The sequence below is a fragment of the Lutra lutra genome, chromosome 9, assembly GCF_902655055.1.
Source record: "Lutra lutra chromosome 9, mLutLut1.2, whole genome shotgun sequence".
Classification (NCBI taxonomy): Eukaryota; Metazoa; Chordata; class Mammalia; order Carnivora; family Mustelidae; genus Lutra; species Lutra lutra.
In genome coordinates, this window is record NC_062286.1 from 76587601 (window position 1) to 76658970 (window position 71370).

General features: G+C 48.9%; 1 pseudogene; it reads left to right on the top strand.

The window, feature by feature from the left end:
• Positions 1-33299: 33299 nt before the first annotated feature.
• On the top strand, positions 33300-33428 carry LOC125110099 (uncharacterized; annotated as a pseudogene).
• The last annotated feature ends 37942 nt before the right edge of the window (positions 33429-71370 follow it).

Sequence of the window (71370 nt, forward strand, 5' to 3'; positions counted from 1 at the left end):
TGAGCAGAAAGCCGACGCGGGACTCGATCCCAGGACCCTGAGATCACGACCCGAGCTGAAGGCAGCAGCCCAACCCCCTGAGCCACCCAGGCGCTCTCCTTCCTTCCTCCCTCCCTCCCTCCCTCCCTCCCTTCCTTCCTCTTTCTTTCTTTCTTTTGCTCTCTCTCTCTCCTTCCTCCCCCCTTCCTTCCTTTCTTTCTTTCTTTCTTTCTTTCTTTCTTTCTTTCTTTCTTTCTTTCTTTCTTTCTATTTATTCGTTTATTTGAGGGGGGGAGGGGCAGAGGGAGAGAGAAACCCAAGCAGACTTGTGCTGTGTATGGAGCTCCACAAGGGGCTCAGTCCTGTGACCCAGAGATCATGATCTGACCTGAAACCAAGAATTGGATGCTTAATCAACTGCCACCCAGGTGCCTCTAGGCCTTTAATTTCTTTCAACAATGTTTTGTAGTTTTCAGAGTGTAAGTCCTGTATTATTTCTTTGTTAAATATTTGGCAAAAGTCACTAGTGAAGTATGGTGGGTCTGCAGTTTTCTTTGTGGGAAGTTTTTTTTTTAAACCTTATAAATTCAATTTATTTAGTAGATATGAGGTTATTCAAGTGAACTGTTCTTGAGTGACCTTTGCTATTTTGTGTTTTTCAAGAAATTTGTCTTTTTTGTTAAATTTGTTCAATTGATTGGCATAAAGTTATACATAATATTCTCTTCTTGTCTTTAGGATCTGTATTGATGTCCCTAAAATTCCTGATACTGCTAATTTCTGTCTTTTTTTTCTTTTTCTTTCTGATCAGTCTGATAAGAGGTTTTTCATTTTCATTTATCTTTTTCAAATATGCAGTTTTTAGTTTCATTTCACTTTCTCTGTTGTTTTCGTGCTTTTCAGTTGCTTTTTTACGGAGGTGAAGAGAGTGTGTATTGTGCTGTTGTCGGGCAGAGTGTTCTGTCAAGGTCAATGATATCAGGTTGGTTTCTAGTGTTGCTCAAAGCTTTGATAGCTTTGATTTTCTCTCTCCTTGTTCTGTTCTTGAGAGAAGGTTATGAAAATAACCAAATACAATCATAGATTTTTCTGTTTCTCCTTTTAGTTCTGCCTTTTCCTGCTTCGTGTAGTTTGTAGCTCTGTTTTTGGCTGCATCGGTGTTTAGGACTGTTACGTTCTAATGGTTCATTGGCCCTGCTGTCACTGTTGATGCTTGATCTGTCTCGTGTTTGGCCAGAGAAAGTGCCATCGAGTTGGCTCGTGGGTCTTTCTGACATAATCTTAGATCTATGACAATCTTCTTGTTCCTGCCATAACAAGATATTCCAGAACATTTTGTATTTTTCTCTCTTCAATCCTGGAATCTGCCATTTCTCCTACAGCCTGGTTCTAAAAGAACCAGGGAAATATTGTTATTTAGGAGATCACCTACTCTGTGTGCTAGAGCAGATGATGGCTCCTTTATGGTTATCTTATTTCAAGGTCTTTTCAGGGGACAGAACTAGGAAATGCATGCTTTTTAAAATGAAAAAAATAAAGTCTGAGTTTATAGTGATATTTCCATTTCAAATTTAAAATTATAAAATTTATGCCATTAAATTTTATATTTGGATGTCTTTCTTTTCTGAAAAGATTAGTTCTTTACAATTGTTACATAATTACTCAATTTACTTATTTGCTTTATCCTACTACATACACACACACACACACACACATTAGTTTCAAAATAATATTATCGGGGTTCCTGGGTGTCTCAGTCAGTTATATATACAACTCCTGATTTTGGCTCAGGTCACGATCTCAGGGTTATGAGATGGAGCCCCGAGTCATGCTCCACGCTGGGCATGAAGACTGCTTAAGATTTGCTCTCTCCCTCACCCTCTGCCCTTCTCATCCCCCCTCATTGCGTGCTCTCTCTCTCTCTCTCTAAAAAAAAAAAAAATTCTTTTTTTTTTTTTTAAAGATTTTATTTATTTATGACAGAGAGAGAGATCACAAGTAGGCAGAGAGGCAGGCAGAGAGAGAGGAGGAAGCAGACTCCCTGCTGAGCAGAGAGCCCGATGTGGGGCTCGATCCCAGGACCCTGAGATCATGACCCGAGCCGAAGGCAGCGGCTTAATCCACTGAGCCACCCAGGCGCCCCCCCCCCCAAAAAAATTTCTAACAATAAGATTATTAATTGCAGTTTAAGATTCCTTTGTGATTGATTCCTTTTGTCCTCAATTTATATTCCAAATGCAGTATTCAAAGTATTGAGGTTTTTTTTTTTTTTTAAAGATTTTATTTATTTGACACAGAAAGACACAGAGAGAGAGGGAACACAAGCAGGGGGAGTGGGAGAGGGAGAAACAGGCTTCCTGCTGAGCGGGGAGCCCAATGTGGGCCTCGATCCCAGGACCCTGGGATCATGACCTGAGCCGAAGGCAGACACTTAACGACTGAGCCACCTAGGTGCCCCAAAGTATTGAGTTTTAAAGTCAAAGTAATTTTTCCATTATGGCTGTGTTACCAACTTGATAAATGGTGAGGGCCCTTTGATTCAGTTTGTTTTACATTTTCAGGGATCCTTTTTTCTTTTTCATTTATTTATCTAAAAAAATTTACCTGCTTCCAAAGTCAAAACTACAAAACAAGGTTTATTCAAAGAAGTCCTGCTTATCCAGCTTGTCCCTTAATCCTGTTTCCTCCTTCTCTCTACAGGTAGTAATTTAAAAAATTAACTTTTTTGGTTATCCTTCTATTGTTTCTCTTAAAAAAATGTCGGCGAATACACACGTATGCTTGTGTTCCCCTTCCTTTCCTTCTTATTCAAAAGCTGTGCTATTCCTTACTGATCTACTAACAGTGTATTCTTTTGTTTTTCTTTCTTATTTTAAGTAGGCTCCACACCCAACGTGGGGCTTGAACTCCAGACCCTGCGCTTGGAGAGTCACGGGCTCCACTGACTGAGCCAGCCAGCGAACCCTTAGTAACAGCATATTCTGAAGATCATTTTGCTGTGGCAGAGAGCACTCCTCCTCCTTGCTTAGTACAGCACATCCTCTACTCGCGTGGGCGTACCACTCCTCTACTGATGAACACTTGGATGGTCTTTAGCCTTTCGGTTGCAGAGATAGTGCTGCAATGAAGAGATTTGTTCACCTTGCTCTGAATTTTTGGCCAGTGCACCTTTGAGATAGATTCTGGATGTGGGATTGCTGGTCCAAGGGGTAGATATCCATGTCTAAAGTATATACAATCATGTACATAATAATTTATATATGAGATAAGGTGATATATAATTTATGATGTTATATAGCATACTGTTATATATAACATATTAGATAGACATTCTGTATCTATTTTATATACATGAACATTTTGTAGCTGTATGGAATCGCCTGTGAAGAGGGTTTCTGAGGTGGCAGTCCATGGGCACAAGGCCTCTAGAATCCACCTCCCGCAGGCAGGCGCTGAGGGGCCTGGGTTGACTGAAGCTGATTGGGCATGTGTTTATTCTCCAGTTCCAGGGGAGGCCCCTGAGTGTCTTTCCCCAGTGGCGATTCGAGGAGGGAACATTTCCTGGGGGGGGCTGACATAAGGCATGGCTGGCACATCGGAGGCCTCCCAGCTTGTAGGGGTGACCTGAGGCAAGCCCAGACTCAGCAGAAGCCCAGGAGACTCCCCAGTCGGCCCTGCCTGGTGCTTCTGGTGCTTGACTCTGTCCTATTGCCTTCAGCTTCACCTTCTAACCTTATAATGTTTAAAGTCACTTAAAAATATTTTTATTTAACTAATCGTTATTTTATTACCTGAATATTCCCTAATTATTCTTAATGTTTTAAAATTTTGTTCTGTCATAACCATTTCATTCCTTTATGCACCCTTTTGTTGATGAGGATGTGCTTTCCCTTTAAAACTGTGATACCACCTTTCCCTCTGTGGTTCTTTTATTTTCCTCGGAGCCTTCTTTTAACGTTGTCTTCTGAATTTATTTTTATCTCATCTATTTTCTTCTCCTTCCTAACGTAAATGGTGAAACTGGATTCTCTTTAAGTGTTTTTATGCTCCTGCCTGACTAGGGGCCCCCTTTCCTCCCTGCGTTTGTCCCCTGCATTTCCCCATCTAGTCCTTGTTTCAACCAATCCTGGGCTCAGGGATCTGGGGGGATTAAATGACCCTCCTATTCCCGTCACAACGAGCCATCCGGGAAGACTACGTGGAAACCTCCAAGGAATCTGAATCCTGGACAAGAGCGGGCTGGAGAGGGATGTATGTGCTGCTTTCAAATTTCTGTGAAAGGAGTAGACGTACTCATTACTGACTTAGAGGAAAGAACAGGAAGTTCCACAGTTACAGCCCAAGGGTGATGACAAGGAAGAACTTTTATTTTTGAGAGGATCAGCGCCATTGAGAAATGGGGTGGGTTGGCTGGTGAAAGACTAAGGGTCCCGCAGCAGGAGCTTGAAAGTTGCGTTGGTCGGGACAGGGCTGAGGCTTCCATGATCTCTTTTGGCTAGAAGATTCTGTGGCTATAAGATTCTGAGTTCTGTTTTCAGAAAAGTGACATTGTCCAATAAATCCTGTTCTCCTTTCTTATTTGGTTTCAAAGATACTGCGGCTCCGGCACAGGCTGAGCACAAGCACAACCGCACGCTGGTTGGTTCAGAGATGGCACGTGACCCCAAATGACCCAATCAGAGTTTCTATCTCCAGAGGGTTTTTTTTTTTTTTTTTTTTTTTTTTTTTTTTTTTTTTTCTCTTTAGAGGGAACCAGCACCTGAGCGTACTCAAACAGTGAGGAGGGGCAGAGGGAGAAGCATGGTCCCTGCTGAGCAGGGAGCCCATGGGACTGGATCACAGGATCCTGACATCATGACCTGAGGTGAGGGCAGATACTTAACCGACTGAGACACCTGGCACCCTTCTATCTTGAGTATCTGGGAAGAGTCCTTTCCTCTTTTTGTTTAGAAACATACAAAAGTACACGTCTAGAGCTTCTTACTGTCCCCAGCAGGTCTCTTTTTAGTAGGCATCTTTCTAGCTGAGGATCTGGCCTGGGAGAATGAAGGCTACCTACCTCGAGAAGAGATAAAGAGGTCTGGAAGTGTTTGTGTCTCTGATTTTTTTTTTTTTTTTGCTTTAATTTTTTAATTTTTTTATAAACATATAATGTATTTTTATCCCCAGGGGTACAGGTCTGTGAATCATCAGGTTTACACACTGCACAGCACTCACCATAGCACATACCCTGTCCAATGTCCATAACCCCACCACCGTCTCCCAACCCTCCCCCCCCAGCAACCCTCAGTTTGTTTTGTGAGATTAAGAGTCTTTTTTTTTTTTTTTAAGATTTTATTTATTTATCTGACAGACAGAGATCACAAGTAGGCAGAGAGGCAGGCAGAGAGAGAGAGGAGGAAGCAGGCTCCCCGCTGAGCAGAGAGCCCGATGCGGGGCTCGATCCCAGGACCCTGTGATCATGACCTGAGCTGAAGGCAAAGGCTTTAACCCACTGAGCCACCCAGGCACCCCAGATTAAGAGTCTTTTATGGTTTGTCTGTGTCTCTGATTCTTAAGATTAGCTTCACAAGTTCTCCTTCTGTGGTTTGTGTGTGCCAGAAAAGTGCCTCCCCTTTCAAAGAGTATTCTTTTATTTATTTATTAATATCATTATTATTTTTAGTTTTATTTATTTATTTGAGAGGGAGAGCAGGAGTGAGTGAGGGAGGGGCAGAGGAAGAAGGAGAGAGAGAACCCAAGCAGACTTCACTGCGGAGGGGGGAGCCAGATGTGGGGTTCTGTTCCGTGACCCTGAGATCATAACCAGAGCTGAAACCAAGAGTCCCGTGCTTAACCAACTGAGCCACACTGGTGCCCCGAAAAGTGTCCTTTTGCATTAGCCTGTCAGACTTGGGTTTCTGTCACTTGTAACCAAAAGGGGTTTTGACTGATGCCGTTGTTATTGTACAAAACATCATTTTACGTTGATGGCCAAGTCTTCAAATTTCTTTTTTTTTTTTTAAAGATTTTATTTATTTATTTGACAGAGAGAAATCACAAGTAGGCAGAGAGGCAGGCAGAGAGAGAGAGAGGAGGAAGCAGGCTCCCTGCTGAGCAGAAAGCCCAATGTGGGGCTCGAACCCAGGACCTGGGATCATGACCTGAGCCGAAGGCAGCGGCTTAACCCACTGAGCCACCCAGGCGCCCCAATTCTTCAAATTTCTTAATGAGAATTCCTTTCAGAAAGGAAAGGCAGCATCTATTTCTAGCTGAATTAAAAATTACTGTAATCTTTCACAGTATAAAGCTGGCCTGGGGTAGAGTTAATAGATGTTTCCCTGTGCCTTTGTACAAAGCCCAGCCATCAGCACACCTGTTTCCTCTGCTAGGATGACTCATTCAAAGCACAGCACAGGAGTTTTCCCCTCCCAAACCTGCTCCTCCCCTAGTCTTTCTCATCCCACAAAATGCCTCTTTCATCCATTCACCTGGGTTCTAAGTGAAACACTTAGGAGGCAGCCTTCCTTCTTCCCCTTTACTCCCCTATATGTAATTCACCAGCGGGTCCAGTATCTCCCTCCAGCACTTCTGTCCATCTGTACTTCCTGCCATCTCCTGCTTGGACCATGCAGTAGTCTCTTAACTGACTCCCTACTCCACTTTTTTTTTTTTTTTTAGATTTTATTTATTTATTAGAGAGAGAGAGAGGTGAAGAAGACAGAGGGAGAAGCAAATTCCCCACTGAGCAGGGACTCTGGGATCATGACCTGAGCCAAAGGCCCTCCCTACTTCCACTTCTTGTCCCTTTCCAGTCCCTTTACACAGAAGCTCAAGTGAGCTTTTATTTTATTTTTAAAGGATTTTTATTTTTTGGGGCACCTGGGTGACTCAGATGGTTAAGCGTCTGCCTTCGGCTCAGGTCATGATCTCACGGTCCTGGGATTGAGTCCTGCATTGGGCACCCTGCTCAGCGGGAGTCTGCTTCTCACTCCCCCTCTGCTTCCTCTGCTTGTGCTCTCTCATTCTCTCTGTCAAATAAATAAATAAAAAAAAACTTAAAAAAAAGATTTTTATTTATTTATTTATTTTAAGATTTTTATTTTTTAAGTAATCTCTAGACCCAGCATGGGTCTTGAACTCACAACCCCGAGATCAAGAGTCGTACACTCCACTGACCATCGTTTTCTTGCTTAAAATCACCGACAGTTTTCCATTGCATGCAGAATAAAATGCAAAGGACTGCAGTGGTCCAGAAGGCCCCACATGCCTGAACTGGCCCCTGCACAACCCTTCCCCACCAGTGCTCAGCTCCTGTCTCTCTGTGCCTGCTTGCTACTCCCCAGTCACTGTAGTCTTTCTGTTCCTTGTTTCTGCTTCGGGGCTCTTCCTTCTCCTGGAACACCTTTGTCCAAATATCTAGGGGTGGCTAGCTCCTTAACCTTCAGGGCTCAGTCAAATATCACCTTCTCAGAGATGCCTTTGAACATTGTATAGTACTATTTACTATATATAGTATTTACTCCTGCTAATTACTATCTAAAATTATTGTGCTTTTGCAAGTGGCAGTTGCTGCTTTCCCACCATTAGGCAGGCCAACAGGTGCTCAACAAATCCTTAGTGAATGAATGGAAGGATCGCAGAGGAGCAGCACACAGGTGCAGCCTGTGAAGCTGAGTAGGAATGGGTCCTGCTCGTGTGATTTGCAGATCCAGGTCCAGAGCCTGGTTTCTAGGAAGTTCTTTGGAGTCTTTCCAAGGTCTTGTCACAGCGTGTCTGTCATGCTTCAGGTGGCTTCCTGTCTAGCTGGCGAGTAGTGTTCCCGCTAGAAGCCGATGCAAAAACAGAGAGTGCTGGGGTGGCCCCTGGTGTGGAGAAGCATCACCACGAGGAGCATTAAAATGCAGATCCCTGGGCCCAGCCAACTGGACTGTGAAGAAAGGTAAGGAGGCGGCGACTGACTCATCCAGGTTGAACCAGGACATCCCCACCTTTAACGCTGACTGTCCCTCACTCTGAAAACCCCTAGCCTCTGGCAATGACCAGCCGGCTTGGTCACCCGAAACAAGGTGCTCAGAGAGAGGCAAAGAGTGTCAGACGAAGTAGCTCGGAATGGTTTCTTGGAGTTGCTGAGGGGGAATCATTTCCTATCCTAGGCTTTGGATTTTGGCTGTCCCCTCAACCCTGCCTTTGAGTAAGTCTGTGTTCTCTAGGTGCCAAGCCCGGACAGAAGGGAAAGGATTCTTGAATACTTGCAGAGGGCCAGCTGCAGCTCTAGGGCCTTTATTAGCTAATACATTCCTTGGCAGTCTTTTTCCCCACTCCCATTTTAGAGGCTGGACACTGAGACTCGTGAGGGTATATAAGTGCCTGAGCTCAGACATCTGCCAAACAGGACACAGGAGCAGCTGGTCTTCCTGACACAGAAACCTAGGCCCTTTCTAGCTGTTTTGCTTTGTGTACAGGGGCGTGCATGTCAGAGGTGTGGCTGGGACCTCAGTTTGGCAGTTGTCCCTCAATTTTCAGGGATGGGGCTCTTCTGGGACCTAGGGAATACCGCAAGAACTGGAGTGAAATAGAAGAGACACCTATGGAGGAAGGTTCTTTGCGCTGGCTCTGGCCGGGCTGCATGTGTGGCTGTCTACCACGAGGTGGCACTGTGGCTTTGCCTTAGAAGGCTCCCTCCGGCATATGGCTGGTGTGGGGCCAGCCATGGGACCAGCCACTGAGCCTTATTTAATCTTGCAGCCTGCAGGAAACCTGGGGTCTGTCCGTAGCTTTCTGCCTTGTCCGGACTCCGGCAGGCCAAGAAGAGAGGGGAGAGAAGGTCAGGAGGTCGATCAGGAGAGGAGGAGGCTTGGGCCAATGGAGAGTCTTGGCAGTGAGGGTGACCGATGAGGACAGCTGTCAGGAGGAGGGGTAGAGACTGCTGTTACTGGAACTAATGGGTTTATAACACCAGCCTGAATCATCTCCCGGTGTGCACAAAACACATCAGGACAAGTGGACTCGCTCCCCCATGGTGGGAGTCGGAGGTGGGGCTTGGGCAGAGAAGAGGCAACTTTTCTGTCCTACAAACTGTTTTGACCAAGGGAAGGCCTCAGCTGGAAGGGCTGGGAGGCAGAGATGACCTGGGTGTCCCCAAGATGGGGGCCTTCTCGGCCAGTCATCTGCCTGTCTGCCCTTTGCTGACCACAGGACATCCTCAGTGGGGGCAGCCATAGCAACAGACCCCATCTGTCCTCCAGGAGCCCTTGCTATTGGGGAAAATGGCTTCGAGGATGCGGCCCTTCGAGGACGCTCATTACCTATTTTGTATATGAGGACTCAGGCTTTCTAGATTCTCATCAAAAAACGTTACCACAATAAACTTTTCACTTTCTTTCAAAGCCTGTGATCGCGCCAGGTGGTGGCTTGCTGTGTGTGGACTGCCTAACAGCGGGCTTGGCCTGAGTGCTGATGTCGGCATGTGACATGGGGTCTGCTCTGTGAGGCCACGGATGTGTCCTCAGTGCCTTGGCATGGGGGAGCTGGCAAAGCTCACCCAAGGGCATGAGCAGAGCACCACTGTGGTGAGTGGGAGAGTGTGCAGGATGGCTTCAGGAGCAAGGGGTGCTTGGCAGTGAGATGGAAGCAGAGAGTGGAGGCTGCTGGATACAAATGTAGTTAGTTTTACAATTTTGCCTTTCTCTGGTCTCTGTGCTGAGCACTGTGACAGAAATTCCCCTCAGGAATTTTTTTTTTATATTAAATTTTCATTCGTCAGCTCTTCACATGGAATCAATTAAAATATTTTGTTTCATTTATATTTATAGTGCACTCCCCCTTCCTTTTATTTTGGTAGGTAATATACTCATAGATTCAAAATTCAGAGGGTTCAAAAGAAGTAACCTTTTCCTTTTTAATATAGAAAGAAATAGCCTGATCTTCCCAACAGAAAAGCAGCAAGGACATGAAAAGCAAGGAGAAAAAATGTGGTTAGGTGTCAACCTTATTGTCGCAAAAACTCTTCCCCCAGCTCTGCTTGCCTTTGATTTCGAGATCTTTCTGACAGAAGTTTCAACTTTTTGTTAGGCCATGTCTTTCCCTGTCTAATTGATTCTGTGTGTGGAAAAGTCCATGCCCATCTTGAGAGGAGTTAGACAGTCTTTTTTTTTTTTTTTTTTTAACTGTTTTGGCTTCATGGTTTGCACTCCGACCCCCTCAGAGCTGCTTCTCTTAGTGATGCAATTATGAGGCAGAGAGGAGGGCTGGCGTGGCTGCCTGAGGGTGGGACCTTTGGAGGCCAGTTGGCCTCAGACTCCAGCCCTGGGTCTGAACCCACCGTCATCTCCCCATGTGGCAGTTTTCCATGGTGGGACAAGCAGGCTGCAACGGGGCAGCCTCTGAAAGTGGACCTTCCTCGTGAAGAAGAGGAGGAGCCTGGAGCTGACCTTCCATGGGGACTTGGGACGGGGCAGACTCTGGGCACTTTCTAAGTGCCCTTGTCAGCTGTCCCTGGGCAAAGGGGAGCTGAATGTGGGCAATTCCAGAGGACAGCTTGTGACTTGAGGAGTCTTGCCCACCAGGATGCAGGGCAGAGCTGGAATCCGGGCCCTGGAGAGTCAGGAACCAAGGAGGCCATAGCCTGAGAACCCTGAACAGGGACCAACGTAGGGCCCAGGCAGGGGAGTGGGTTGGGCAGTCTGGGGGATGGAGGAGCCCCGTGAATCAGGACAGGCATTGCTCAGGGTTGCCCTGGTAGCCTCCCTGCCCTTGTGGCATTTCAGAAAACGGAGCCAAAGCAGCCGAAATGATCTGTGCGGTAATGTGTGTGTGAATCCTTCGGAAGCAGAAGCACTGTGGGCATATGTCAGGCCCCAGGCCGACTGCAAGGCTGCCATTACTGCCTGGTACGTTGGTCCTAGCAGGAAGAGGTACATGCCCCCTCCCTCCCTCCTACCTTCTCCCTGGAGGTTGGAGATAGCCTCCTCAACCTTGTTCATACTGGGGCCCCTCTTGTTTCCTGGGGCACCCTAGTCTGAGCACTGAGGAGGGGATACAGCTCTTGGTTGGGAGGCCGGAGACCAAATGCCATCCTGGTCATGTGACTTCAGATGGCATTTGGCTCTCTCTTGGGCATCAGTTTCCTCATCTGTAAAATGGGATGGCGATCTTGTTCCAACCTGTAAACCAAATGGCTAAATGGAGGAATAGGTGGGACGCTGTTCTGGAAAAAGGAAGTAAATCATTTGAGCAAGATTCAAGAGCTGCTTCCACAAGGCCTAGGGAACCTGGCTGCACAGCTGGGCTGTCTCTCTCCTGGGCTCCAGCAGGTGGCAGCATTGCCCTCCCTATGTGTGGATCCCTTCTCCCCTCTCCGTCCCAACACCCGGCACCTTGGACCTCACTAAATTCACACCCCATAGTCCCACCTCCCCCCACCTCCCCGGGGGGAGGAGGGATCTGAGCAACCTCTGAGACTGTGGCCCTGGGGTGGAAGCCCAAATGCCGTGGACAGGAAGGACCTGGAAAGAGAATTAGAACCTTCTTTCCCTCAAAAAAAGCACAGATTAGCCAGGAGGAGGGGAGCTGGTGTGCATGAGCCCAGAAGGCTGATGTGTAAACTTGGGTGGAAGGGCGACCTTGTCCTGCTCTGCCATGACCCGTCCCACACGAGGCAACTTAGGATCCAGGTTCCAGGGCTTGTCCTCTGCCTGGGTCATTGTTTTCAGCTGGAAAGGCCAACGGCAGAGGTGGGCGGCTCCTCTATTTTTGTGTGTGTCACAGGGTTGAAAATTTAACTCACACTTCAGTTCATCTGGGCGGAAAAGAAGTAATTTATTTATTCATCTCTAATGAATCTGGCCTTTCTCCCCCCTAACTGATGATTAGTGAGAAAACCAATGAAATAGTCAACTTGATTTTAACCAGGACCCAATAGTTTAGCTTGTCCTATTCGTTGATGGTTTGTTTCTCTTGGAGAAAGTGCTCAATTCTCAGACCACCTTCCCTTGCTTCTCCCGCTAAGAGTGTCAGGGGCCGTCCTTTGTGTCAAGGCGTATGGGCACACAAGGGCAGTTTGTGTGAGCTGCACCCAGGCGCCAGACATGTGTGGTCTGGGGAGCAGATTGTTTCCAGCACAGGCCTGAAGAATTGAGACATAGGTGTGATCCTAGCCACACACCTCTGGCTCTCCTGGTCTTCAAGGAGACCCACAACTCCTGCCACATCCTCAACTCAACCTCTCTGTCCCCTAGTCTCTTCTTCCCACTTGACACTTTGAGTGAAAATGTGCATAGATCTTTCCCACCTTAGTTTTGCAAAGAAAAAATGAAGGTTTTTCAGATATAATTCTTGTAAGGAAACTATGGGGAAAAGGAAGCACAATTACCACTGTAAAAATGATTGGATGTAGAAAGCATGAATCTCAGATACTCGTTAGTAGAAAACTCTACTCATTTTGACTATAGATCTCTCCTGGCCTAGCACTAGGCCCTGGGCCTGGATCTGGGGGCCTCGGAAGGATGGGAGGAACTCCAGAACAAGTCAGGTTTCGGGACAACTCTGGGGATGGGTTTAGCTCTGTGGTGTTCCCACACCTGGTCCTAGGCCAGGCCAGGCCATTTAAGTTTGGCCAATGGAGCAGTGATTGGCTCTGCAGATGGGGCAGGTGGGCTTCCCGGCACCCCATTCCACCCCACCTTATGCCTGCACCATGCTCATTTCTGGTCTTTTCTGGGGTGGTTGCTCAGGTGTTCCTTCTGGCCGAGTTAAGTATCCAAGTTCCCTTCTGGCTATAGCAGTACCTCTGACCACTCCCTTTTGATCAGATACCTGTTATATTGGTTCTAGTGATATCCACTCCTAGGGGGAAGGGTGTAAGTATAGGCCCACAGACCATATGTCTAAATATTTAAAAGTTATAAGTCAAGCTAACAAACTATTTTCATTAGAGTATGTTCTATCCCTCAACCTTGATGAGTTTAAATTCAAAATGATAAAATTGAAACTACATATATAGTTATGATTTTTATATGACTGAAAGTTTGCAAAATATTGAAGACAACTAAATTGAATTATTATTGACTACATTAGGGGTTCTGTGGATGGGCCAGTGATGTTTGGGTGAATAATACAATAAAGACATTTATAATTCACAAATTAACATGTATTTATTCTGTGAAATTTATTTTCTTGTCTTAATTTCATCAGAATCAGTCATCATGCTTTTATTTATTTTTTTAGATTTTATTTATTTATTTGACAGACATAGAGCACAAGTAGGCAGAGAGGCAGGCAGAGAGAGGGGGGGGGAAGCAGGCTCCCTACCTGAGCAGAGAGCCTGATGCGGGACTCGATCCCAGGATCCTGGGATCATGACCTGAGCGGAAGGCAGAGGCTTAACCCACTGAGCCACCCAGGCGCCCAGTCATCATGCTCTTATAAGAAAGAACTCCTAGTCTGTGTTCTAGGGAACAGTAATGACCTAAAGGATTAAAAACAAAGTGTGATTGTATTCAAAGTTGTTTTAGCTAGCTATTGCCATGTAACAAAACACTCCAAAGCTTGGTGGTTTAAGCAATATTAAAGATGATTTTATTATCTCTTGTGGTCTGTGGGTTGACCAGGAAGAGCTTAGTATCTCCTCTGCTGCTTTGCTTGGAAATTCTCATGTGGTTGTGGCTGGCTGACAGATGGGACAGGAGTCCTTAAGGGCTCAATCTGAGTGCTGGGACAGCTTGTCCTTTCCTTCTTTTCATATAATCCTTGGGTCCTTCTCTGTCCACGTGATCCCTCTACTAGGGTAGCTAGATATCCCAGATGGTAGCAGGATTCCCAGAAGCAAGTATTCCAAAAAAGTGGAAGGGGAAGCTCAAGTCTATGTCTAAAACTTATGCAACATATATTTACTGTGTCCCATGTATTAGCATGAGTCACAGCCCGGCTTCAGTGTGGGGGGGACCACACAGGTTCCACAAACCACATAAATACCAGGAGGTTTGTTCACTGGGGCCTTCTTTGGAGACCAACTACCGCAGTGTGGGAAGGAAGTGTTGTAACAAAAACTTAAAACCTGTGGCATTTGCTTTGGGACAGAAAGCAAATGGGGAGCAGAAGCTGATGAACCTTGGGGAGAGAGTTATGGAAGTCTTGAAACATAGTAAGGAGCTTGTTATTGGAGGCTGGAAAAATAGATAAAATAGGAAAAGGTCAAAATGAACTAAAGAAGTTTTGGAGCAGAATTAGTAAATCTAAGGAGGCCAGGTCTATATTCCAACCAGCAAAAAAGCTAAAAAATCAATGACTGGCCTCAGGGCAAAGAAAATCCAGGTGCAGCCAGTACAGTGTGGTAGAGTCAAGGGTGTGGCTGTAAGACCCTTTGTGAAGACCTCAGAAATATTTAAGGGCCTGTCTTTAAGCCCCTTGCGTACACACCAGGACTTCTAAGAATGTAAGTGTGTACCTCTTAGGTCCTCTCTGGAGACTGAGAATCTCACCGCAACCTCACAGGCTTCAGGTAAGAGGGGCCTTTTCTCTCATGGAGTAGGCTTTAATTTGGCATATGAGACACCCACATATTAAAAAAATTTTTTTTCAGCTTAGATTGAAAGGGGCAGAGACTGTTCAAAATGAAGAGTCCTTTTTTTTTTTTTTTTAAGATTTTAATTATTTATTTGACACAGAAGTGGAGGGAGAGCACAAGCAGGGGGAGTGACAGGGAGAGGGAGAAGCAGGCTGCCCGCTGAGCAGGACCCTGGGATCATGACCTGAGCCAAAGGAAGATGCTTAATGGACTGAGCCACTCGGGCGCCCCTGAAGAATCCTTTATTATGGGCAAGAAAGAGGTTGAGAAGTCAATTTGGCCACAAACACTGACCATTTCTTCTAGAGAACGAAGGCTAACTCAGAGTAGGGCCAAGAGCCACAGAGACCAACTTTCAGAGAATAGGATTAGACGCTAATTAAGGAATTGGCTTGATACCAGAATTGCTTTCTGCACTGGTTCATCCCCTTTTTGAATGAGAGTATCTAAGGCAGTTATCCTGTGCCTACCTCCTTACTATCTGTGGGGTTTGGAGGGGGATGACAACTTGTCTCTTTTAGTCACAGACCTTTAATTAAGCCAAGAAGGGCCCTCTCAAAGCACCCACACCCGAGGGGCCTCTTCTGCTCAGGACCCGATGTAGATACTGAGGGCCTGGCCAAGACTTTGGGGGCCCCGGAGGGTGAGTATACGGTCATTCGGATGTGTGAGGGACGTGACTCATTGGGGGGCCAGAGGGCAGCCTGTGGGAGCCAGTCTTCAAAGCTAGCCCGCAGTAAACCACCTCTCCTGGTGTTTATGACCTTGTGCAGGCCTCTGTCTGGAATCTGAGCTGTCCCTGTGACCCACTTTGGCCAACAGAAAGCAGTGACAGTGATACTGTGTGATTCCTGAGGAGAGGGCCCAGGGAGCCTTTCAGTCTCCACCTGGGTCTGTTACAACACTTGCTCTGCAACAAGGCAACCATCATGTAAGAAAGTCGGATTCCTCTGAGACTGAGATGCTATGGAGAGGCCAAGCTAGCCATGGGGAAAAGTCACAGGAGAAAGCAAGACAGTCAGCCAGACTGTGATTGTTCTTGCCGTCCCAGCTGATACCAGCTGTGAGGGTCAAGATGCTGCCATCTTGTCTGTACAAATGAACCTGCATTTGACTCTCACCCTTTCCACCTTTTGACTGTAGCCACGTGAGACCCCTTCCACCGGCCACCAAGTGACCCCCGAGCTGGTCAATCCACAGAACTGTAATAGATAAAAAATAATTTCTTTTCGACAACTGAAATTTGGGCTTTGTTATACAGCAACAGATAACCGAAACGTAAAAAACATTATGTGTGTTTTAATTTAAAAAATGCAAATTAAATTGTAAAAGATCAAAACTCTCATATAAGTTTTTGACAAGTTACTTTTCTTTTTGTTTTTAACATTTTATTTATTAATTTGACAGAGAGAGAGAGAGAGAGAGAGAGATCACAAGTAGGTATAGAGGTAGGCAGAGAGAGAGGGGGAAGCAGGCTCCAGGCTGAACAGAGAGCCTGGCTCGGGGCTCGATCCCAGGACCCTGGGATCATGATCTGAGCCAAAGGCAGAGGCTTTAACCCACTGAGCTACCCAGGTGCCCGACAAGTTATTTTTCTTTAAAATATTCAAAATTATCTCTTAGAATTAAAAGGCACGTATTAACCAGTAATACAACCTATGTATTTTATCTAATACCAAAATCTCAATTAAATATTTAAACAAAGCTGAATTTTTAATTTAAGTCTTGCCAATTTATTAGATCTGATAAAAATTTTTATAAAAATAAAATCCTATAGTTGTTCCACATCTGTCTCGTTGCCAATGTAAAGAATCAGGCTCACCCTTTATGCATGTTGTGTCTTGACCTGCATAGGACCTGCAAATGTGGGAGAATTATGAGTGATTTACACTGGAAAGTGTTCTGTGGCTGCCGCACATACACCTGTAGCATTGCTAATTGGGGAGTACCTCTGGAACCACAAAGAGAAACAAGAAAACGCATGTTTGCTGCACTCCTTCTATTGTCTTCTTGCTCTGCGAGAGGAAGGACTTGGTGAATTCATCTGGCTTCCCCCGAGTGCTTCCACCACTGGGTCCTCCAGGGCGCAGGGCCCTGTCTGTGTCAGCAGCGGCACGACCCTCATGTGTTTATAGCATTTGAACACAGTCTCCTCTTGATGCAAGGATGCAACTCAAACGTCGTGGAGAAGCATTTTGCTGGGGCCTGGACGGTGTTACCCGTGAGCGTGGATGTTCAGGGTTAGAGATCATATTGTGCTCGCGCTGAGGGCCCTCTCCACAAGGACAGGGCCGTCATGTGTTTAACTGTGCATGTGCGTGCATGTGTGCATTCGTGAGTGTGTGTGTGCATTCGTGTGTGTGAGTGTGTGTATGTGTGTGGGAGAAATGTGGGTCTCCTGAAGAGTGGGGCTCAGAACAGAGGTGGGTCGTGTCCACCTTTAAGGGTGCTACTGCTTCTGGCCATCCTGTGTGGGTCTGGCAGCTGCCTCTATGTCTCTCTCCTGAAGTCCTATGGAACCCTGACCCTTGGGTGCCTCGTTCTTATTCTGATTTAGTTCTTTGGTTTGAAATGTTCCCTAGTCCATAATTAGCCTGGTGTATCAGATGAGACATTATCAGGAGCAAGCAACAGAAGACCAATCCAGGGGCGCCTGGGTGGCTCAGTGGGTTAAGCCTCTGCCTTTGGCTTGGGTCATGATCTCAGGGTCCTGGGATCGAGCCCCGTATCGGGCTCTGTGCTCAGCAGGGTGCCTGCTTCCCCCACTCTCTCTGCCTGCCTCTCTGCCTACTTGTGATCTCTCTCCATGTGTCAAATAAATAAATAAAATCTTTAGAAAAAAATAAGGCCAATCCAAACGGGCTTAAACAGAAAGGGAATATGGGGGCTCCCACAGTGAAGTCCGAGGGCACAGAGAGAGGGCTCAAACTCCGTTTTTAGGGGTGAGGCTTGGGGAAGAGCCCTGTGATGGATAAAAAGCCCACTGGGACATCTAGTGCTGGGAGGGTTGGGGAAGCATGCACTGTTCCCCCAAGGACGGGAAGTCACCAGAATGCACCATTCCCTCCACACCTGGTTATAACCTTTTGCGAAATTCAGTTTTCTGTCTGTTGTACTGGGCATCTGGGGCTGATTTCTCAAGCAGCCCAGGTGCTAGGCATGGTTTTCCTGACACCGGCCGCTGCCTGAAGCAGATTCTTCACCCGCTGCTGATGCAAAGCTTTCCATCCCTGGCCAGGCCCCCCTGAAGGTGTGACCGCCCCAGCAGAGCACAAGTGACTGGGCCCAGTGAGGGCAGAGGCTTTCGGGGTGCAGATCCCCTTTTTCTCGGGTCTGCTTGAACACTCAGGGATTCCCTCAAGGATGGCTCCCCCAGAATCATACCCTTGCAGTTGTGCGCAGTAGAAATGCCTGCACAATAAAACATCAAAGATACCATTGCTGCTAGGCAATTGGTGGGGGCGTTCCTCTCCCCCAGAGCCCTACTGACAGGCTCTCCATGGCTGGAGAGCCGGTGGACGGGCTCTCATAACATTTCACTTCACACCGCCATTCCTCCAGTGGAATCCCCCAGAATCCTGGTGAGTAGGACAGATCACCCTTCCCAAGGCCCCAGAGGGGCCCTTCCGCTTTGATTCGCTTTCCTCTCACCCTCCCCGCTGAATGTGGCTTCTGACCCCTCCTCCCTGCTCCCAGTGTTTTCTGACACCCACTCTCATTGCTTCTTGGGGGCGGCTTCCCCCTGACCCGGAGAGCAAAAAAAGGAAGGGCTGGGCGGCAGGGCTTCGAGGCCCCTCACTCAACTCCATACGGTGAGCTGTTAGCAGTGTGTCTGTGGCTATGTGGGGGTCACGCCTGGGGCCAAGACCTCCTGACCTCCTGCTCTGGTCTGGTCCTCTCCCATCTTCTCTATCTCCCTCTCCTTTTCTCCTTTCTCCTTCTTACATCTCCCCACAGCCTTCTGCCCTTCTCTCTCCCTGTGCACACTCTTCTCTCTTCAGACTAAATGAGGCTGATTGAACAAACCTTAGTACATCCAGACTATGAATATTGTAAACCAGATGATTTTATTATTTTTTTTTTATTTTTTAAAGATTTTATTTATTTATTTGACACAGAGAGAGAACACAAGCAGGCAGAGCTGCAGGCAGAGAGAAAGGGAGAAGCAGGCTCCCCAATGAGCCGGGAACCCGAAGTGGGGCTCGATCCCAGGACCCCAGGATCATGACCTGAGCCGAAGGCAGACGCTTAACCGACTGAGCCAACCAAGCGCCCCCAGATGATGTTTTTAAGAACGTTTGTTGGTGGTGACGGGTGGTGGGGTGTGCATCTGGGTGGCTGAGTCTGTTAAGCGTCCGACTCTTGGTTTCAGCTCAGGTCATGATCTCTGGGTCTTGAGATCAAGCCCTGCATTGGGCTGCATGCTGGGCATGGAGTCTGCTTCTCTCCCTCTGCCCTCCCCTGCTTCATGTAGGCACGCATACACACTTTCTCTCTCTCTCTCAAAAAAATGAATAAATCTTTTAAAAATATGTTCTTTGGATGAGACTACCTGCGATATACTATGCACAGAAAATCTCAAGGGTGTTTTACAGTCAGTATGAGCTCAATTTTCCGATCTCCACACCCGGTCCCCAAAGATGGTACAAATCACTCAACACAGAGTCATCCATATAATACCATAGTGTCCACTTCCTTTCACCTCTGTCCTTTGGGGTGTAGGCCCTGTCCCTGGGTCAAGGCCCTTTGAAGACCCACGGAATGGCAGGTCGGGCCAGAGCCAAGAATGCATTTCAAAGGCTGGCCCATCTCACCTCCCTCTTGCCCCACTATAGTGTTTGTTACTTCCTCCCCTTGGGAGTATCCGGAGGCCCTGGCCTAGGGGAGAGATGAAGGCAGAATTGTTGGATCAAAGTCCAAACACATAATAAAGGCATCTCCCTGCCCCACCTAAGGACATGATAATGTGGGTTTACTTACACACAAACCCAGAGCAGTGGGCTGGCCCGCCATAAACCTTCTCTTATTACAAAGCCAGAATCTTTTCCATCTGTGTTTGACTTGCAGCCTATGAAATAATGTCTATAAAAATAAGATTGGAAGCGAAAATATCGAATGCAATAAATTATGGCTACACTGTGTTCCCTCCCGAGGGATGTCCTGGCCAAGAAGCCTTCAATATTTCTATCTAGGGCTGTGCTTTGTATTTTCTCATAAAGCATTCCATTTGTTGATGGGAAGAAAGAGCCTGGACTGCTGAGCTCGATTCAATAGAGCGATGGTGTTTGGCTGTCTCTACCTGCCTGGCATCTTAATTTCTCTTCCAAAGCAACAACAGCTCTGTTCTTTGTGGAGCGGCAGAATGAAAGCCAAAAGGGAGGCTGCCCGGGGTGGATTTGTTGGCCAATTTCCATCACATACCCCCATCACCATCACGACCACGAATCCAGACGCCGTCCTCATCTTCCTTCATGGATTTAACACATCTACCATGTCCCAGGCGCTGGTGAGGGCCTGGGAGGGTGGGAAACCTGAAGTATTAATAGGACACAGATATGAAGGTTTAACATCTTGTGGCAGATGGGCCAGATAGACCAATAACTTAGAAGAAGAAGGAAACTCAGCAACAAGGAACAGAGAAAATTCTCTGAGAGGTCAAAGGAGGGAGACATAAAGAGGCGTTTCAGTTGAGTCTGGAAGGGTGGGTTGGAGCTGGACTTGCAGGACTGGAAAGAAAGGCTTTCTTGGAAGAGTGACTGAGGTACAATAAAGCACAAAATTCTAACACAGGGTTGAGGAGGGGAGGAATGAACTTGTCTGGCTGGACCACAAAGGGCATGAGGGGCAATGAGGGAAGTCAAGTTGAAGGCTGGATGGATCCAGGTCAAGAAATAGGAGGGCTATAGGAGAAAGTTACTCAGTCTACGGGTTTGGGCCTTTTATATGGTGGGATGTGAAGAATCAACAAGAAGTTACTGAGATGTGGTAGTGGAGCAGGTTTTGAAGCTAATCATTGTAGTGCCATCTTGGAGCCAGTGGACATTCTCTCCTTTCTCTCCACACTCACTTCCATGAAAAGATCACAATTCCTCCCCCTTCTTGGCTGATTCAAAAGTTCAGCAAAGATGATGAATGTTAGCTATTTGCTTTAAATCCAACCACTTCACACTCTGTCCCTCTGCCTTGAGCATCTGTGGCGGAGAAGAGAGGGAGAGGGATGAGAAGGGAGCACAGAGAGTGTTACTCATACCTCAGGATGAGTTAGTGCTTTGGATCCTTTCTAGAAAGTGGATTTGGCTTGGGAGAGGCATGAGGGATGAGGTGCTTGTTGGGTTGGCAGGTACCATAAGAGGAGTGGGGAGGACAGACGTGAGTCCACTCACATGGCCTGCTCTGCCCTAGATGTGGCTCTGAAGTGTTTGGCTCAGAGGAGAGAACCCCAGGGTGCGAGACAAGGGCCGAGAGACAGTGGGAGGAAGCCCAGACTCCGCTTGTGGATGGATGGACGAGGCAGGGGCCACTCTCTGTGGCCTATGTTCTTGGAGTGGGGGTGACGCTTCCCTCATCCCACTTTTCTGATGATTCTGATGGGCTCCTTGGGAGTCGTACTCATCGGGCATTTCGGTACTTTCTAAATTCCTCACTTGGCTTTAGTTAATTCCTCCCTCGGCCCCCAGGGCAATTATATCCCTTTATTCTCTCCTCTTGTTCTAGTCTGTGTAGAGGGAGGAAAGTGGACCAGTTGTCCCACTGGGGCTGGCCCTCTATTCTCATCCTCTGGCCGATGTTGACGATGGGGGCTTGGATCTCTCTTTCTACCCCACGGCACACGAGCATGAGTCTGAGGAGCTGGGACTGTGGGAGAAGAGGCGCTTGGGACTGGCCCCCGTCTCGCTGCCATGTTGTGCTCTGAGGAAGAGGGGAGAGGGCTCTTCCAGGCCGCACTGGCAGCCCGGCCAGCACTTGTGGTAGGCGGTGTTTATGAGAACGCACAAATGTTTATGCGAGATTGCCAACTGGTTATTTATGAGTCTCTCAGCCTTTCCCCAATAAAAGCTGTTCCCTCAATGTTCTGACAGGCCTTGCATCTGTAACTAATGTGTCACTTGCTCAGCTAATGCAGTTCACTTGTGTTTATTTTTGCAGAAAAGCAATTTATCCAGCCACTCTGGGAAAAAAAAAAAAACAACAAAAAAACAGCTTGTCAGGAGCCTTCTTTGGAGCAGAGTGTTTTTCCTCAAAAGAAACCCCAAATGTCTCTTAGCGCAGGGGAGACTTTTGGTGCGTCAGTGTGTCCGTGGGTCTGTCCTGTATGGGAGAGTGTGTGGCGTGGCTGGCATGGGCCCCAGCTCTGTCCCTAGGATCCAGAGGTGTGTCTTTGTGCCTCCATCTGTCCAGGTCTGGGTGGGCTTGAGATCATTTTTTAAAAAGGCGCTGGGAGTGGGGCTGGATCTCACTGTGCATTCCCTCTGGGGGAGATAAATCAAAGCTGGGAAAGTAGGTTATTGGCCGTTGAAGGGCCTGGAGGTGGCAGTTGGGGGAAGGCCAGGAGGAGGGAGAAGGTTAAAAGGGAGGCTGGCTGGCTTCATGGCAGACGGAGCGCTAGCGCTGGCAGGCCAGACCGGTGACTGTAAAGCCGCAGAGGAAGGCTGGCTTCCTGAGTCCGTTCATTTTCTCATTCCCACTCTGTTTTCCTTCAGGATTGGCAGTAAACCTTTAGAGCAGAAAGCCTGCTACCCGGGTTTGTGTGGGGATGTTGTGAGAAAGGGAGCCTGAGAGGTCATTTCCAGCTGCACAAGCGGATTTCTGGGGAAAAGGACCAGGAAGTGGAGTGTGTGTGTGGGTGGGTGGAGGGCACACAGACACCCAGGGGACAGGAGTCTGGCTGAGCTGGTGGGGTCTGCCAGGAGGAAACAGGGACACCCACTTGGGCCGGGGAAGGTCCTGGCTATCTCTGTGGTCCTCATTATCATCCCATAGATTGTTCTTCTGACTCTGGCCTGTCAATGACCCAGCCTGGGCTGGGCGGGAGAGTCCAGCAGGCTCCTGGCAGACCCTGCCGGAGGCTGGACGAGCTCCTGGCTGCCTGTGGCCCACCACGGCCGGTCGGCAGGAATGAGGGCATACTAGGACGGTGGGGCCTGTGCCCTACGCCAGAGGGGACTTGGCACTTGAGAGCCCAAATAAGATGTCTTCTCACAGCTTAGACAAAATCTTCGCTGCCTCATCCTGATTTGCAGGAAAATATGAAGTACACAGTTCAAAGTTTTCTCAACCTTGAGTTTTCTGCCAGTAAGTTTTCATTAAACCTTTGGCGCCCGCCGAGTGATAAATCAGTTGACGTTTGTATACCCACCGAGAGAAGGAGAGTTGTGCTCTGCCTGAAGCCTGTTTTTTACAGCCCTGGGTTTGTGGCAGTAGTAGTTCTGTCTGGTGTCCATAACCTGGCTGTGAGGTGGGACCCCACTCAAGGTTTCATTGGCTAGGTGACGTCCACGTCACCCCTTTGTGTCCCTGTGACCTGAGTGAATTTGACTAAGGAGTCTGCTTTTCATTTTGGCAGCGGCATGTGCTTGTAGGAGAAAGGTGAGGGGCAGAAAGATGTCAGGGCTGTACTCTAGTTTCCAGGGAGGGAATTCAAAGGGGACAGACAGAGTTGGGGGTCTGGGTGGTGGTGGAGGCAGTTGGACAGTCAGATTTGCTCTTTTGATCTTTCCATCTCCTTGTCCCTCGAGAAACCCCCTGCCCCTCCCTTCAGGGCCCCCAGAGGGCATGTGCCCTTGGCCCCCGTCCCCAGAGGGGCCCCCCCATCCCCGCCTTTCTTCTGCTTCAGCTTCCCCCTCCCTCTGGTCACCCTGGGGCTGAAAGCTCCTTGCCGCTGAAGTCCTTCCCACACTGGTGGCCTTTTCTCAGTGGTGAGTTGGAAATCTCCGGGGTGGGTGCAGGCATCAGTCCCACCCACACCTTCCCCGTCCGATGGACAGCAAATAGGTGGGGGGGAGCTTTGAGTCTGGGGGTGGGGACAGAAGGACCAAGGGGATGCTCTTGTACTAGGGAAAAGAGGCTTGCTTTAGAATCTGTCAAGGAAAACACAAGCCTCCAGCCCCCCTGGTTTGAGGGTCACCTCCTCTTCCAGCACAGTTGTCTGTTGGGCTCCCTGAGGCTCTCCCTCCTGCTCCACTGCAGGCTGTATGACAAAGCTGTCTTTTCTGCCATGGCCCTCTCTTCTATCCCAGGCAGGCTGGCACCTTCCACCTTGGCTGCTGCAAGCCAGGGACGGGCTGTCCTGTGAACATACACATCATGGAGCCATGTTAGTCCATGAGCAAGGTTATTCTCAGGTCCTAAAATGAGGATTTACAAACTCCAGCGTGCACAGGGACCCAGGAGGAAATGCAAGGGGAGGGGAGACAGGCCCCAGAACGAAGGTAAGGGCCCTGGGCCTGGCGGTTGGGAAGCAGGGGCAGTGGTAGGCACCGCAGCTACCATGCTCCATGCACAGTGGCGACCCCATTTGCAGCAGGGGGTGCTGCAGGAGGGCCATGCCCACCCAGGGAAGCCAGCGGTCCTATTTTCAAATCTGGACTTTAGTGTGAACTGTCCGAATGTTGTGTAGACAACAAACTTCAATCTACAATGTGGTGTCGGCCCAGTAGTACGGGCCTCATGCCTGCTGGCTGGCTGTGGCTAGTTCTCCTCTCTGCTGTTGTGAAGTGGGGCAGAGCTGTCATTCTGGGTGTTTCGAGATGTGTGCCCTGACTCCCCGGCCCTTGCCCCAAGCTAATTTCGGGATGCCTGCTTCAGGGAGCTACGACAGCTCGAGAGTTGAACACAGAGCTGGTTTGCTGAGAGCAGAGCTTTAACCGAAGCTGTCCTCTTTGGGGGACATAGGCTTACTTTTTCTCCAGGCGGGGACACAGACCCCTGTTCTTTCACTGAGTATGATCCTGTGGAAGGCCCTTTTGGACCTGGCCTCTGGGGAGCCGGGAGCAGGGAGGGAAGGCAATGGTCATCCTGGGTCAGGGCACCTTATCCGAGCAGGTGACAGATGGAGTGTCAAGGACGGTTTCTAGGTTTCTGGTTCGGGCGGTGGGGGATGTGTCACTTCCCCAGGGAGGGAACGCTAGAGAATCTCTGGTTTGGGGGGGAAGATCTGGACATCTCTGGATTCTGCCCTGTCTTCCTAGTTTGGAAGTGGGGGAAGGCAGCTTTTGGCCTCAGATGTGGCATTGGAAGTATGGCCATATGTAGCCCTGGGTGGGGACACGTTCTGGGCTCAGCTGGGCTCCCCATAGACACAGCCTGGCCATGACTCCCAAGCTCAGGAGCTCCACTCATATTGGCCCCAGGGTCACTGGGGCTTCTGGGATCCTCTAGTGGCATGGAAAGTGTTCAGGTCTCAGCTCTGCACTTTCAAATGTGACCTTGGGAAATGATGTCACTTCCTGGGTGTCCGTCCCTTGTCTGTAGAGGGTCTGGCTGGTTGATCTCCAGCATCCAAGCAGCCTGCAAGTTCTCTGACAATTACTCTGTTGCTGGCTGCTGCCATAGCTCAGTCTGACCCATCTTTCAGAGCGAGGATGGGACTTTACTGCTCTCACCGCAGTCAGTGCCCTGCAAGGCACAAGGTAATAGGGGCTTAATGTATGTGGAATGAATGAGCAAGTGAGCTCCTTGGCAGCAGGGAGCTAATCCCGCACACAGGAAATAAGCAAGCAGGTGACCCCTGGGGCAGACACATTCTTGCTGTGATTTCATCCTGGCTCCTGGTGGCCAGGGAGAGTGAGGGCACTATAGGCTGAGGGCCACTCAGGCCTTGAGGCTGGGGCCTGTCTCTCAGTCCAGCAACTTCTATAGACTGGCTGGTGGGTCCTGGGCCGCCCTACCCCAGAATTGCCTTTCCAAATCCTTCCATGTCTCTGGATGTTCAAAGCTTTTTTTTTTTAATTTTTTTTAATTTTTTTTTAAAGATTTTATTTATTTATTTGACAGACAGAAATCACAAGTAGGCCGAGAGGCAGGCAGAGAGAGAGAGGGAGAAGCAGGCTTCCCGCTGAGGAGAGAGCCCGATGCGGGGCTCGATCCCAGGACCCTGGGATCATGACCTGAGCCGAAGGCAGAGGCTTTAACCCACTGAGCCACCCAGGCGCCCCTTTTTTTTTTTTTTTTTAATGCTCATGTTTTGCAATGCACCAGGCTGGTGTATTTGAGAATGAGGCAGCCTCTGGGCCACACCTGTGGCCAGTTCTGCTGCCGGAGGGCAGGAAGGGAGCCGGAGCCAGGCCCAGACTCCTAGTTCTCAGAGGAGATGGAGCAGAAGCAGAAGCTGGGTCCATCTGTGTGGCTATGGGATTTGTGGCTGCAGCTGTGGCCCAGGCCTGACTAGGCCCCTGTTTGGAGGAAGGCGAGAGTCTAGAGTCTAGGGTGGGTGAGGGTTGGGCCATCTGGGAGAATCAGTCTACAGGGTGACAGCAGAGCTTTTGGGACTCAGGCAGGAATCTTGGGGTACATCCCTTCACCCTGGCCTCGAGCACAGTGGGGGCTTTGTGATTGCTTGCTATTACCCCTCTGAGTGCCCTAGCCAGAGGTCTCCCCCAAGTGCCTCATGAACCTCATCTCTGGGTGATGCAGGAGTGAAGTGAGGGATCCAGATTTGGCTGTGGATGGAGGGCCCTAAGTGTTTCCAGATCCCCTGGCGCCAGGATCACTGGAGGGTTGGGGACGCTTGTCTAGCCAGGTGGGGGCCAGGTCTGTTAGTTGCCATTTTCAGGGCCTCAATTGTCCCCCATCCTGATGGGTTTATTTGGAGAGAATCTTGGGGATTTGGGGGATGGGGCAATTAGTGTAACTGAGGAAGGGTCTCTGGGAGCTGGGGCTGCCACTGACCCGGTGACTGAAAAGACAGATGTATTTGCTCAGGGTTCCGGAGGCTGGAGGTCCAAAGTCCAACTGCAGAGTTGGTTTCCTCAGAGTCCTCTCTCCTTGGCCCGCAGGCGGCCACCCTCTTGCTTCTCTTGCTATCTTCTTCACGTGGCGGTCCCTCTATGCATGCACCCCTGGTGTCTCCCTGTGTGTCAGAGTCTCCTCTTCCTGTCAGGACACCTGTCCGATTGGATTAGGGCTCATCTAACAGCCTCATTTTATTTTAATCACCTCTTTAAGACCCCATCTCTGAATACAGCCATCTTCTGAGGTACCAGAAGTTGGGGCTTCAGTGTATGGATTTGAGGGGCACACAGTTCAGCCCATACTAGGGGGCATGGAGACCACAAGCAGGGCCAAGCACAAGATTGCATGAGGGCACTATACCTAAGGGAGTGCTCTTCATATCATAGATACTGTTATTATTTGGAAATCTTTTTCGTCTTTTTACAGTAATCATGTTAGCTCCGAAGGTGGTCAGTGTGTAATGCTTACTGCAGATTTCCTGCAGGTGGCAGTAGAGTCCTTGTTCTAACATGATCTGTATGTTACAATAATTTCCTGACTAATAGAAATATTGAAGAAGGAGCACAGTTTTCTACATAGACATGTATGTTTGGACAGGTAGTGGCCAGGTCACATGACTGTCCAGGGTTCCAGGGTGGCTTGGAGGAGCCATGTGACCTCGGTTAGCCATACCGATTGAGTCTGAGCAGGGTCCTAAGAGCATCATGGTTCCATGGATTAAGTTTAAGGAGGGAGGTCATGTGACTCCAACCGCCTTATAGACTGGGCTGGTCACGAGGCTATGGCTTCTCTTGATCTTGTAATGGCCCTGTTCCTTCAAATATAGATAGAATCTACTCTCAGAGCCTATGGAGGAGATATGGGTGGTCTTAAACTATCCCCATTCTCACCACCCAGGAGCAGTCTGGGACCCTTGTGGCCAAAGTTGGCATGACTACCAAGTCTTCCTCACTGAAGGCTTCTGGGAGCCCCCTCCTTCTTTCTGAGAGCTCTGTCTCATGGCTCTGTGCACAGGGGGTTCCTGAGATTTCCCAAATGCAGGTCTGACTCAATCACATTTAGGCTCAAACACATACTCAGGCCTGATGCGCTTCCCTGGACCACCATGCTCAATCCCCATAGCTTTCCTGTGAGCTGGATTCTAGCATCCTCTTTTCATGGACATGCAAACAAAGGCCTAGGACGTTAGGTGGCTTGCTCCAGGTCTCGTGGCCAAGTGGCAGAGCAAGATTGAGAGCCAGGTCCTTCTGATTCCAAAGCTGAGAGCAAGGCTGTTTGCTTGGTTCTGCACAGACAGAGCGTATGTGACAAGTGTGACCATAGTAAATGAGGGTGTCCCTGCTGCCCTGTGCCCTGGCCCCTCACTGGGACTGCTGGCCGCAGGGTGGTAGACAAAAGGGTCCTCCCACCTCTCTTCTGGTTCTCCCCCGTCCTGCTATCCTGGGAGACAGCACCCCAACATTTTTAGCTCCAAGACTGGCATCTTTGAATCTATCTAACCAGCAGACAAGGTCAAGCTGCTGTCTCCATGTTCCAGAAGCCTGGAGATGTGTGGCAGCTTGACCTCTCCATTCCTTCCCTTCCCCACTCCCGGGTCTGTTTCTCCCACTGCACTCAGCCATAGGTGGGACTGGTATGATGGGAACTCTTCTCTTTTGTCTTTGCTAACAGGCACTCTGACTCTGGGGTTGAGGCTGTTAGAGCATGAAAATGATCTCGCCATGCTTCATGGATCATGTTTTTGCCCTTTCTTGATGCTGTTTCGGGGAGAGGAGGGATGGGCTTTGGCCAGAGGTCCAGCCCTGTGAGGGTGGCCAGGCTGCCCAGCCCACCTGTGGGGCCATTGCAGGGGCAACACGTGTGTGTGTCTCTGTCTCTGTATTTGCATCTAGGTGCATGTGTGCACCCTAGGTGTCCCGCAGGCTGGACACTAGGCCTGATGCTGTTGAGAGTAGAGTCTCAGGCTTGGTGTCCATTTTTCTCAGTGATCCTGGATGTTACCTTTCATCCTCCCCTGTAGCTGTTGGGGTCTTTGCCTTGAGACCAGAGAATTTTCCTTTGGAACCAAGCGGGCCTCACTACCCTGGGGAGGGCAAAAAGCTACTTCCAAAAGCAAATGGGAACATGGTGTTGCTGGGGAGCCCGGAGCTGATGGAACCTTGTTTAATTCTGAAGGAATGTGCGCGGGTTCTGGCCCAGCAGAGCAGGCCCTGGCCTGACTGGGAGCCGCAAAGCCCCTGGCCAGTGGGGGCTGCCTCTGGAACAGGGAGTTGGGCTGGTCAGAGGCAAGCTGTTCCAGAGATGACAATCATACGATCAGGTATGGCTGGAATGGGCCAGGGCTGAGAGAAGCCCGTGGTGCCTTCCTCAGAGCCTCTGGGTAAGTGTACCTAGCTCCGTGCTGGGGAGAAAAAGCAGGGAAGTTTGTACCTTCCCCCCTCACAGCCCAGTTCTATACCCTTGAGGGAGTGTGGCATTTAGCAGAGAAGAGCAAAGCCCCCAACATGGTAAGAGGTGTATCAGGGATGGGGTGGGGCAGCATATGGTGTAGAGAGAAGGAGAGAGGAACCATCTCTGTGGACTCTGATCATCAGGGAAGACTTCTTGGAGGAAGTGAAGGTTTAGCTGGGCCCTGAAGGATGGTGAGGATTTGGGGGGGAAAAGGACATTCCAGGAAGAGGAGAGGACTTTGCAAAAGATGCAGAGCTGGAAAAGGGCAAGACCTTCTTGGAATGACAGTGCCCACACTGGCCCAGAGAGGGCCTGGGAAGAGAGGAGTGGCAAACGAACAGGAAGGTCAGCTCTGATATATCAAGGGAGCTCTGGGTGCAGGCCAGAGTTCATCCTTAGGTGATAGGGAGCTATTGAAGGTTCTTGAGAGGAGGAGCGACCTAATGAAAAGAGTGAGTTGTGTAGGAAGAGAGAGACGGGCCAGGTGATCAGGTCAGCTGCTGGGTGGGGATGGAAGCTGCCAAGAGCAGAAAAGGGGAAGGCAGGGGACTATTTGGGATGAGGAAATATAGGGCTATGAGGGGTCAATAGCTGAGACCTGGGGAGCAAAGGGGGCAGAACGGAATTCACTCCGCATTTTGTGACCCTTGGACATTCTTCAGGTCCTGTTTCTGCGTTGGGATCCCCCTGAGCAGAGAGCGCCAGGTCAGCCTGAGACGGCTACTTGCTCACAGGACTGCGGAACCAGATGGGCCTTAGAGACCGAGACAGAGGCCAGGCCCTAACCCAGCCCACGACCTGGCCCGTCCTTTGTCTTCTTGCCCAGAGTGGCCCTGGCCTCAGCAGTGGGCTTCTTGTACCTCATCCACGGACAACAAGCAGCATCTGTCACCGGAAGCCGGTGTTAATCCATGGGGCAGAGGAAGGGAGCCCTAGAGCGTGTGTGAATGCTGCAGGAGTGTGATCTCTGTTTAGGCCTCGGGGGAAGCTGGGGTGCAGGATACCGCCCAGCCTGGGTGTGTGCACACTGTGGTCTGTGTCCATCCAGCGCAGTGCGAGGGCACATGCAGTCTGGTTCTGCTGGCCCCAGGGCCTGGCCTATAGTGAGTGTCTGTTTGTTGAGGGAATAAGAATGAACGTAGGCCCAACTCAGGCCCCTGGTGCAGACGGCCTTCCAGAAACGGCAGCCATAGCCAGCTAAAGGTGTCGTCCCTAGAGGCCTGGGCCTCTTCAGTGTATAGACACCATCTTAGCTGTCACTCCCACCCTGCCCCATACACCCAGGGCAAGCCTGATGGTGTCTGGCTGTGCCTGTGACTCCACCCTGTCCCTCCCCCATGTCCCTGGTCTCTGCAGGCTGGAACCGCAGCCCTCTTTGCCCATTCTGAGCTCAGTGCTTCCTGCAGTTATGAAGTAAAGCCTTGAGAACATCCCCGGAAAATGGGCTTGGCCTGGAGGTCGGGGCAGCTCCTGGCCTTGGGAAGATCCTGGGTGATGGGGCAGGAGTCTGGCTAAGCAGACAGGCTTCCCTTCTGGAGGTGAAGGTGATTATAGTCTTGTGGAGTCAGCATTATCTGCTAGTTTGTGGAGTTTTCCAAGCTGGGGATGGTAAACCTCTCTGGCAGGCATGATGTCAGGATCCCCAGTGACTGGCTGTGCCTGCACGAGCCAGAGGCCTGATGAATCATGTGGGCCAGGATCTGGGCTCCTACACTCATGGGCCAGACTGTGGGGCTCCTTGGCCAGGGCCTGAGTGGGCTTGGGGGTGCTGCTTGCCCTATGCCCTCCCTCAGCCTCTATATCCACTCCCTCACCCCTCTGCCTCTCCCTCCCTAGGCACCCACACAGGCAGCTCTGCTTGTGCTTTCCCAGGTTCTGGAAGCTTTCTGGGCCCATCAGGGGACCTGAGCTCCTATCTCCGATGGGTTTGCTGCACCCAAATAACTCGAGCCCCAGCAAAACGTACCGTTTGGCTGGTGGCAGTCTTCCTCAGAATGCCCTGAGCCGTACACCCCTTCATCCTCCTGGCACATTTGAGGAGTACCTTCCTTCCCGTGATGGTTTCATCCTCACGCAGACCTAAAGCAATACTGGGCCCCTCCACACTGCAGCCTGAGGCAAAAGGGAACATCAGTAACACCGGTCCTCTCTCTATTTAAAAATCTGGTATTTCCTTCAGCCATTATCAATATTTTGCATGAGTTTTCATTTAAAAAAATATTGCATTCAAATCTGATTTTCTTGCCTGCTGAGGCCTCAGGTGAGCACTTGAAGACCGACTCTGCTGCCCGTGTGGAACACCCCCCACATTTGTGCTCCTGCCAGTTTGGGGCCCCCCTTTGCTGCTAATGGCAGTTTCCCGTCCCTTGTCACATTCCATCTTCTGGCACAGCCTTCTGGAGTACATTTGCCATCACTGGTTTCTCCTTCCCACAGCTGGGGAGCTGAAGCAGAAAGGTGAGACTTGTCCTGAGGTGTTCCCTGCATAGTCCCAGGAGGTGGCTGGACTGTCCCTAACCCGGGCCTCCTGAGGACCCCCCTCCCCCAGTGCTGGAGCCTGGGGCTGGGAGTCCCTTTGCTGGGAGCCCACCCCTCAATGGGCTGTTTGCCTGCACGGTGGGAACCCTCTCCAGGCCCCTGGCCGCACACAGTCTTCCTTGTGGGGGTGGTCTTGCCCACCTCCCCGGGGACTCTGCAGGGAGAGTGTAACATGTTCCCGCCGGGGGCCGAAGGAGGGAGCAGATTTCAACGGTGTGCCTCCTGGAAACCACATCAAATGGGGTAGCTAGGAATTAATAAATAAATTTGGGAGACAAGTCAATTACCCTCCCCTTGTGCCCCGTCCCTGGGGGCAAACAGCAGCCTGTGGTTCTCAGCCCGAACACGCCTTCCTGGGGGCAGGCCCAGCGAGCCAGGCAGCTGGCTTCTGTCAGATTAGCTGGGCGAGATGTGACAGGCCTCTGTCCTCTGGGGAAATGGCTCCCTTCCTGGGAGGCGGTGAGGACATTCCCAGGTTGTTGTGTTCCTGCCCTCTCCCTGCACCCCTCCCTCTCTCCCTCCCCTCGTGGGTGGGTGTCCATATCATAGCCCCTCCCACAGTCTCTTGTCCAGTTAGTCACAGGCCCCAAGTCCCACAGTGATAGCTGTCAGGTGCAGTTGCCATGGCTTCAGGAGATGTCTGCAAAATTCACGGACCAGTAGGAGCGCTGCCTTGTTAGTCTCTTCCAGACACATGGGCACTATTATTTCAAAGACTGGACTACTCGTTGCCTTGGAAAACATTTATTCAGTCCGCAAATATTTTTAAATGCCCTGCTTTGGGGTGGTTTTTGCTACGTTGTGGAGATAGAGAAAAGAGACACACTCTTGCCCTCTAGGAGCTTAGAGTTGTCCTAGGAGGTCAGACCCTGCACAGACAATCCACCATGCAGGGCACCAGGGGGGCATCTAGCCCAGCCTAGGGGGTGTCCCGGGGGGGTTCCTGAGTAGATGTCACCTGGGCTACCTCCTAGGGGATGAGTTGTCATCCAGGAAAGAGGATGTGGAGTGCTGTTCCAGAAGGAGGGAACAGCGTTTGCTAAGTCTCAGAGCCAGGGGAGGGCCGTGAGCTGCACGGTAGCATGTGGAGGGGGCAGGGAGAAGGGCCCAGCAGAGAGGCTGACTCAGGTGTGGCCTTGAGCTACACCTATTTGTGAACAAGGTTGCATGGGGCAGGGAGGGATGGCCTGTCAACTTTCTTCTTTTGGCCTTTTTTTTTTTTTTTTAAAGATTTTATTTATTTTTTTGACAGAGATCACAAGTAGGCGAGAGAGAGAGAGAGAGAGAGAGAGAGAGAGGAGGAAGCAGGCTCCCTGCTGAGCAGAAAGCCCGATGCGGGACTCGATCCCAGGACCCTGGAATCATGACCTGAGCTGAAGGCAGAGGCTTTAACCCACTGAGCCACCCAGGCGCCCCCTTCTTTCGGTCTTTTAAAAGTGATTGGATTATGGATTCTTTTCAGCTTTCTTTGTGCCTTGGGCAGGTGGGGTGCTGGGTATTTTTCCTATTTAGGAACAACATACGACTCCATAGAACCCAGCAGACTGCAAAGAGAAAGGAATGATCCTCAAAATACCAGAGCAGTATCTTGAAAAAATGTGTCCCCCTTCGGACATACACTGCCCCGGAATGTTCTATGGTTGCCTTATGGAGGCGTGCTCTATAGGTGAAGGATTCTCAAGTCAAGATTTAGTAGGCACGATGATCTCTCGAAAAATTTATTGAAAATGTGGGTGCTTGGGATCTGACTCAGTGGGGGCTCAGCGGTGTGAGTTTTTAGTAAACTTCGTGGTAAATCAGATGCAGTCAGAAGAACATGCTTTGAAAAACCCATTCCAGCTTTGCGCAGTGGCAGTATCGTAGCCAATGAGGTTTATCCGAGGCGCGATTATTGCTAATTGAAAAACCCATTCCTAGAATCTGGAAGATTTGGCCTGGGGAATTTGCTTGCAATTCAGGAGGCTGCCACCAGATGGCAGTGGTGCTTTGCAATGGCTCTATGCAAAGCCCTCTTCTCCCTTTTTTTTTTTTTTTTTTTTTCGTCGGGGCTATTGCTGGAGACACAGTTCTTTACCACAAGAATGTATCGACAACAGGTAATTATTTTAGATAATTTCTAGGACTATTGGTCATGAAATCTGAAATGTCACAGCTTAGTTTTAAATTTAAATGGACGCTCCAAACATTAGAGCTGAACTTTTCCAATTCAGGGGCCACTGGCCTTGTGTAGCTTTGAGCGCCGGAAATGTGCTTCGTCTGAACGAGGATGTGCTGAAAATGTAAGAAACACGCTGAATTCCAAAGACCAAAAAAAAAAAAAAGAAAAAAAGAAAAAAAGAATGTATACATATCTAGCTAATAATTTCTATCATGATTACATGTTGAAGGTACACTATTTTGAGTTAAATAAAATTTTATTACTAAAATTAATTTCATTGTTTCTCTTTACTTTTTCAAAGGGAATACTAGAAGATGTAAAATTATATAGGTGGCACACCTGTTCTATTTCTGTTGGGCAGCACTGCATTAGAAAAGGCCCAGACTTGAAGTCCAAAGACTTCCATTTAAGTTCCAGTGTAAATACTCATTGCGTGCCTTTGGGCAAGTCGCGTACCTTCACTTAGTCCCCATTTCATCATCTGTAAAAAAAAGGCGTAATTACAGCGGGCCTACTTACTTAAAAGAGTTATTTAAAAGACCGAGTGAGATAATGGGACCGAAGGAGCTTGTGTAAACTCTAGAGCATCACAAAGGGATCAAATTACTATTGTGTGGTTACTGATAAACAGGAGAACCCGGGTCAGACCCTTCACCAAGGTCACTGGATTGGGCACTTCCAGATTCTTGAGAGTTTACGACCCACCCACCAAGATAAGGAGTTACTGTATGCCCTTTTGAAATGCAAAATGACAATATAGGGTTAGAATATGATTCAAGTTAAGTAATGGGAAGCAACACAAGGCATATAAATCTTCCTGGACTTAGGTCCTGATAAACCCATCGTAAGCTGAAAATAGTAAATCAAAATGCATTGAATACGCTTCACCTCCTCAAGATGATAGCTTATGCCAGCCCACCTTACATGTGCTCAGAACACTTACATTGGCCTATGGTTGGGTAAAATCCTCTAACACAAAGCTTGTTTTACAGCAGCGTTGCCCATCTCATGTAACGGATTGGATACTGTACTGAAAGTGAGACTCAGGGTTATTGCTGGGGTGTGGAGTGGAAGTAAGGCAGTGGGCTGTTGACCCGGGTGATCGCAAGGCTGCCTGGGAGCTGGGGCTGCCACTGCCCAGCGCCTCGAGAGAGGGTTGGACTGCATATCGCTAGCCTGGGAAAAGGTCCAAATTCCAAATTCCAAGTTTGGTTTCTACTGAATGGGCATTGCTTTTGCACCATCATCAAGTCAAAACCAAAACCAAAACAAAACAAAAACATGAGCTGAACCACCATAAGTTAGGGGCCATCTGTATATAGTTAATAGTGAGTCATTTCTTTTTCTACTTGAAAATGCACATTTATTGAACTGGGACTGTAGGATTGGAAGGTTGGGTTGGGGGGGAGAGTAGCATTTTGTCTCTGTCTGCAAAGGGGTTTATCATCTGAGGGAACAGACACAGGTGATAAGAAAGAGAGTGGAGACAACCGTGGAAGCCACCAGCCTGGGGGCCAGTAAAGGGAACACTGGTGTTAGGAATAAGAGACAGGACACCCAACTAACTCTCCCTTTTCTCCTCTTCCTTACTAACTAGAATCTTGACTTTTGGGGGGTTGGCAATTGGCCTAGCTTAAATACTACATTTTTGGGCCTCTTTCGAAACTAGGCGTCGCCACACAGTTTAGTTCTGGACAATGACCTATAAGCAGAAGTTGGATTGGGCTTCCACAAAATCTCTATAAAAGGGAGAGACGTTCATCCAGGGTGCACACAAGAGCCTTCGGCCCTCCTTGCCCGGTCTGTGGGTGTGATGGTGGCGACTCCGGCAACCATTTTGTGATTGTGAATTTAAAAGTCTCACCCTCCAGTAGCAAGGAGAAAGCTAGAATCAGCCTGGGACCTGGCTGACATTGTGCGGATGCTAGACTGCTCTGAATTTTCAACCTTTGCTGTTCTTATTATGTGAGAGAGATGCTTCTCTCTCATTGTTTAGGCCACTGTTGTTGGGGTTTTCTGTTCTATGTGGCCAACCTGACTGCTGAATGACAGTGAGCATCTCAGTGTTTATGTCAATGCTCCCCGGCTCCATTCGCCTATGATTTTGTTGTGGTCTGGGGCCAGAAGGGCACATGGGACAGATAGGGCCACTTTTAAGCCCTATTGCAGCAATCTGGGTGGTAGTGAAGTGTCCTTCCCCTCTTCAGGAGGACTAAGAACCCCAGAGAAGGAGAAAAAAAGAAATGCCACAAAAAGCCACATTTAATGGGTGCTTGGGTGGTTCAGTGGGTTAAGCCTCTGCCTTCGGCTGGTGCCATGATCTCGGGGTCCTGGGATCGAGTCCTGCTTCTGGCTCTCTGATCTGCGGGGAGCCCGCTTCCCCCCACCTCTCTGCCTGCCTCTTTGCCAGCTTGTGATCTCTTTCTCTGCAAATAAATAAATGAAATATTTTTTTTTTAAAAGATCCACATTTAAGAGAAGTGGATATTCAGGTGCTGACTGGTGCCAGCCCATTCTATTTCATAATTGAAAAGTGTAAGGGGAAAATTAATCGGCAAAAGAGAGTTGAATCTGAACTTATATAAAAACAATTATGAAAACACATGGGGCGCCTGCGTGGCACAGTTGGTTGAACGTCTGACTCTTGGTTTCAGCTCAGGTCATGCTCTGGGGTTGTGGGATCGAGCCCTATGTCGGGGTCCATGCTTAGTGTGGAATCTGCTTAAGGTTCTCTCTCCCTCTCCCTCTGTCCCTCTGGCTCATGCTCTCTCTCTAATGAATGAATAAATCTTAAAAAAACAAAAAACACATAATAGAAAACTTACCATCCTAACCATTTGAACTGATTTCTTTTTAATCTTTGTTTCCTACAGGTTTTCTTGCAGCTCCCACCTCAGAAGACCAGCCACAGGGAAGGGGTGGGTGGGTGGTTATCTTTGGGGCTCAAGCTGACTGTCTTGACCTCTTTATTGAGATGATAATATGGACATTGAGGCTTTGCAGAAATGGAGGGTTTGTTAAAAGACCTTCCTTTAACATATGTGGGGTCGGGCTTGGTGGATTAGATAGCAGAGTTCAGCACTACCTGGATGGGAAGGGCTCAGGTAATCACAAAGAAGAGATCAAGAGCCACCCTTTCCAAGCCCAGGGCCATGGAGGAAGCATAGTAGGAATAGCAAGGAGGGGGAGGTGTGTGCTCTGATGCCCCCCAGCGCCCCCTTCACCCCGCCGTCAGCTCTTGCTAGGTAAGGCTGCAGTAACAAACAGTCCCACAGCTCTGTGTCTCCAAACGGCAGTGTCTCAGGGTGCCTGGGTGGCTCAGTCAGTTGAGCGTCTGCCTTCGGCTCAGGTCATGATCCCAGGGTCCTGGGATAGAGCCCTACATCGGGATCCCAGCTCAGCGGGGAACCTGCTTCTCCTTCTCCCTCTGCGATCTCTCTTGCTTTTGCTCTCTCTCAAATAGATAAATAAAATCTTAAAAACAGAACAGTGGCGTTTCTGTCATTCATGTCCCACGTTGATGGCTGTGGTCAGCTGGGCTCTCCCCTGTGTCTTCTCAGTCTGGGGCCCTGACTGAAAGGACAGCCCCAGTGTGGAGCACACAGTTCTCAGGGCTGGAGAAACAGCAAGGGAGCTGGCAGACTCTGACATGAGCTCTCAGCACATCTGCTTGAAGGGAGCCCGTGTCCTGCGTTCTCATGCCACTGGCCACGCCAGTCTCATGGTGGCCATGTCGGTGGGGTGGGGAAGGAGGGTCCTCCCACTGAAGTCCCTAAAAGCTGCTCAGCCACCAGCAGTGGGGTGACACCCTCTTTCAGGAAGGGGTCATTGCCTCTGCTGGCAGGATGGACCCATTGCAGGACGAAGGGCTAATGGAGACTAGGCCATGGCAGAGAAAAGCAGTCGTGTCTTCCGTTCACCTAGGTGCGATCACAGCAGGACAGGCGGCTGCCCTCACAGACCGGGGCCTCCCTGTCACCCCTGCCCCCTCCAGGAGAATGTAAACACAGGCGCCCACCGACCTTTCTTTGGGGCAGGAGTTGTTTTCCTGAATCGAATGGGATCAACCTGTTCTGCGCCTCAGACCTGTTTTTAAAAGGACTTTCCTGTTTGTTTGTTCCTTTTCTTTCTTGGATTGTCCAATATTTTTATAACATACCTTGCGCACAATCAACACAACCTAGGAAAACTGTTATTAAAGAGCCAGAAAACGCTTTCTTCACACTTGTCCTCTTTTATTTCTTCTTCCTTCGGATAGGTTGCTCCTGGTTGGGGCCGTGGCCGGTGGGTGAACCTGGGGGAATGAGCTGTGAATTCGGGACAGGACATCCAACAAGGGGCCTGGGGTCTACCCTACTTCTAAAGGAGCTTGGACACCCCTTCCCCGAGCCCTCCAAGCAAATTCTTGCTCAGCCCCATATTGTTAATTTATAGGCTGCAGAGCTCTCCCTTCTCAGCTCTTGGGGCGCTGGGCTGGGCTGGTTTGACAACAGGAGCAAGTGGTGACCACACTCAGGGGATGTGAGGGGAGAGGAAAAGCCTCTTTCCCGTTACTTCAGCCCCACTGTATCATCCTTGGCAACCCTTCCAAGGTGCCTAATACTCCACGTTGGAACTCCTGCCCTTGGGCCCAGTGCTGACATCAGGAAGGTCCCACGTTAAGCTGTGAAGGCCTCAGCACAATGAGTCCCTGGGGACCCCCAGAGCCAGGGCTGTAGGAAGGTGGTTAGGAACTCTGGGAAGCGAGTAGAAGTTCTTGGAGGGGGAATGGGAGCTCAGAAAGGGGTGGAAAGAGGGACCCAGGTGAGAGACCTACCTGCACAGCTAGAAGCCACTTCTGTGGCTGGCCTTGGCCGCCACGGCAGGAAATGGAGGAATCAGCCTGGCTTATGTCCATGGGTGGGTGGAGAACAGGCATGGGAGCACCTGGGGGACAAGCGGGGTCTCTGTCCTCCCATCCCTCTATGGATGGATAGGGTTTCTGCACTGCTCCTATAAGGTGTCCCTGGTGCGGGCTACTTGGTCAGCGGAAGGGCCCCAGGCAGCTTGGCATAGGTGAGTGAGTGGGGCTGGGGGTGTCTGGGGGACAGGAGAGCTCTTCCCTACTCTCTCTGTCAGCCCACTTTCCAGAACCCTCAGAGCGTGGAATCAAAAGGAAGGTGGCCAGAGGGGCCTGAAGACACCATTTTGACCATCTCTTGTGTGAAGTATCCTGTGGTGTTTGTGGAGGTGGGCCCTGGCCCCCTTCTGCTGTTAACTCTCCCCGCAGCCCTGGGTGTCTGATGGGCTCATTGGCTCGGAGGAACTCACGGCTGATACCGGTTAGAGGTGTGTCTCCTCCCAGGGGGATCTGACCTTTACTGAAGAGGAAAGACACACTAGAGGCTGGATCACCAAGGGAAGAAAGGACCGGGAGATAATTTGAAGCAGGGAGTGCTTCTGCTCTCTCCTGTCATGAAGGTAATACTAGACAGCACCCATATTGGTAGAATATACTAGAATTTGTGAAGCCCTTTCAGATATGGTGGCTTACTTGCCTCTCCATCAGCTGACAGAGGTAGACATTTGTAAACGAAGACACTGAGGCCCAGGGAGATCAGGGATGTGTCCAAGGCCACACAGCCGCATGCTGGCAGAGCTGGGACAGGGAGTGGATTCTTCCCCTCTGATCTAGGTCCTCTCTGGGGTGCCGGCCTGCAGGGGCTCCGCCTGGGAACAGGGGTGTGAAGACAGTAAAGCCCCAAGAGGCTCGTGGAGGTACTGATGAGTGAGAGATTTGGACTCACAGGACCCGTCTTAGGATCCAAATTCCATCTCTTTCTCAGAAGTTACCTAACGGCCCGGAGCCTCAATTTCCTTACTAGTAAAGCAGAGGGTACACCCCTCCTCCAGCTTCCCCTGCCAGGGTTACTGGGAGGACCAGCAGTGAGATCCCGTGATTGAAGAATGGTTGCAAACAGCAAAGGGCCACCCTCACGCTCGATTCCAGGAAGTGAGGGCTGGACTCTCTTTGCGCTGTTCACACATTTCCTTTTGGGGGAAGCAGAAGGCTCAGAAATAGCCTTTGCTTCTGTCCTCCCTGCATCCCCCCCGGGAATTGGGGCTGAGTGTTTTCTTCTTCAAATACAAAAAAAATCAAAGCAGATGCAGAAAAACCAAAAGCTCATTCCTGCTTCCCCTCAGTTGCCCTTCTGCTCTCTGGGGCCAAGAGGAGAGGATGCTGCGGGAGGCCTGGATAGAGCTTGAGGCTTCCAGAGTCCTCCCTGCCCCGCAAGGGCTCCCGGCAGAGACCTGGGCACTGTTTGTCATCTGTCCGGAGGCCAGTGCTGGTGGACCCTGGTTTCCTTGGGAGGTAGGGCACGGAGAGAGGAGCCTGGCTTTCTCAGACCAGGCTGGTCTTGCCTGAGAGTGCCAAGGAGCCACCTGGACACACCAGAGAAATGGGTCCTGTCCTCCTAACCCAAAATAGTGACTCACTGTAACGGACACCTTTCTGGCCATTTGCACACTGGTGTTCAGAATTCTGTGAGTCTCTTTTCCCCTCTGATAATCAGTGGATGAGTTTTCAGGGCATGTTTGTCTTTTTCTAGAAACAGGGAGAGACCAGTTGCAGCATACACATTGTGAGGGACAGCTAGACGACCAGTCCCAAATAGGAGAGGGTCACAGAGTGGGGGCTGCCGACACGCCCTCCCGCCCCAGACCCAGGGGCTTGCCCTGAGATGGTTAGGAGGGCTCACTGGTCTACCTGTGTCTCCTCAGCTGTGTCTGATGGGGATCATTACTCAGAACTTGGTAACGGCAGCAAAAGGGATTCGCTGAGAGGAAGCTAACCTCTATACAGATGAACCATAAGACAGACAAGCTGTTTTCTAGACAGGCAGTCCTATCTGTGGCAATCTCAGACAATATAAGGTTTGTGTCTGGTGTTAAGTGCCAATCCCTCTTTAACAGGAGACTGAGAAAGGAATGTTCCAGGCCACATTCTCAACCAGGTTTCCAGCAGGTCCAGGTTCTGAACTTTCTTCTGGCCCTCCTCTTGCTCCAAACCATTCTGAATCCCTCTTGGTTCCATGCCAGCGGCTCCCTTTCTTCTTAGGGCTTGCAGCCTAGGAAACTCTTAGTTTCCCTAACTTCTCAGCATTGGATTTACAATACAGAGTTCAGTGGGCCTATTTTCATAGGTCTGTTTTTTTGCTGTCTGCTCTCCCACAGGCTTAGCCAGAGACTGGGGATGGTGGGTGGGGCTCCGGGCCAGCACACAGTCTGCTAACGAAGGGGGCTGTGCCTTTGAAGATTTTATTTATTCATCTGACACACACATACAGAGAGATCACAAGTAGGCAGAGAGGCAGGCAGAGAGAGAGGGGGAAGCAGACTCCCCGCTGAGCAGAGAGCCCGATGTGGGCCTCGATCCCAAGACCCTGATATCATGACCCGAGCGAGCCAAAGGCAGAGGCTTAACCAACTGAGCCACCCAGGTGACCTAACACAGATAAAATCTTAAAAGCAGGCAGAGAGAAAAGACCCAACAGACTGGCTACAGACTTCTCAATGAAACAGTGGGAGCCAGAAGGCAATAGAAAGATGTCTTCAAAGCTCTGAAAGAAATTAACTACCAAGTAGAAGCCTACGGATCACAACTATCCTTCCAAAATAAAGGGGAAATCAGGACACCTTCGGAAAAGCAGTATCTGATCAATCTCATCACCAGCTGATTTGCCCCAAAGGAAATACTAAACAGTATTCCTTAGGCAGAAGGAATTTAAACTCCAGTGTAATCTGGGAGATGCAGGAAGGAATGAAGAATAGTAAAGGTAAATACGTATGTAAATATAAATGAATATTGGCTACCTTTACAACAATGATGATATCTTGTGGAGTTTTAAATAGGTAGCAAATTAAAATACCTGAAATAACATAAATAACATTTGTTAGGGGATGATGGGAGAGGTCCTTGCATTATCCAAGAAAAAAAAGGGGTAGAAGTACTAATTTGTGGGGCACCTGGGTGGCTCAGTGGGTTAAGCATCTATCTGCCTTGAGCTCAGGTCATGATCTTAGGGTCCTGGGATCGAGTCCCACATCCGGCTGTCTGCTCAGCAGGGAGCCTGCTTCCCCCTCTCTCTCTGCCTGCTGCTCTGCTTACTTGTGATCTCTCTGTGTGTCAAATAAATTTAAAAAGCTTTAAAAAAAGTACTAATTTGTTATCACTTTGATTAATCAAAGATAGATGTTGTAACCGTATGACACAAAATTTTAAAAACGCAAAAACACCCACTCGAAAGAGTGAGTCAGGTTGGCACTATAAAAATATCAAGTTGATATAAAAAGAGGCCAGAAAAGGATCATACAACATTCAGGGCAAGTAGAAGGCAAAGAAGATGGAAGACTAAAACCCAATATAATAGTAATAACAATCAATATGGGGCACCTGGGTGGCTCAGTCGTTAAGCATCTGCCTTCAACTCAGGTCATGATTCCAGGGTCCTGGGATCGAGCCCCACATCGGGCTCCTTGCTCAGCCAGAAGCCTGCTTCTCCCTCTCCCACTCCCCCTGCTGGTGTTCCCTCTCTTGCTGTGTCTCTCTTTGTCAAATAAATAAGTACCATCTTTAAAAAAAAAAAACAATATAAGGATTAAACACTCCACTTAAAATACATCATTGTCAGAGCAAATAACAAAACCAGACCTAACTATATCCTTTTTACAAGAGACATACTTTAAATATAAGTATACAGAAAGATAGGAAGGAAAAAAGTGATAAGCTGCACAAAGAAGTTAGGATAGCTACATTTATATCAGACGAAATCGATTTTAAGGCAAAAAGCTATTAGTAGAGTTAATGATACTCCATAATAATACAAGGTACAGTTAAGTAGGAAACTTAAGCAATTCTATAGTTGTATGAATCTAATATATTATCCCAAAGTAACCAAAGCAAAAATGAAAGAACTGAAGGAGAAATAGAAAAGCCACAGTTGGGGCGCCTGGGTGGCTCAGCGGGTTAAGCCTCTGCCTTCGGCTCAGGTCATGATCTCAGGGTCCTGGGATCGAGCCCCGCATCGGGCTCTCTGCTCGGAGGAGAGCCTGCTTCCTCCTCTCTCTCTGCCTGCCTCTCTGCCTGCTTGTGATCTCTCTCTGTCAAATAAATAAATAAAAAATCTTTAAAAAAAAAAAAAGAAAGAAAGAAAAGCCACAGTCATATACTGGGGAGATGTTTTTTGGCCATCTCTCTTGGTTATTGATAGATCAAACAGAAAAATATCCAGTAAGGACACAGAAAATTTGAACAAGATGATTAATAAATTTGAATTCACTGATATAAACAGAACACAGCTTCCAAAGAACTTCAAATATACATTATTTGCAAGTACAGATGGAATCTTTAAAAAAACTGGCCCAGTGTGACACCACAAAGCAAGTCTCAACAAGTTTCACAAGATGAAATGAATATGTTGACTGAGTACACTGGAATTACGTTTAAAATCAGCAACAACAACAAAAAATTTATTAAATTCTCAAATGTTTGGAAATTAAGCAATATTTTTCCTAAATAACTGATGGTCAAAGAAGAAATCACAATGGAAATTGGGAAATTTTTTAAACTAAATGATAGTAAAAAGAGTACATTGCAAAACATGTATGATGTAGTTAATTCCAGACTTAGAAAAAAATTATTTATTTTTTTATTTTTATTTTTATTTTTTTTCCAGACTTAGAAGAAAATTTATAGCCTTACATGCTTAAATTAGAAAAGAAGGGCTGAAAACCAATGATTCAAACATCCAGCTCAAGAGGTTAGAAAAAGAAATTCAACCCAAATAAACAAAACCCAAAGGAAATTAAACCCAAAGAAAGTAGAATGGTAAAAATAATGAAGATGTGAGCACAGATTAATAAAATAGAAAACAGACAAGCGATAGAAAGGAAACACAAATTTGGCCTTATGAAAATACCAGTAAAATTAACAAGCCCTTGGCAGATTCAATCATGGAGAGAGGAGCGGGGAGAGCAAGAGAGGGAGAGTAGGGAGGAGAGAGAGAGAGTGGCAGGGGTGGGGGTAGAGGGAGAGAGAGAGAGAGGAAGGTGGAGGGAGAGGAAGAAAGAATGAATAATTGATACCAAAAATGAGGCAGGAAATTTAGATTCTATAATAATAGAATAATGATTCTATTATTAGACAGGAAGAAGATATTATGGACAACTTATGCCGATGTGTTTGATAACTTAGATGAAATGGACCAGTTGCTTGAAACAACTACAACTGAAATTTCCCACAAGTAGAAATTCTGGAAACTCAAAACCCTTAGAGAAATTGAATCCTTAGGGGTACCTGGGTGGCTCAGTCGGTTAATTGTCTGCCTATAGCTCAGGTCATGATCTTGGGGGTCCTGGAATCTAGCCCATTGTCGGGCTCCCTGCTCAGTAGGGAGCCTGCTTCTGCCTCTCCCTCTGCCTGCCACTCCCCCTGATTGTGCTTTCTCTCTTTTTGTCAAGTAAATAAATAAATGAAATCTTAAAAAAAAAAGAGAGAGAGAAATTGAATCCTTACTCAATCCAATATGTGCTTTCTGCAAAGGGAACTCTAGGCCGAAACACCTTCAGTAGCAAATCTCACCGAACATTAAAGGAAGAAATAATGGCAGGATTACATGATCTTTTGCAGAGAATAGGAAAAGGGGAAACATTTCTTAATCTGTTTTCTGAGTCTCACAAACACTTGCCACCTGACAAGGACATTACAAGAAGGAAAATTTTCAGGCCTATTTGTCTCATGAATACAGATGCAGAGTCCCCTAAAGAAATATTAACAAACCAAATCCAGAAGTAGACAAAAGATATTAGATTGTGACTAAATTTGGCTTATTACGGAAATGCAAGTTCGGTTTAGCATTGGAAAAGCATTCAGTTTGGTTTATCGCATTCATGGGATCAAGGGAAAAAGCATAACATCATCCTAATTGGTGCAGGAACATTATTTAATAAAACTTGACATACATGAATTGAAGCACTCTTAGGCAAGAAGAAAGAGAACCGACAGGATGTGTGTGTGTGTGTGTGTGTGTGCGTGCGCGTGTGTGTGCATAAAGAGAGAGAGAGATTTAAGCAACTGGCGCATGGGTTCATGCAATTATGGAGGCTGATGCAACCCCAGTGTGTAGAGCAGACCAGCAGCTGGAGACCGAGGAGGAGCCGACGACATGTGGGGACTGGTAATGTGGCGTACAGGCGAGGACGTGATGCTCGAGAGCTCTTACACATTGCTGATGGCGGCATAAGTTGAAAACTGCACAAACAGGTGCATACCCTAGGCCCCAGCCAGCCCACACTTAGCTATACACCCCCCTAGAAATGCATTCATAGGACTTCCAAAGTCATGTATGACAATGGCCTTTGGGGCTTGATTTCGGATCCCAAAACCAAATGTCCATCATCAATAGAATGACTAAACAAATACTGATATATTCATACAGTGGATACTAGTCAACAATGAGAATGGTTATTTATCCCTGTCAAACAACACGGGTGAAACCCACAAACACAGTATTGAGCAAAGAAGCCAGACACATGAGTATAGGCAGCACGATTCGGATTATAGAATGCTGGACACTGGGCAAAACTCATGTACGGTGTCAGAGGTCAGGATGGTGACATTTGGGAAGGTGGGAAAGGGTAGTGTTTGCAAAGGGCGTGGAGAGGGCTTCAGGGGTATTGCTTATGTGTTTCTGCTTTGTGGGAGGGTTGGCTGCATGGCGCAGCGTCTTTGGGAAATCCATTGTGTTTACATTAATAAAAATTAAAAAGCCAGAAAGAACAGGGGGACGTGATCTGGAGATTGCACAGAGAGAAAGCTCTTTCCAGAAAGTTTGCTTTCAGGGCAAAAGGGGAGGCGAGTGGGCAAGAGGGATTTTTTTCGCTTCTGTCTGGCTTTGGAATTCCGACGTGTTTGTGCGGTGGTGGAAATAAAGCGATCAAGGCTGGAGCATGGATGAAGATGGAGGGGGTCCTTGAGCTGTGAGGGTGCAGGAAGAGAGCAGAGGCCTGAGGCACAGTCTGCCCAGGCCCTCTGATCACCCTGTGAGGTGTGCAGGGAGCTCACACAGGCCCCTACTTCCCAGGGCACCTCTTGTCCTCTTGCCCTGGCTTCCTGTCCCGCAGGGGGCCTGCTCCAAACTCACACCACCCAAGTAGAGTCTCTGCTTCCTGAAAGGGAGACAGGGACCGGAGGGTGCAAGCTAGTGGCCAGCAGCCTTTGGACAAGGTGAAGGAGAAGCTATGGCTGTGCAGGAGGTGAAGGTCCCAGTCCGAAATGGGCTTTGAGGGGTATTCTGCGGATTTCTGCCTCAGGAGCTCCTGTCCTGATTGGCTGGATCTGGGTACCCCAGGGGATGGCCACCAGGCCCTGGCCGCCTGCGTCTCTGCCCTCTGTCCCATTTCTGACCTGCTTGAGGCAGTGGCTGTCTGGCCACTCACCACTCTCAGAGGACCCCAGGGCTCTCCCAGCAAGCGGGGGGGTGGGGACCTTGGCTTCAGGAAGGGCAGGAAGTCAGCTTGAAAAAGCACATTCCTTGGCAGGTTAAAAAACTTTTTTTTTTTAAGTGTAAAGGCTTAACCTTTGCTAGGAAATGGTTGCGGTATTTTCTTTAAATGAAAAGAGACCATTGTAAGTGGAACTTTGGAAAATATACAACATCCTGGTGCCTTTCTTCAGGGCGGTCCTGGGCAATCCTTGTCAGGCCGACTCTGGCCTTTCCTCCAGATGGTCTCTCCTCGTACTGTGTGAAGAGCCTGGACCTGTGGACTGGTCCCTGGAAAGGCCACTGGAATGCCGAGCCGGCAGGGGACCCCACGCAGAAGGGGCTTCTTGCTTCCTGCAGTTGTCTCCACTCTGGGCCACGTGTTAACGTGTAGGCCAAGTGCAAAATAAAAATGCAGGGCCCCTGGTTCAAAAACGATTAAGACCTTTAGGATGGTGACAGCAGAGCATTACATGGAGTGCAGACCCTTCTAGTGAAGGACCACGTGTGACCCCCAGGTCCCAGGCCTAGCCTCAACTGGACTCTGATGGATCATATCACTCTCATTCTGGAGACCAACTTGAGTTTTTGAAACTTGTCTCTTAGGGGGGTACCCCCAGGGCCAGACAGGGATGCCAGAGAACACAGGGCAGGGCTCAGGGCTTTCTTCCAGGGTCCCACCCCCATCCCCTGCTCCCACATACCGCAACTGGCAACAATTTCCCAAGCTGGCATCCGGCTCAGATTTCTTTTGCATTTCATAAACTGCGTTCCTGGGTCATGAGAACATTCTGGATTGAATCTGCGCTTGCTGGTAACCTGGGAGTCTGGGGTAATGGGGGAATACAACTAGCTGCATCCCGTGAGTTCTGGGTTCCTTGATGCTCCTTGAACTGTTTGCAAGCCTTCCTATAGGGCCTATCGTAAATAGGAAAGGGCAAACACATGCCGACCTTGCCGCGAATGAAAACCATCCACTGCTTTCCCCGAATTTTAACACATACTGGTCTGTGTTGGCAGAGAAGGTATTACCTTACTTGCCACTTACAGACTTGTGTAGCTCTTGATGAGGTCAGGCCTAAGCATCTGGGTCTTCCTGGGTCTGGGAGACCTACCGTGCCCTAGAGCCTGGTTCCCAGGGGTTGGGCTGACCTCACAAGCCCGGACCCTCACCAGAGCTTCCCTGCCCTATGCAGTGGCCAGGAGCCACTCATGGCTCCAGACCACTTAAAACGTGGCTAGCTTGAATTGAGATGTATCATTCATGTACAATAGATACCCACTTTTGAAGGCTTAGTTCAAGAAAAAGGATATAAGATGACTTGTTACTAATTTTTTTACGTTAATTATATGTTGAACTTATATAAGATGACTTATTTTTTTAAAAAAGATTTAATTTATTTATTTGACAGAGATCACAAGTAGGCAGAGAGGCAGCCAGAGAGAGAGAAAGGAGGAAGCAGGCTCCCTGCTGAGCAGAAAGCCCGATGCGAGGCTCGATCCCAAGACCCTGAGATCATGACCTGAGCCAAAGGCAGAGGCTTTAACTCACTGAGCCACCCAGGCGCCCCTATACGATGACTTATATAATGGATAACGCAAAATATGTTATTAAAGTTAATTTTGCAGGTTTCCTTTTCCTTTTTTAATGTAACTACTAGAGAATTTTAAATGATATTTGTGGCTTGCATGGTATTTCTATAGGCCAGTGCTGTTCTGAAGCCTCTTGTGTATTTCTATATCCCAGTGTATGCGAATTTCATACACACACACCCCTGATCAATCGACAGAATCTTGGAAGGAGAACCAGGCCCAGTGAGAAGATGTGATTTGACCTGAGTGCTGCCTCCTCCCTGAAGACCTCTCAGAATGTCCTAGGGTCACATAACACTACGGAGCCAGGGGCCTTTATCTGGCCGTGGGTGATCTGTCTGTCTTGTTCCATCATCCAACACACATCTATTGAACACCTACAGTCGTGAGGCCCTATAGCACAATGACATCAATGTGTAGGCTCTGGAGTCTACATGACCTGGATTCAAGGCCTGGCCCTACCACCTTTGAGCTGTGTGCCCTTGAACGAGTTACTTACCACTTCATGCCTTGGTCTTCTCATCTGTAAAATGAAAATTAGAGCATTGATGCAGAATCAGGATGGTGATCCAGGTGTCTCCCTCACAGGCTCCCTGGGAGGATGAATTAGAACAAGGCACAGAGAGAGCCATGGACCCATCTGGCACCTGGACTTTCCCAGGGCTCAGCTAACTCTGAGGAAGGAAGGGACAGGAATGAGGGCTTCAGGTAAGAGTGGCACATGTGATCCTGTTGAGGCTCTGAGGCAGAGCAGAGAGACCCTGTACTGGCCAGGACATGGTGCAAAATGTGGGAATCCGGGAAGGCGTCTGCCCAGAATGCTCACCTAGAGGGCCCGGCATAGGCAGGCTTTAGGTGGAGGGCTGGAATGTGAGTGAGGAGTGGACAGTCCTGAATGCAGACCATTCCCCCAGCTGGAGTCAAGCTAATGGGCAGGGCTGAGGGAGTGGCCCCAGATCACACTCCAAATCCCACACTGGCAGATCTGTGGTGTTGAACCCCTCTTTTCCTTGCAGTCTTGTTCTTCTAAGGCAACTTAATTTGGGTAATGCTCATTGATGAAACTCATCTGAAAACATCAGTGGCTGAATGCAGTAAACTTTAACATCCCCCCACAAGGGGCTGAGGAGGTTGTTCGTGCTGGCCGGCAGGAGGCCTTCCATGCAGTGATTCGGGGATCTAGGCTCTGTGTGTCCGGTGGCTCTGCCCTTCATTACGTCCCCGAGTTCTCTGCAGCTGTCCAATGGGCAGACAGGGAGGGGCAGGTGCAGCGATTATGACCTCTTCTAATCAACCTGGCCTGATGGGACCACTCACGCTTCCACTCCAGCCCCGAGAACAAGTCACACGGCCCCTCCTGGATGCAAGAGGGGCTGGAAAATGAAGGCTCTACACGATGGAAGAGAGAGCCCTGGTTTCTGGTGGCCGTCTCTGCCAGCTCCCACTCTGGGGAGAGTCAAGCCACAGGCCTCCTTTCCCCCCACCAGGCCCCCACCCTTCTGCCACCTGTCAGTTGCTGTAGCTGAGTCCTGAGAGGGTTCCCAAAAAAGAGTAGAGGAAAATAACCTTGACCCTCCCTAGAGAGTGACCCAGGGAGACACACTCGAAGGGACAGTGTGCACCATGGGCTTACACTTAGCCCACTCCAACCAGCCAGGCTTGACCTGGAAGAATAGAGCTCAGTGTGTAAGCCAGGCCTGCAGTCTGGATCTGGAGAGAGTGTGGGGAGATGGACCAGCTAAGGCTTCCTGGAGCTGGGAGTGATCTCAGAGGGATGTCGCAGGGTCCTATGGACAGCTCTCCCCATGTGCTTCATCACTATGCTGGCGAAACCCAAAGTCCCCGATGGTTAGGACTGGACCGAGGGCAAGAGGCATGGGTGGGACTGGGGGCAGGACATGTCTTATTATCTGACCAGGCTTCTTACACACCTGCTGGCCACTGAGGAAGATATGAAGGAGAACAAGGCCAGCTGGGCCTCAAGATATTTGTGAGTTTATGGAGAAAATGATCAAACTTCTGTACTTCGGTCTGAAGCAGAATATGCATCAGGCCCTTCCAAGAGGAGAGGTAGATGGTGAAGGCCAGAGGGGAGGGGCTCACATGAGCAAGTCAGGCCTTCCCTTTGGGGCAATCATGGAAGGCTTCCTAGAGGCTGAGGCTTGTAGGATGCAGAGGGAAGAAATAGTGTTCCCACATGTGTGGTGCTTTATTATTTCCAAAGCCACAGAGGAAGGCAAGGTAGAGAGGGTGGCAGGGACAATGACTTCCATTTGACAGGGGAAGAAGCAGAAGACCAGAGAGGCTAAGCTCTTGGCCCAAAGTTGCACAGGAGTTTATGAATGAGAAGACAGATGTCGGCCTAGCGGCTCTGGGTTCTTTACATGAGTCTGATAAGCACGTTTCTCCCTCAAGGCTGGTCAGGCTAGGTCCTCAGGTGTGGCTGGGCAACTCCCATCCAGGGAGCCGATCCTCCCTGGGGGCTTCTCAGGGCTGGGTGCTCAGCCTCCTCTACAGAACATGTGTTTCCTGTTTTCCTTTTCCCCCTGGCTTAGGACAGAGAATAGGGTTTTCCTGAGCGGAAGACCCTCAAAGACCTGGCCTGCTACCAGCTAGCTCTGGCTGAACTGCTTGCTCATGGTTCTTGTTACTCAGAATGATGACCACCCCCCTCCCTCCCTCCCAACGGTCTTTATGGCCATTATGTATCCTCCCCTGCCCCACTCCCAAACTCCCAAGACCTGGAATTCAAATCCAGAGCTGGGACTCTCCCCTTTGTATTCTCAGAAGACCCTTCGCTGATCAGCCGAGTTTCCTGGGGAGACCTGGGGAATTGCACTGCTTTGGAACCTAGGAGCCGGAGCCCTGGGGCAGGTCTTGGCCCTGGGACTTGGGCACTGAGCCAGGACTCTGGCCAATCCTATAGTCATTAGAAGTTCAGAGCCCCTGAGAGCTCCCCCAACTCCTCACCCCCACACTGTTTCCCACTGTCCTGGGGCAGAGGCTAGGGCCAGTGGATGACATGACCCAGCTGTCCAGCCTGCGTCACTTGAGGTGAGGCGGGGGAGACCTAGGGCTCACTCTGCTGAATCAGACTCGGCATCTTGTCCCACAGTAGGGTTCAGGGCACCCCCCTGTTCCTCAGATGCAAGAGGGGTGCAGGATGAAAGCGGGAAGGGCAAGAGAACATTCCAGATCTGCAGAGCCTTGGCCCCTGGGCGTGGGCATGAGCTGTGAAGAAGAAAGGCAGGGTTTCATAGAAGCAGAATACAATGCTGGCTACCATTCTGTTGGGAGGAGAGGCAAATGGGGGGGTGCGGGATGTAGGTAAAAGGGAACACTATTTTCAGTGATAAGAAGAGTATGTTCTGAGGATCTAAGGTAGGGCAAGGTGATTAGTTCATAACATGGTTTTGCAGACTAGAAAGTTGCTGAGAGTAGATCCAAGTGTTCTTATCACACGAGCCGGAGTTCACTTACCTGTGCAAGACCACGGCTGTATTAACTCTCTTCATCTTAGTACTAGCCCTACAATGTACATGTGTAACAAATCATCACATTGTACACCTTAAATGGATACAATTATGGTTGTCAAGTATTTCTCAATAAAGTTTAAAAAAAAAATCGGTATTGGCTACACTCCCCAGCGTGGCTCCCACCCTGCCTCAGAAAAGAGGAGGAGAGGGCCTTCCCATTTCCTCACCTGCCCCACCCACCCCACCTCACCCCTGTGAAGAGGGACCTCCCCTGCTCAGCACCACCTCCCCCCACCCCCGCTCCTGCCCCTCAATCCCAGGAGACCCTGGTCCTGTGTTTGAGAATGGCTCTTGGGGAGGTGGTGTGTGTTTCTGTCAGATGAGGTGCTGGGTTTGAGAGGACTTTAGGGGGGCAAAGGTGGGTCTGGGTATGTGACTCAGTGTGGGTGCTGGTGGGGGCTGGTGAGATGTGACAGCCAGGCCCTGCCTTGGCCTATAGCTGGGAGTGGGGAAAACTGCCCCTGATGACCCGGCCTTGGGGCTTTGAAATCCCCCTTCCTCACCAGGGCTTTAGGCTCGTGGTGGACAGCCCAGTTTATTAACGACAGGTTTATCTGGGGCTAACTTAGCTTGTTAAGATAATTGTGGCAGAGGGAGGCCGCAGCCCTGGGGGCCCCGCCTTGGATAATTACTGTCCTTTCTCTTTCATCTCTGAGGGCTGTGCCCCTTCGCGCTTCCTGGGCCCTTTCGCTGGGGTCCTTCCAAGGCCTCGGGAGGGGCCCTGGAGATGCTTTCGTGTGGTCTCATGGTTTTGTTACACTTGCAAAAGCACGTTATTGCGACTATAGTCACCAGAGGCTGCTGTTCCTTTTCATCCCGACATCCTCTCTGTCCCGTGCTCCCTCCTGTCCCAGGGTGGCGGGGTAACTGGTGGCATCTTGGGGACCCTTAGGGAACCTGAAGTTGGGGACGCATTTGAAGCAGGCCCAGGGCCTGTAAGTGTGTGGATGCAGCTCACGTGTGTGATAGTTCACGAAGGAGGCTGTGGGTCCCTGCTGTGTAATGTGAAGGTTATTTGAGGAGGAATGGTTTCCAGGAACTCTCAGATGACCTCCGGTGCTAGCCCAGCTGCCGCGGTGGGGCCTGGGTGGGTCCTATGGGCTCTCAAGAGGGGAAGCATGTGGGAAGCGCTAGAGAAACAAGATCTGAAGTGTCCAGAGCCGGAAGCGAGTCCCTGGGGAAGTTCTTTTCATCTTACAACACATATGAAACCTGTTAAGGGTTTACCCCCAACTGACACCAATCTTAAGAATTCACACGACGTCAGTCTTGAGGCTTTTCTAAACTCTGCATGACAAAACACATATTTCCCTCAGCCATGGTAGAGAAAAGGCCGTTCTGTACTCTCCATGGAAAATGGCATGAAATCGCGGGCATGTGGTGAGCCCATCAGAGAACACACAGCCAAAAATATAAAAGAGCATTGTAAAAGTGTGTCAGGGAGTTAATTTATTAAAATATTATTTTTCTCAGGTGCCTGGGTTGCTCAGTCCGGTTAAGTGTCTGCCTTCAGCTCAGGTCATGATCCCAGAGTTCTAGGATCGAGCCCTGCTTGGGGCTCCCTGCTCAGTGGGGAGCCTGCTTCTCTCTCTCCCTCTGCTGCTCCCTCTGCTTGTGCTCTCTGTCTTTCAAATAACTAACTAACTAACTAAATAAATAAATAAATAAAATCTTTAAAAATAGATAGGGGCACTTGGGTGCCTCAGTCAGTAAGCAGCTGCCTTTGGGTCAGGTCGTGATCCCAGGGTCCTGGGATCAAGTCCTGAGTCAGGCTCCTTGATCAGTGGGCGGCCCTCTTCTCCCTCTCCTTTTGCCTGCCACTCTGCCTGCTTGTTCTCTCTCTCTGTGTGTCAAATATATTAAAATCTTTTTAAAAAATAAATAAAAATAAATAGATAAAATATTATTTTTCTGGTGTTTGCTTATTTGTCACCTTTTAAAAATGAAGGAGTTGATGTGACTTCTAGAAAAGAATGAGAAGCATTTTAAAGAAATAAATGTTCACTTTTTTAAAAAAAATTTTTTTTAGAGAGGGAGAGAGAAAGAGAGAGAGAGAGAAAGATGGGGCGGGGCAGAGGGAGAGGGAGAGAAAGAATCCCAAGCAGGCCCCATGCCCAGTGTGAAGCCCGGTGGTGGACTCGATCCCACAACTCTGAGATCATGATCTGAGCCAAAAATCAAGAGTTGGATGCTTAACCCACTGAGCCACCCTGGTAGGTGCTCCATAAATGTTCACTTTTTAACCTAGTTTTGTAATTTTGTGTTTGACTTCTTAAGGAGAGCCCCCTATACTGGGTAAGTTTCTGGCCCCACAAAACTTGGGTCCACCCTGGTGCTGCCACCATTTGTCTGTGGGATGAGGTGAGGGAAGGTGGGTTGCCTTGAGATTCCCCTGAGGGTGCCCTGAGTCAGAGAGGCAGGCATGAGGAAGGGCCTATTGAGCTTGGCCATTGCCTACATACTCTCCATGGCCCCAGAGGACATGCTCAGACAGCTGGGCTCCTTTGCAAGGCCCCTTGGGCTGTGAGAACTTCTAGAAGGGAAGATCTGGTATCCTAAAGGCTCTTAGATCTCACTTCTTGTGTATATGGAGGGCCGCACAGAAAGGAAGGGCGTTTTTACACCATTGTCAAGTTCAACAGAGTGATTATTTTATCATGTTCATCATCTCTCCTACTACACTGTAAGCTCCTTGAGGACAGGGCTCTTGTTTGTCTCGCTCACCACTGTATCCTCAGCACCTAGCACAATGGCATACAGTGGTGCTTAATAAACCTTTAGCAAAAGGATGCATTGAATAAATTAATAAATGCACCAGGGGAGAGGCACGCAGCCAGGCAGGACCCTCTCTCATCTCTAAGCCCTGAGCCACAGGAAGCCCTCTGCAGACTTGCAGATAGTGTCTATGTGTCCCTGAACGCATTCTTCTTGGGGATGTCTGTGCCACCGATGGGGACTGTGGGGGCTGCAGCAGGTAGGGTCCAGGGGTGAGGCTTGATCAGTGCTGATGAGGAAAGAAGAGGGGTGAGGTAGTGAGGATGGATGGGAGAGCTAGCCATTGTCATGAAATCAGAGCCTTCACCCTAGAAACCAGGAGGAACTGAGAGGTTTTGATGAGGTTGGCATGAGCCCTGTGGCCAGAGTGACTGAGCCAGGACTTGCCTGACCTTGTTGAAGTTCAGAGCTGGAAAGCGCCCGGAGTTCACCTGGAATGCTGAGTTCCTCTCCACCAGAGCCCTTCGGGTATCACCCCCTCCTGTGTTAATGTGCATGAGTGTGTCTGTGGGAGGGGGGTCGTCTAAGGGAGGAGGAGAGTAGGGCCCTTGGTTCAAAAGGCCTGCTTTTGCTGGTATTCTGTATTCTAGTCCCTCAGTAGAGTGTCCCAACAGCAGAAAAGACTTGGAAGCTACTTACCTAGAACAAGTCATCTTGTTCTAATAAAGCCAGTTTTTGTTAGTCTCTCCATGTTTTTAAAATATCACATATCCACAGTTTTTAGTGTCATACTATTAGTTCATATTTTTAAGAATCTAATATCAAAATAAGTTCTGTTTTGAAACCACCCAGATAAGTTATATGCCACATTGTAATTCCAACTAGAACAAAGGGACACTCATTTACAAAGCTTTGTGTGTGTTTCCATACTTCTCAAGAGGGGTAAGAAAATGCCAGTCAGCATAGCAAACCTTCTTCTGAAGCTCTAGTTCTAGTTCAAAGAACACAAGAGCATTGAGATGGACACAACCAATGGTGTGGCAGTCTCTGCCCATCCCTGGTGAGCGTAAAGAAGGCTTTTATTAAAACAAACAAAAAATAAATGCTTACTATCAGTTAAAAGGTCTCATTCTTTGTCCACTTCTGCCAGAAAAAAAATTTGAAAAGCTTTTCTCAAACTTATTAAACAAGAGATAGATTCCTCCCCACCACGGTCATGGTGTCAAAAGAACATATTTGCTGTTAGTTTATAACTGTCTCCGTGTGCTGTTGCCCCAAATGGTATAGAGTCAGAAAGAGTTTGCAGTGGGAAAACTTTGCATGCAAATTGTTAATGTTCAGTTGTTAATGACATAACAAGGACATCTTCAATTTTTTTTTTAGGGTAGTACTAAACAAGATCAAATAACGTTTAATTTTCACAGTTAATTACCTTTTCCTGTTATCTTTTGAATAAGTCCTGTGAATAATTATTTGGATAATTATTTAAAAATTTTTGTCTCTTAATCATTTGTTCTGATATATTAAGTTTAATGTTTATATTTCTTTGAATGTTTCACTTAATGTTTTATATGTTCATTAATTTTTGAAATGAAGATAAATGTAACGTTTGGCTTCACTGATTTAAAAATGTATTAGTAATCTGAGCACTTAAAATACACATGTTAACTCAGTGTTTTGGGGTTATGCGAAAGCTAAGAACCATTCATATTGTGATCACTATGTGAAAAATAACCCTGTTTCACGCAAAGGACAGCACCAGTATTCAGAGAAATTAAGGGGACTTACTTCAAGGTCACAGGGCTATTTAGTGAGTGGCGGAGGATGGCATACGAATCCAGCTCTTCCCATGCTAAGTCTCTAGTTTTTGTCTGCCTCACTCTGCCTCTGACCCAGGAGAAACGGTGCAGGTTCTCCTCATCTGTGTCCTTGGTCATGTCTCTGTTGAAACCCCAACCCTAAGGTAGGAACGTGAGGCTGGTCCCACGGCTGTTAGAGATGCCGAAACCACAGGACTCAGTACCCACTCTCTTTTGCTCCCAGGGACTCTAAAGGCCACATGGAGCGGGGGAATGGCAGGGCCCAAGAAGAAGGAGAAAAGGGGGCTAATAGCCAGTAAGTCAGAGAGGCAGCCTTTGGCCTTGAGGGAGGAGGCCATGCACAAGCAGGGGGTCTCTGGTCTCCCCGCACATTGGAGTGTGTTTGTGGTTGTGTCCCACATTCTGCTTGCTGTGGTCTTTGCTACGGGGTGAGGTGTTGCAGGGGGTAGTAGCCATCGCTCACTGCCCAGACCCTGGGCATCACTGTGTGTCACGTGTGTCACGTGAAGGCCCCACTTAGGATACTTTCCCAGAGAGACCTCACGGTCCGTTCTGGGGACCCTGATATAGCCCATAGCTTCACACTGGGTCTGACTTGCTCACAAACATCTCACCTTCCCCATCAGAGAGCGGAGGGCCCCCACTCCTGGGCAGGCCCAGCTGCTGACCGCTCTGCTAATTAATGACTGCTGATTGGCTTGAGAGGCGCACTCATTATGCCCAGCAGAGATCAAAGCCAGGCCCAATAATCTGCTAAACGAGATGTCAGATTAGGGCATTCTTCTGGGCTATTAGAAAGATTTTTCTCCCTGGGTAAAGGCCTGTCAGGATGTATGACCCCATCACCCACCAGGAGCCAAGCCTCAGGGAAGCTCTGCAGCCTCCCTGCTCCTCTTACTTTGAATGTGGCCATTTAATGGGACAGTCCCCCGCCACCCCCCCCCCCCAGGGTCCTAGGGATGATCCCAGGGGGAGGTCACAAAATGGGGAGCCATCCCCCTAGGAAAGTCATGTTTGGGCACAGTCACTTCTGCTTCTTTGTCCTTGGGGGTTTTGGGTGATTAGGAAGGTCTAGCCCTCCTTGGGTCCCTGTGCCTTCAGCTGTATTAAGACATGCTACCTCAGTTTGCCTCCCAGGACTAGGGGCTGGGGGTCGAGTTTTGTGTTGACGCCACCCCTTTTCCTCGGAAACCAGTCCCCAAGAACCCCAACCCAAATTTCTCACCCCAGGGGTGGGAATGGAGCCCTGCTTTTCAGGGTTAGTGCTAACAGCCATTCACAGCTCCCATTGATAAATGCAGGGTTGACCACAGAGCTAAGTGAGTAAATACTAATTTTATTGACCGCCTGAAAGTATTACAAGTTAAGTATATTAACATCCTCTACAATATATGCGCAGAGAAGGCAACTCTGTAATTGTCCAACTTAATTTAACAGCAGCTCCAGAGGTGAACCCTGATTGGCTGAAGTCAATCGGCATGTTGATTGGGCTAGAGACAAACACATGACCCATTTTCAGCCAATGAGAGAACACTAAACGCTAGACTTGTAAAGGAGGCCTGGAGGGAAGGAGCTCTTTTTCTCCCTGGGGGTGTGGGTGAGAATGGGACGTGTGGAACTGATAAAGCCATTTCTCTCACCAGAGAAGAATCTGGAGCTGTTGGAGAGATGGGTAGCATAAGACCACATGGGGCCAATATTGTGCATCTTTGGAGCCATAATTGAAGTTATGGGTTAGAATAAAGCTAAATGAGGGACTGTGTTTTCTTTATGGTTTAAACCAGTTTGAGGTGGCTTCCTGGAACTTGCAAACACAAGCCAGATTCCACATCACCTGTCCCAGAGGAACCAGACCTGCCCAGTGGGCCTGGCCTCCACAAGATGAGCCCATTTGGAAAGCCAAGAGACTATTGAAAGTAGTCATGGCACTGGCTGCAGTCACCACTTCTCCTCCTGGCCACTGTCCAAGCTGCCACCTTAGCCCAGCCTGGCTGTGACCTCACCTGTCATTTCTGCTTCTCAGAGACAGCTTCACCTGATCATCCATGAGACAGGCTCTCCTCCTTATCCCCCACCAACCTCATCCTGCCTGGCGTAGTTGAGATGACCGGACACGTCCATGCCCAGCCTAGTCCTCTGGGTTGGTTGGGAATAGTTTCCATTGTGAGAAACAGACACCCAGAGCAACAATGGCTTAAACAAGATAGAAGGCTATCTCTTTCCCACCTAACATTCTGGATACGGGGTCCACCATTGGTGTAGCAACTTCGTTCCACCAGTGTTCATTTGTAACTTCACTTTTTTTATGTTGATCAACTTTTCCAGAGATTTATCTATTTTGTCAGTCTTTTCAAGGAACCAGTTTTTGCTTTTATTGATGCTTGCTATGCCTGTTTTCTATTAGTCTCTGTCCTCATCTTTATTGCTTTCCTTCTACTTTTTTTGGGTTTACTTTGTTGTTTCTCTCCTCCCTAATCTCTTGAGCTGATCACTTAATTCTTTTTTTTTTTTTATCACTTAATTCTTTATAGGTTGTGACCTTTACATCTGTTCTTACAGGAGCCATAAATGAAAATGGATTTTTCTCTTTAACATTCTTGTACCTGCATCAAGAAACTTCGAGATGTCATTGTTTTTCATTGTTAGGTTCTAAATATTTTCTCATTTCTCATTTCCTTATAATTTTTTCTTTAACACATGAGTTATTAGGGGTGCATTTATAAATTTACAAAATTATAATTTGAAAGTTATTTTTGCTATCAATTTCTAATTTCTAATTTGTGCATAACACATGGTCAGTTTTTATATATGTTCCAAGGGAAAAATATGAATAATACAATGACTGAGTGAAGGGCCCTATATTTGCCCATTAGACTAAGACTGTCAATTTAAGTCATTTCTAATTACATCTCCTTGATATGTCAGTTACAGAGAAATCTGCAATGGTTGTGGAACTATCAGTTTCTCTTTTGTAATTCAAAAGAGAAACTTCTGAACTTTATATATTTCGAAGTCAAGTTATTAGGTATCTACATGTTACAGATTTTCATCTCTTTCTGGTGAGTTTCCTTTCATACTATGTATTGAACCTCTATCTCTAATGATGTCTTTGCCTTAGAGCCTATTTTCTCTGATACTGATATTATTCTACCACTTTTCTTTCAATTTTTATTTTTCTTGCTCTATCTAACTCCATCCTTTTACTTCACTTTTTTTTTGGGTCTGTGTATTTCAGTGTGTCTCTTATAAATAGCATATAGTTAGACTAAAAAATCTGATTTAACCATCTCTGGCTACATTGGCTCATACACATTTATTGTGACTTCTGTTGTATTTATTTATCTGGGAATATCTTAATTTCTCTTTCAATTTTGAAGGATAGTCCTAATGGATATGAAATTCTTGATTGACAGTTTCTTGTATATGATGAGTTATTTTTCTCTTGCTTCTTTCAATATTTTCTCCTTGCCTTTCGACAATTTGACTATAACGTAAATAATACAATGTGATAAGTCTGGAAATCAGATTCTCCTCTCCTTAAAGGGGTTATTGTTGTTATTGTTGTGACATTGCTGCTTTTTCTGTTTAGTGACTTTGCTGGACTAATTGTGTAAAGCCTGTATTCCCTGTATGCAACCACTGAAGTCTCTGCTTGGTCAGCCTAGTGCTCAAGTAATGATTGGTCAGAGATTTCCTTATATGCTTTGAACAGAGCTTTCTAGATTTTCCACATTGATACACAAAGCTCTAGTACATTCACCTCAACCTATGTGTAATATTCCATTGTATGGATATATATCTCAATTTACGCATCCTTTTATCTGTTAGTGGACATTTAGGTCATTTCTAATTTTTGACATTACATAGAAAGTGGCATTGGATGTCTAGTTCATGTGTAAGAGGTTTTTTGGTTTGTTTTTTACCATGTATACTTGGATGTATAATTGTGGGTGATGGAATGCATATCTTCAACCATAGGAGATCTTGCCATACTGTTTTCCAAATAATTGTTCTCATTTGTGTATCCATTATCATTGTAGCCTATTTGATGTTTTGTTTTCTTAAATTAGCTTTAAAGGTTACCTCAAGAATCTCCTTCATAAAGCCTCTTGGGGTTTCTGGCTACAAGTAATCTTTTTCTTTTGCACCAGTTCTGTTCCCTCTGTCCTTCACTTTACCTTGTGCCATTGTTAGAATGGGTGTTACCTCTCACCAACAAGATTCAATTTTCTGGGACTACATAGAGCCTGGCTGGATCCTCAGAGCATGTGCCCCAGGAATCCCTGAACTGAAATATTCACGATTTTAATACCTGATTTCTGGATCTGATACAGGACCCGTCCCACAGGGGAGCCTTCAGCCTTTCCCCTTTCTCCCCTGCGTAGTTCAGCTCAGCTAAGTTCATCCACTATCGTTGAGTGCCAAAGTCTGGGGATGCTCCCTCTGAGATGGGCTGGGGCTGGGATCAAGGTTGCCTCCACGTGGAAGTTTTGGCTAAACTCCTCCTCTAGGCTTCCTTGTGAGGAAGTCTTTGCTGCCTACCACTCAGGCAAACATATTTGATTGTGGGGAACTGTTCATCTGAGATTTGGAGTAATTTGGACAGGGCTGGGAGGAAGTTAGTCTTGGCTTAGGCAATCTCTTCTCATGGAAATACAGAAATAGTGAGAAAGTGATGTGGGGAGAGATACTCAAACAGGACATTTAAAATCACAGACACTCACCCATTCATGTATAAACAACTACTTTGCTGGTTACAACTTATTCTTAGCTAGTTTTTGAAGCTGCTCCCCCAAGGACCTCTCCTGGTCACATCTGGTTCCCATTACTGTATCTACTTGAAAGCAGTAAAGCTGCCTTTTCTTCGAAAGTACCGTGAAGCACGGTAATTCGCTCTGACCTGCCCCGGGGTTGTCCAGAGCAGCTCTTCTGACACTTTCATGGGATTGGTTATCCACAGCTCCTCATTGAGGCAACATCTGTCTATCCAGACAGAAACAAGGAATTGGCCCCCCAGTTGAAAATGCCATTGGGATTCAGCACATAGCGCCGTGAGCTTTCCACCTGCCCCGCACACTTGGTGGGCGGTCTTACCTCGTGCACCATGCTCTGTATGCAGCCACTTTCGCCTTGGGCACAAATGGAGCTGTCCGTCCTTGCCTGGGCCCCTGGATGGAAGTCCCACACCCTTGGTCAATAAAAAAGGACCGGGGAGAGCTGGGGGTGGGTATGCAGCTCTCATAAAGAAAGGGGCTGTTCTTTCCCTTCCAATGGAGAAGAGAAGGCAGCCCTTTCTTGTCCTGAAAGCCTAAGGAGGGGGACACCGAGTGGTCTGTTCTTAAAGGCCCTGTTTCATCCATGTTTCATTGTTCAAAGATCATTTGCCCACATTTGAGTCTCTTCCAAAAGTTTAAAAAAAAAAATCTTTTGAAGGTGCTTGCAAAATGCTTTTTAGATTTTGAAGGGGAAATGGGAGGACGGACTTGCTGGTGTGCCCTGTGTGAGCCAAGCAGGAGAGAGGAGATTGAGAGAATGCTGGCAGAATGGAGAGGAAGCAGCCCCTCTCCCCCAGTTTGGTAAGGCCAGGACTCCTGCGTTTTCTGTGGGTCGAGTGGATGCCAGATCAGGTAGCTGGAGTTGAGTCCCCTTGCTGTTAGCCCTCTTCCCGTCCCCTTCCTTCCTTCCTCCTATCCCTCCCCATACCAGTCTGCTGCCCACTGAGTGAGAGGCACCAGTGACAGGAGGCCCTAGAGTCAACAGACTTGGGTCCTTGCAGGGCCCTTCTGAGGCACCCAGACCTGCACCCATGGGGGCGCCAGCCCGTGGATGTCTGCCCCACCAGGGACACCAAAGGTCGTTGGGCTTAACCAAATAATGAGCTGTAGCAACCACCCCTGAAAGGATTTCATTCTAGGTTAGAAGATGTTTACCTTTCTCCCTGTCCATCTTCTTTGGGATGAGCTAGCCCTGGAGGGAGGGGTGGGAAGAAAGTATGTGAAGATTCGATCAGATTCCTTCTCCAGCTCGAGCCACCACAGCTCTGGCCTCTCCTGGGAAAGGAGGGAGAACAAACAAATAAACAAACAAGCAGAACTGAGTCCTAGATGGTCCTAGAAACTCAAGGAAATGGACGAGTATGGACTGGACCATGGTGTAGACAAGGGGACTTTTAACCAAGGGGAAAAGGAATTTGTCATAGTATAGACAGGGGAAGAGAAAAGAAGTAAAACCATTTTTATCTTTATTTCCTATGGAGACTCTACAATAAACCACCTGGATTTGGGAATTCTTTAAGGATCAGCCCCCAGTTCTATTGATTCATCAGCCCCCGACTTGTTAACGGAGCCACAGAGGTGAAACACAGCTGAGAGTCAGGACAGTTTAGGGCTACATTTTAAAGATAAAGCTTCCAAAAGGAGACTTCGTACTAGGGAAACGATTTTTGAACCAGGAAACATGGAAGCAACGAGACCGTTCGCAGTGCACACTCCAGCAGAGATTGTCATCCTTGTGGCAAAGGGCCAACGAGATGCCACGGTGGTCACGGAACGCTGTGGGCGACAGACATGGGTGCAAAGGAGCGGGAATGCCGAAGCATGAAGGAAGCGAGGGGGTGAGTGGAAGGAAGAGAACATGACACCGAGGACAGCAAATGTGTCTGGGAAGGAGGCTGTTCGCTGCGCCGCATTCTTTCCCTCATCCACCCTGGCAAGGGGAATGCCCACAAAACAGTGACTCATGTGGTCCAGTCTCAGCGGCGTTGGTTCAAAAGAACAGAGTTTGGAAGCCAAATGTTATGTCATTACAACATTATAACTTCAGTTCTTTCTTTGCGTTTCTCAGTCATGAGACAGGGTACTTTCTAGCCTACCCCTCATTTCTCTAGCGGCCTGTGTGCCTTCCCCGGCGCGCGGTTCTCCTTTCTCCTCTGCCCGTAATTCCTCCTTACAGCCACCCCAGGCCTAGCCCAGTGCCTCTTGGATCTTCCTCTCTTCTCCCTTTTACTTCCAATTCTGCTTGTCAAAGTCCCAAAGAACCACTTTGCAGGCAGGGGTGTCCTCAAGGGTGGGAAGGAAAAGCAAAGACATGGGCCAGCTGGACCCCCCCCCCTCCCCGGGGCAGGAAGGGGGAGGAGGGAGGCTTGGAACAATCACTGGTGAGTTATTTTATCCTGTTAAACAATAAGTGTGTAGGTTCTTTACAGCCAAATGACCCTGATGAGGACACTGTGAGACCCAGACTGAGTTATTTAACCAATCTGAGCTGCAGGTTCTTTTAGATTCATCTGGGTGTGATGATTTCTGCCTCATGGGGGTAGCTGGGAGAGTTGAATGGATGACCCGTGAGAAACACAGTGTCCCTTTGAACCCAGTGGCTAACCACATCTCTCTGTGGACCCCGGGGAACATGGGAGAACGGAGCCTACAGCTCAGGAGATATGATTTCTTCACAGCCCCCTAGGATTAGGGGCTCCTCTGGGGCTAGGGCCTTCTCTCAACTCTCTCTGTGGGCTCTCTCTGACTCCCTGCTCTGCCCTCAAAACCTGCTCAGCTGTCAGGGGTTTCTGTTTTCCTCTGATGTCAGAGGAAGCCTCCATTTTATCTGATTTCCTGGTTAGTGTGATTTGGTAACCAATGTGTGCCCATTGAGCCTCAGACCTTGCTAGGGGAACCTCTGGCATTATTTTAGAGGTGTTGGTCTGGGGGGCTGGTTGGGCAACATTCCTTCTTGGACACCCAGGCAGAAGGGCTTCCCTGTTTGGGCCAGCACCCTAAATCTCCAAGCCAACGCCCCTCTCTGGGCCCAGAGTTTCTTTACTTGCCTCATTCTCTTTTGCTGCTCTGACTGGGCTGAGTCCCCTGGGTCCTCTCAGATGGCTGAGACCTTCCCTCCTGCCCTGGATGGGGTCCGCAAGGCCAGCAGTCCTCCCCGCTTCCTCCCTCCCTCGGATTGTGTGGAAATGTGGTGTTGCGGATCAAAGGTGGACATCTGAGGGAAGGCAGGTGGGCAGGATGGGGGTCACCGCTCTGTCACTGTGGGCTGTGACGTGAGGCTCCCCGGATTCTGTCCATGACACATAGTGAACGCTCCACAAAAATGTGTTAGGTGGCTGTTGATCTAACATGTTGGGCTTTCTTTAGCCCTGGGAGTCAGAAGGGGAAAAAGGCCTGCCTCACTTGCCTCCTCTGTTCTGTGACAGGGTGCGCACAACTGCGAGATAAACAGTCAAGGCTCAATGTCTCTGTGGGTGCTCACCCAGCCTGGGGGGCTGTTCTGACGGGGGGGGGGGGTAAGGGGCATCGAGTCACCTGCCCACTGTCTGTGGACAAAGCTGGGCCAGTGTCCACAGGACGGGAAGAGCTGAGGAGTGGGGAGGGAGAAGCTCTTTAACACACTTAGCCAGTCTGCTGCTTGGAAACACAAACAAATAACGACTGGGTTAATTACTAATGATAACGAGGTTTGAGGGTTTTCAGCATGTATCGGTTATTTCCTTCGGGTCTCCTGGCAGTCTGCCTGGGAGACAGGACCAGCATTCCTCCTGGATAAGTGGACTATGAGGCAGAGAGGTGGGGGAACCTGTGTAGGTTTACCCAGCCGAACTCGGATCCAAACCCGGGCCTGAGTGTCACCACCTCCAGGCAGGCTGCCCTTGTCCCTGCCCCGTGGGCTCCCTCCAGGAGGGTGTGGGCCAGCGAGGAAGCTGGTGGTCACCCCTGCTGGTAAAGAGGGGACCACACTCTCAGCACCTGTGGGAGGAGAGACTCGCCCCAGATCTCTGAAAATTCCTCACTCTGGCCCTGGACAGGCCCCTTGGGCCCAGGAGACATTCTGCCTGCGAACTGGGAAGTGGGATGGGATGGGGCAGGGGCATGGGCCTTGGAATGCGGTGGTGCTGGGGTTCCAAACCCAGGCACTAACATGCTGTGACTTCAGACAGATCACCTATATGCCTGGACTTCATTTCCTCCAACTGTAAGCAGCGGGTGGGGGACGGCTGGGGAGGGGCAAAAGAATTCTAATTCTTATTTGTGCCGTGAGTTTCTTATACCTGCCCCATAAATGTTTTTCTATCTCTGTGGACACAGAAACCCCTCAAGACCAGCCAGGAAGAGACCGTGCAGAGTGGGGGAGGCCTTACAGCCAATGGCAGGTGGGAGACACGCCAAGGGGACTGGGGGTTGGAAAGGAACTAGTTTCTCAGCAGCCTCTGCAGCCACAGGCCTCTTGCACACCTCTAGAGGCCTTTGCAGTCTTCTGAGCACTTTACACACCTAACCATGGGGGTTGGCACCCCATTTTACGGTTGGCGAAGCTGAGGTCTGGAGGAGAAAGGAATGCTAGTGAATTCCTAGTCCCTGCCCAGTTTGCTCAAGGCACTCTCGCACCTTATTTTGCCCAATACAAACCCTATGGGATCATCACGACTGTACCCATTCGCTGCTGAGGTAACTGAGGCTCCAAGAGCAGTAACTAGACCACAGTCACGCAGCTCCAAGGAGGCAGAACTAGGCTGATCCCTTGGGGGGATCTGATTGCAATGCCTGCGCTTCACTCACCACGAGGCCAGGACAGGCCAGGCCAGGTGCCCGCTCAAGGCCAGCCTCTGGACTCCCAGCCTAGTGCTCTTTCCTTGGCCCGCATTCCCCTTGTTTTGCTTTGAGCCTTCAGGGGACGCTGTTAGGAGCTAGTAGCTCTGGGTTTGCCATCCGTTTCCTGTTGGTTCCCACTGGGCACTGGCTTGGCTTCTTGGAAAGAGAGACCCGTGGGAAGTCCGTGCCTGAGATCTGCTCTCGGGGCCGCTGAACTCCACCTTCCTCCTTCCCGTTTGGAAGAACCAGGTCCTGTTAGCATAGTCCTGCTTCCTGCCTAGGCGCCCTTCCCATGGCAAGTGCTGTCAGGACGGTAGGACCTCGTATGGCACTGGGACTTACACCGGTGCAGGAGGCTCCCGACCTGTCCAGCCTGCCTGGGGTGGCCACGTGTCCCTCAGGGCCTGAGAGCCCCTTCTCCAGGGGGCGAAGTTGTCGCTTCCCTCGCCGGTCCGGTGGTTCAGCACTTATGTCTGTGGTCCGGGAAGCAGGGGGTGGTGGACAAAGGATTAGGCAAGGGTTAACTTAATTTTGGCTGTTATTCCTCTTTGGCCTCTGCAAGTCAGCTTAATAGGATCTCAGCTTTCCTGTTGCCTCACCAATGAAACAGAAACCAGACCACAAGGGGGTCTGGAGATAGTTAAACGGTGATGCCTGCCGGTGGGCTGCAGGGCCTCCTTGGAGATATGGCAAGGAAATGACCGCTCCCCTGTTGGCAGGGTGAGCGAAGGGGCAGGGAAGTGGGGGCTCCCGTCAGAGGGAAGGAAGGTCATCGTGGGGTCCACAGACCTCTACTGGGGCCCCCGGTACACCACCTTGACATCTATGAGTCTCAGCGCACCACTTGGGATTCCGTGTATAAAAAGTGCTACGCTTGGTACAAAATCCACCTAACTCAATAATTGTCAGCCCTACTGAACTCCTGATTTTTCTCTCTCCCACTCCCCTACTTCCTGGGCCTTTGTAGTTCCTCTTCTTACTTCCTGAAGCAACCTTCCTTCTGCTCATTTCCTGGACAGCTCCCCCTTCAGGTATCTGTCCAAATGTCGCTTCCTCCAGGAAGCCCTCTGAAACTGGGCCTCATGGTGCCTGAACTTCCCCTTCCAGTCTCATCCCGGGCTTTCCCCGCCTGCATCACATGTCTCTGGTTTCCTCAGGGGGCCCGGTCATATGTGGCTCCTTCATCTTGGAGCCCTGGCAGTGGGCCCTGCAGAGGGTCTGAACCATTCACCAGCTTGGGAGGGAAAGAGGAATGGGCAGGGATCGGGGAGGGACAGGTCACCAGGGCTCTGACCCACTGCGGAGCCCTCTGGGAACCACGAGCAAGGGGATTTAGCCAATCCCGAGGTCGGGACTCTCCTGCCAGGATCATATCACTCTCCACAGTGGTTTTCATTATTTTTCATTTCCAGACTATTTTGGAAGCTGGCTGCCATGGGAACTGAGTCTTTGGAAAGCCCCGGCCGCTTTTCCCCTCCTGCCCCCACCCCTCCTTCTAGCTCCATTCCCTCTTAATTGGTTTTTAGTTCCCTGGCTTTCAGGCTGGTCTGTTTATTTTGATTGCAACTCCACAGAACAAATCTTTAATGAAGCAGCTTGTGGGGAGAGCCATTAGCAGCTGCCTGCCCCAGGGAGCGGGGGAGGTGCTGGGCAGTGGGGGGGGGGGGGCAGCTTTGGCAGCCCGGGGAGGAGGCAGTGGCCAGGCGTGGGGTGGCAGTGGGCGTTTGGGGCCGAGGATTCCTCTGGGTGTAGTCCGGAGATGAAGGGACAGAGCTTGTCCTCTCCAGGCTGTCTGCAGCCTTAGCCAGGAGGACCCCACAGCCCTTCTCAACAACCCAGGGGCCTTCACAGGGCTCCCCCAGTCCTCCCAATGGGCCTGAGGGGGTGCACTCAGGGGGTGCACTCTACAGATGAGGGGAGAGGGTTCAGAGAGAATGAGAGACCCTGGTCACCCCTGGATACCCCCAGTTTCTAAGAAGTGGCACTCATCCTTACACCCGACTGGCAACTATGGTCCCGACCCGGGTTTTGTGGGACAAATGTCTCTTTGATTTGTGCCTTGGTTTCCCCTTCTCTATGGCTCTAGTGTAGAGCAGTTTGGGCTTTTTACTACTTATAGGGCTGTTTCTGGGACTGGATGAGATCATGTGTGCCCAAGAGCCTGGCAGACAGGGAAACTTCACATAAATGTGAGTGGCTATTAGGAGTGTAGTGTAGAATGGTCCATATAGTTTCCTGAGCTGTAGCAAGCCCAGAGGAAGCCCCCAGGGCTTTGAGTGGCCTCATGTTCAAGATGGCCTCCATGGACATGGGTAGTTTTCCCTTTCTCATTGACCTCATCCTGCCATTCATCTTAGAAGCAGAGACCGATGGGATGCTGGGGGGAAAGCCGCCTTAGAACTCAAGCCCAGTGTTTTCATACTGGTGAAAAGAGCTCTAGGATTCTGTGACTGGGACTCTGAAGATGATAGGGCTGGGCTCCAGCCCTCTCCACATCCTTAATTTCAGTCCAAAGCCCTCTGCCTTTATCTGCTCGGTATCATGGGGTTTTGGTAGCAAGGAGGGCTCCCTTTCTGTACTGGTCATGGTTGGCTCTGCAAAGTACATTCCCAGCAGGTGGTGATCCTACTGTCCTTTTCGGTGACGGCTTGGAAATAAGCACTTTGGCCAATAAGAGGTAAAGGGAAATCTGATAGGGAAATGTGGGGAAATTTCCTTGCTCCTAAAAATGAAACACAAGAAAGATGGATTCTTGGGGCACCTGGGTGGCTCAATGATTAAGCGTTTGCCTTCAGCTCAGGTTATGATCTCAGGGTCCTGGGATCGAGCCCCACATCGGGCTCTCTGCTCAGGGGGGAGTCTGCTTTTCCCTCTGTCTCTGCCCAACTCCCATGTGCATGTGTGCACTCTATTCTCTCTCTCTGTCATCGATCAATCAACCAAATCTTAGAAAGGAAGAAATATAGATAGAAAGAAAGAAAGATGGATTCTTTTCGTTCTTGGCTGGGAGTGTGCCTGGTTATGATGCCTTATACTGGGGTACTCATCCCTGTGCCCCTGCAGGAAGTCAGAACGAGGACAAGACGAATCCCTGGAGAACTGCAGGGTATCTGATGACACGAGTGAGTGGCTGACTGTACCATCCCTGGAGTGGTCTAAACTCCCTTATTGTTGAAACCATTTGAATCTGCTATTTTTGTGTTTTGTTGGTTTTCTCTTTTATAGCTTAACACAAGCTAATTTGATATACTGCCTCAGTCTCCCCATTTTATTTTATTTATTTTTAAAAGATTTTATTTATTTATTTGAGAGAGAGAGAGAGAGTGAGAGAGAGAGCATAAGAGGGAAGAAGGTCAGAGGGAGAGCTGGGAGCCCAATGTGGGACTCGATCCCAGAACTCTGGGATCATCATCTGAGACAAAGGCAGTCATTTAACCAACTGAGCCACGCAGGTGCCCAATCTCCCCATTTTAAAGAAGGGGTGACTAAAGTCCCGGGGGGAGTGGGGAATGACTGGGTCAGGGTCGTGCCCTGATTAGTAACACAGGTCATCCTCCAGGGTCCCAGGACTCTTGACGGCTGGTCTAGGGCTCCTTCTTGGATTCACAGCTGGAGATCTGGTATGCTGGGTTTGTGCCAGCTGGCATTGCCTGCTGGTGTCTGGAGGGTCCAGGCAAGCCAGGGAAGCTTACAAGCCTGAGAGAGTTGGAACCAACCAGGTAGTATAACCTGGGGGTATCTTTAGATGTTCCTGGGGGAAGCCTCTGAAAAGCATGTAACAGATGCATTATTCATTCATGCACCAGGTTGTGGGACCATAGAAAGAGGGAGAAACTGAGCTATTCAGGTTGCCACATATACCTGTTAGAATTACACTGGGTTTCTTAAAATAAACCTTAAACAAGTAGGGGGTATTTTTCTCACATAATAAAGAGTCTGGAGAGAGGCAGTATAGGTTGGTAAGGGAGAAATTAAGAAATAATTTTCTTGCTGTCTTCCTGCTCTGCCATCCTTGACCTGAAGCTTTTGTCTTCATGGTCACAAACGGCTGTGCCACTTCCAGCCATCACATCTGAGTTCCAGGCCAGAAGAAGGGAGTAGGGAAGAAGTTTGGCCTGCTGAACTTAAATATCTTTTTATCAAGAAAACAATACCTCTGAAGAAGCCCCTCTATGAAATTCTTTGTACACCTCATTGACCAGAAATGGATTACATGGACATGTTTAGCTAGGTTTGGGGGAGGTGAATATTTTCGGCAGGGAATTTTGCTGCCCTAGATAAACTCCAGATTTTGTTAGAAAAGAGAGAGGGGAAAATGGGTTTTAGGAAGCAAGCAGAGGTCTTTTGTGGCCTGCTATGGAATTACACAGTCTTTACTTAGCAGGGCAACCAAAAGCCAGGAATAACTCAGAGGGTGTGAGCCCCTCTCTGAAGGATCTGAAGCCACTCATGTCTCTCAGTTTGCTGCTTCCAAGGTCTTGTTCATCCCTCTCAGGATGCCAGAGTCATCTTCCCACTGCTCCTCAACATGATCCAAATTCCTTAACTGGTATTTATGGTGTAGTTTTTTAATATAGGTGAGGTTTGGTCGGGTCTGGAGCCCACCTCTTACACATAGAGAGTGCTTGATAAATATTCACTTTCCTTCAGAATGATTCATCTTGGGCAGTCTCAAGCCAGGGGTTCCAGGAGTGCCCTTGAGTTCCAAACACAGAGTGAGAATGTGCTCACCATTATGCTCATGGTGACTTAGAAAGTTGACAGAGTCTGAGTTCACTTGAATGGCTGTGCCCATTTGAAAGCCAGGGATCCTATCTGTCTTGTCCACCATGGGGTCCCTAGCTTACAGCATGGTCCCTGGGACTCAGAGGCACTGAACAAGTACCTGTTGGAAATGACATAAGGAGGCATTTCAGAACAATTCACAATTGGATCAAATGTACCAGCTTCCTATTCTCCCCCAGGACCTGTTCTGCAGCCTGGAAAAAGCTCTGTCATCTCTCAGTCCTAATGGGGGAGTTGAAAAAACAAACCCTCAAGGACAAGTCCTTTAGGAGAGGCCATCCAAGGTCTCTCTATCAGTCCCAGCAGTTGTCCATAATCAGGGTTCCAAGGATGACACTGCAATGTTCCTCAAAACACAAGTGCCCTCCTGTGCTTCTGTTCTCTCATCTTCCGTACTCCCAAGGGTCACACACTCTTGCTCCGGCAACTAGAGAGGCTGGCAAGTCACAAAAGTGGCATATTCAGTGGCAGTGGAAAGCAAAGAAGCAGGACGCATGACTTTGGAGTAGACGGTGACTAGCACCTGCTTCCATTCTGTTTGAAGATAAATGAATAGGAGTTTGGAGACATGAAGTGACTTGCCCAGTGCTCCGTCGTAGGTAAGCAGCAGATCTGGGGTCTGTCTGATTTTAAAGTCCTGTTACTACCAGACAATGATTTTTTTTTTTTTTTAAGATTTTATTTATTTATTTGACAGAGAGATCACAAGCAGGCAGAGAGGCAGGCAGAGAGAGGAGGAAGCAGGCTCCCTGCTGAGCAGAGAGCCCGATGCGGAGCTCGATCCCAGGACTCTGAGACCATGACCTGAGCCGAAGGCAGCGGCTTAACCCACTGAGCCACCCAGGCGCCCCCAGACAATGATTTTGATGGTGCAAGACAAAGGTGGGTGCTGCAGAGTGTGTGTGAGGCTGGGTAGGTTGATAAGACACTAGGAACCTCCACCCTAGGGACCATGAGTATGGCATTTCTAACACAGTCCCTCTGGATTCATAACTCCTTCTCTTTGAAAATGGACCTTAATGGGTAGAGAAGGAAAGGGTGGGATGCTAAGGAAGGGCTATATAAATTTATCTTTTTAAAACTTCTGTAAGTATAATATATATTCAGAATAGTACGCAAATTATATAAGAGTGTAGCTCAATTAATTTTTGTAAAGGGAACATGCTTGTATTCAGCACCTAGATCAA